At 49.0% G+C, this 71,798-nt stretch overlaps 1 protein-coding gene across 1 annotated transcript; it reads left to right on the forward strand.

The window, feature by feature from the left end:
- The first annotated feature begins 14,098 nt into the window (after positions 1-14,098).
- On the forward strand, positions 14,099-59,921 carry LOC144510157 (cytoplasmic polyadenylation element-binding protein 2-like). Its single transcript, XM_078239547.1, has 8 exons — positions 14,099-15,145; positions 36,664-36,754; positions 42,377-42,544; positions 45,455-45,544; positions 48,703-48,821; positions 52,842-52,956; positions 55,390-55,571; positions 59,528-59,921. The coding sequence occupies exons 1-8, from the start codon at positions 14,411-14,413 to the stop codon at positions 59,753-59,755; spliced, it is 1,728 nt and encodes a 575-aa protein (XP_078095673.1). The 5' UTR covers positions 14,099-14,410; the 3' UTR covers positions 59,756-59,921.
- The last annotated feature ends 11,877 nt before the right edge of the window (positions 59,922-71,798 follow it).

Genomic DNA, 71,798 nt, shown 5'->3' on the forward strand with positions numbered 1-71,798 from the left:
CTAATGCTCTCTCCACTCACATTGTCTGTACCTTTAAGACTTGATTAGCTGTAAAGACTCGCATTCCAATCATTATTCATTATTCTGTAAATTGAGTTTGTGTCTTTATATGCCCTGTTTGCTGTTTATGAGCAGATCTCCCACTCACCTGACGAAGGAGCAGTGCTCCGAAAGCTAGTGGCGTTTGCTACCAAATAAACCTATTGGACTTTAACCTGGTGTTGTTAGACTCCTTACTGTGTTTACCCCAGTCCAACGCTGGCATCTCCACATCCACGTCAGTTTCTAGCCAGAGAGGCTGTGGGCGGGGTTTAATTTGCCGGACAGCCTGTAGAGGGAGGTATTGCACATTTCACCGGTGAGGCAACCAGGACTGTTCCCCATTCATGGGGAGCAGGTATTCTCCTCGCCGGAGGGAACCTCCCCTGGCAAGGCCGTAAAGGTGCCCAATCGCCCTGGGTTGCTAGACACATTGAAATGAACATATACATAAATTTAAATAAATTAATCGCGCCAGAAATCTGGGTGTCGGAAAATCGAAAACCTGCGCCATTCCCACTGGCCGCTTTACACCCGTTTTAACGAGTGTAAAGTGGCCATAAAATTCCACTCAATACAATCAGTGCAGAAGGAGACCATTCGGCTCATCGTGTCTGCACTGACCACAATCCCACCCAGGCCCTATTCCCGTAACCTCATGCATTTACCATAGCTAGTCCCCTGACACTAAAAGGCAATTTAGCTTGGCCAATCCACCTAACCCGCACATCTTTGGGACAGTGGGAGGAAACTGGAGCACCCGGAGGAAACCCACGCAGACACAGGGGAGAACGTGCAAACTCCACACAGCCAGTGACCCAAGCCTGGAATTGAACCCGGGTCCCTGGCACTGTGAGGCAGCAGTGCTAACCACTGTGCCAGCATGCCACCGCTATTTGAGAGAAAGCTGAGTAAGAACACAAGGGGCGAAGGAATAGAAAAATATGCTGATTGGGTGGAGATGAAGTAGGATGGGAGGAGCTTGTGTAGAGTTTTAGGATCAGCCATTGGACAAAACTGCCTCTTGTTGTGCTGTACTGTTTGAAGTCATTCATGATGGAGACGATGAACCTACAGTCCTTCACTGGAGAATCTTTGAGTGTTGACAGGATCATATTCTAAGAAAACCCAAATTTAATGAATTCAGTCATCTCAAATCAACAGATTCCAGTCCAATTCATCAGCATGTGGGCACAGTGATTAGCACTGCTGCCTCACAGCACCAGTGATTGGGTTCCATTCTAGTTGACTGTGTGGAGTTTGAACATTCTCTCCCTGTCTGCGTGAGTTTCTTCCAGGTGCTCTTGTTTCCTCTCACAGTCCAAAGATGTGCAGGTTAGGTGGTTTCCCCATGGTAAATAAGCAGGGTTGCGGGGGTAGGGCCTGGGTGGGATGCTCTTTTGGAGAGTTGGTGCAGACTCAATGGGCTGAATGGCCTCTTCATGCAACGGTTGGTTTTAACATAGAAATCATAGAAATCATAGAAACCCTACAGTGCAGAAAGAGGCCATTTGGCCCATCGAGTCTGCACCGACCACAATCCCACCCAGGCTCTAGCCCCATATCCCTACATATTTATCCACTAATCCCTCTAACCTACGCATCTCAGGACACTAAGGGGCAATTTTATCATGGCCAATCAACCTAACCCGCACATCTTTGGACTGTGGGAGGAAACCGGAGCACCCGGAGGAAACCCACGCAGACACGAGGAGAATGTGAAAACTCCACACAGACAGTGACCCAAGCCGGGAATCGAACCCAGGTCCCTGGAGCTGTGAAGCAGCAGTGCTAACCACTGTGCTACCGTGCCGCCCTGAACGTAAATCTTCGTGTTCACCTTTCATTTCCTGAATTGTTTGCTTAGTAAAGTTTATTTATCAGTGTCACAAGTAAGGCTTACATTAACACTGCAGTGAAGTTACTGTGAAATTCCCCTAGTCGTCACACTCCGGCGCCTGTTCGGGTCAATGCACCCTAACCAGCACGTCTTTCAGACTGTGGGAGGAAACCGGAGCACCCGGAGGAAACCCACGCAGACACGGGGAGAATGTGCAAACTCCACACAGACAGTGACCCAAGCCGGGAATCAAAACCAGGTCCCTGGCGCTGTGAGGCAGCAGTGCCACCGTGCCGCCCAAATAATAGCACCCGGAGGAAACCCACGCAGACACGGGGAGAATGTGTCAACTCCACACAGACAGTGACCCGAGGCCGGAATTGAACCCAGGTCCCTGGCGCTGTGAGGCAGCAGTGCTAACCAAAGACTGTCAGTTACTAAGGAGTAGTCATTCCTGTCTCTGTCTTGTCTGTCATCGCCTTGAGCACAAAGACCTCAGCTGGATTTCCCGGGGAGTTCTGTACTGTCAGAGGTGCTATCCTTTGGCGGAGCTGAGAGAACTGAGTCAGTGTCTTCCCTCGTGGATGAACACGAAAGATTCTGTGGTTCCACTTTAATTGTTTCTGGCATCCTCGACCAAAATCGATTCTTCAAGCAGTATTACGAGGAAACAGGTTGCTATTTTTGTGGGAGCTTTCTGGGTGCGAATTGGGTGCCGTGTTTCCTACATTACAACAGTGACTACGCTTCAGAAAGTATTTCACTGGCTGTGGGGGCATCCTGTGGTCATGAGGGATGCCACATACATTTGTTATTCTTTTTAGCTTTGCTCAAACACAGAATGGATTGTTCAGCAAAACAGGTTTTTTATTTCTTTACTGTTTCGTACAGGTCTCTGGGCGCTGGCGAACCAACACAATCTCGCCTCGGGGCTGTTTTTCAGGCGTGGCTGAGTAGATGAGGAGACCGAGAACTGTTCATAGAATCCCTACAGTGCAGAAGGAGGCCACTCGGCCCAACGAGTCTGCACTGACCACAATCCCACCCAGGCCCCCATCCCCATAACCCTACTTATTTACCCTACTAACCTCCTGACACTAAGGGGCAATTTAGCACGGCCAATCTACCTAACCCGCGCATCTTTGGACTGTGGGAGGAAACCGGAGCACCCGGAGGAAACCCACACAGACACGGGGAGAACGTGCAAACTCCACACAGACAGTGACCCAAGCCGGGAATCAAACCCGGGTCCCTGGCGCTGTGAGGCAGCAGTGCTAACCACTGTGCCACCGTGCCGCCCTGTTGGTAACAGGGCTGTTGGTAACAAGTAAAATAGGACAGTAGAAAGATAGAAAATAGAAGCAGGAGTCGGCCATTCGGCCCTTCGAGCCTGCTCCACCATTCATTTTGACCATGGCTGATCATCGAATTCAATATCCTGATTCCCCCCCCCATCCCAAATCCCTTTAGTCCCAAGCGCTATATCTAATTTTGTCTTGAAATCGCACAACATTTTGACTACAGTAGGTCTTTGGCTGCCCTTGGTTTTTCATACCTAACTCCACATTATTACAACTACTTACCATTCATAAGTTGCTGTTCGCAGAGGAATAATCCAGATGTTTTACAGGCACCACAAGCAGCATGCAAGCTTCTGAGAGTGGACGAAGTGGGGTTGGTGTACGGGATGTAAAGATGAGATTTTCGAGGTGTCACATCGAAGATTACAAGAGGTGGGAGGGTCTTGGATGTCAGAAATAGGAGCAGGAGGAAGGCCATTCAGTCCTGTAAGCCTGTACTGCCCTTCAATATCTTAATTCCGTTTTCTCACATTATTGCAAATGTCTCAATCTTTGCCTTGAATATGCTCAAGCATTTGGCTTCCACAGCCGGAGTGTGGCGACTGGGGGAATTTTACAGTAACTTCATTGCAGTGTTAATGTAAGCTTTACTTGTGACTAATAAATTAACTTTAACTTCTGCAGTCGTGAATTCCAGCTGATGAAAAGTTCAGGTTTTACTCACGGGGTGGCACGGTGGCGCAGTGGTCAGCACTGCTGCTTCACATCGCCAGGGACCTGGGTTCAATTCCCGGCTTGGGTCACTGTCTGTGTGGAGTCTGCACTTTCTCCCCGTGTCTGCGTGGGTTTCCTCCGGGTTTCCTCCGGTTTCCTCCCACATCCTAAAAGACATGCTGGTTAGGTGCATTGATCCGAACAGGCGCTGGACTGTGGCGACTGGGGGAATTTCACAGTAACTTCATTGCAGTGTTAACGTAAACCTTACTTGTGACTAATAAATTAACTTTAAAAACATTTTCATTACAAATTGAAATGTTTCTCGAAATTTGCGCACTGCCAGCTTTTGCTCACTCTCTTTCGTCAACATTTGTACGATCGTACAACTGCCATGCTTCTGTAATAAGTATTCTGCATTTTTTTAATTGAAAGTTTGACGCGTGTGGCGAATATTGAGCAGCTAGGCGTGGGCACCAGTACAATGGGAGTTTGAGGAATTCCATTTTACAGGGAGCACCAACTCTTTATTCTGGAACTTCACTCATTCATTCTGAATATTTCACTCAACAATCAATCAGTGACGTGGGCACAATTACAGGAAGACAACATCTGGGTTTAACATACAAATCTATATCTTAAACCCCCCACAGCATCTTTGTGTTATGCCTGTATGCTTGTGCTTTTCATTGGGTTCCTGGCCAACCATTTCACCCTCCCCCCCCGCTTGTAATAAGTCTTCGGAGGCAGAAGTCCCTTCACCTACATCCCTTTATTTACAAACTCTATCAGCAGTACACAGAGTGCAAGTAGTTAGCAGCCTATCTCCGGGGGGATGTCAGAGGAACTGACACTCCCAGTTAAGTACAAAGCGAAGACTCCTTGATTGGCCCATCAATTGGATTCTTTATCAGGGACATCTTTTTGTGGATCCTTAATCAGGGATATCTTGCAATACCAACCAAATAAACAAACTCAAATTAACTTAGGGACAAATTAAAAGGGGCAGCTCCCCAAAAGGAAGGGGGAACAGCCCGAACAAAAAACAATGTCGAAAGGAAACTTAAAACATTAAATCGTAATGTGATTTTCAGGGTTGATAATACACCCCAGCCCCTGCGGTGCCCAGCGGGCGCGGAAGGCGTCAACTGCGCCCGTGGACACCGCCTGCTCCCTCTCCAGGGACACCTGGCCGCGAATATAGCCGCGGTAGAGGGGCAGACAGTCAGGATGGACGACCGCGTCGATCACCCGCTGCCTGGACCTGTAGATAGCTCGCCTCGCCAGGTCCAGGAGCAGGTTATCCTTAATCAGGGAGATCCTACTCCAATTGGCCAACCTCAATGGCCTGATTGAAGTCATTACATCACTGAGGTGCGATGGTGGTAATTGCAATTCCAATGGTAGAACCGCAGTGGAGGGGCCACTTTGCCTGCTTGTTACCACGCACTATTTACTGCCAGTGTCAACTGAGGCGGCCTCAAGACCATTCCTCAGCCGGTCGATTCTCCATCACCGCCAGCTCACAAAAGGATGCGGGGGGAAAATGTGCTTAAAGGAAAGTCGATTAAAATAACTTGGGTACGTCACCCTTTCTTCAAATGTGACAGAAATCCACACACAGGGGTAACCTTAGGATACAAACTGCACACCCACACAGGAACAGCTGCAACGCTTGGAACCTCTCTGTACTGGAATGACTCACTGCACAACAGATTGTGGACAGAAGGTGGGACCCTTCAAAAAATTACTGTGCAGCTGAAAATCACGCATGTCAGGCTTAGCCGATTCATTTGTGCACAGCAAGTCAGACACTTAAGTATTTTTCAAGGGTGGGATCAATAGTGTTGGAAAGATGAGCCGTATGCAGTTACAAAATGTTTCCTTTTACCAGGCAGCAGGCACCTGAGTCCCATCCGCTCCTGAAGATGGGCTCCATGAGAGCATTCTTCCCACGGCTGCTGGAACCTTGCCCACCTGCCGGCTGTCCATAAGCAAACATCAGCAGACTATTCGGCTGAGATTGATTGATCCAGTCTTCACCCTTGAGCCTTGCAACTTAACTGGATAGAATCAGGAGTAGTGTCCATTGTGACTTTAATGGACTTATTGACATGGCCAGTTGAGGCCAAAATATTGCATGATTTCACGAAGAAATTAGATATAGCTCTTGGGGCTGAAGGGATCAAGGGATATGGGAGGAAGTGGGGGATCAGGATATTGAATTTGATGATCAACCACAATCAAAATGAATGGTGGATTAGGCTCCAAGAACCGAATGGCCTACTCCTACTTTTAGAATAGAATAGAATCATAGAATCCCTACAGTGCAGAAGGTGGCCATTCGGCCCATCGAGTCTGCACTGACCATAATCCCATCCAGGCCCTATCCCCATAACCATTTACCCTAGCTAATCCCCCTGACACTAAGGGGCGATTTAGCAGAGCCAATCCATCTAACCAGTACGTCTTCGAAGTATGGGAGGAAACCCACGCAGAGACGGTGAGAATGTGCAGACTCCACACAGACAGTGATCCAAGTCGGGTTCCTGGCACTGTGAGGCAGCAATGCTAACCATTGTGCCACCGTGCCGCTGGTTTTATTTTCTGTTTTATTTTCAGTTTATTCCAGTTTATTTTCAGTTTCAGTTTCTATGTTTCTACCAAGCCCATTGCGCTGAATCTTGATGCCTCAAATAACAAGCAGACAACTTCAGAACTGAAGAGTGCAGTTAGATTCTCAGCTCAGCTGGCAAAAGAAGTGCTCGCGTTGGCATGGGCACCTTTGGGTGAGAGGGAACCAAATTCATAAATGTTCCTGCACCAGGTTGCTGTTCAATGAGCAACTCTTGAAAATGCTTGTGTCAACTTTAGGTGAGGGTAAGATCTGCCTTCCACGGGTACAGAGCTCCCTGTCATTATGGATTGTGAGATGCGGATTGCTGGTGGAGTTATCTTCACCGCTTAGGCCTTGGTTCAAATCCTTCCCAGACTGAAAGTCTTCTCTAGATGTACGCTGTGAATGCTTTCATAGAATCATGAATTCTGAGAGTGCAGAAGGAGGCTATTTGACCCATCATGCCAATGCTGGCTCTTTGAAGGAGACAACAAATTCGACCCCCAAAGAATAAAGAAAATTACAGCACAGGAACAGGCCCTTCGGCCCTCCAAGCCAGCACCGACCATGCTGCCTGACTGAACTAAAACCCCCTACCCTTCCGTGGACCGTATGCCTCTATTCCCATCCCATTCATGTATTTGTCAAGACGTCCCTTAAAAGTCACTACCGTATCCGCTTCCACTACCTCTCCCGGCAGCGAGTTCCAGGCACCCACCACTCTCTGTGTAAAACATCTGCCTCGTACATCTCCTTTAAACCTTGCCCCTCGCACCTTAAACCTGTGCCCCCTAGTAATTCACTCTTCCACCCTGGGAAAAAGCTTCTGACTATCCACTCTGTCCATGCCTCTCATAATCTTGTAGACTTCTATCAGGTTGCCCCTCAACGTCCGTCGTTCCAGTGAGAACAAACCGAGTTTCTCCAACCTCTCCTCATAGCTCATGCCCTCCATACCAGGCAACATCCTGGTAAATCTTTTCTGTACCCTCTCCAAAGCTTCCACATCCTTCTGGTAGTGTGGTGACCAGAATTGAATACTATATTCCAAGTGCGGCCTAACTGAGGTTCTATAAAGCTGCAACATGACTTGCCAATTTTTAAACTCAATGCCCCGGCCGATGAAGGCAAGCATGCCGTATGCCTTCTTGACTACCTTCTCCACCTGCATTTCCACTTTCAGTGACCTGTGTACCTGTACACCCAGATCCCTTTGCCTATCAATACTCTTAAGGGTTCTGCCATTTACTGTATATTTCCTACCTGTATTAGACCTTCCAAAATGCATTACCCCATTGCTGCTTTTTCCCCACAGCCTGCGCTCTGCGTTCAAGTGTTTATTTGATTGCATTTTGAAAGCTATGCTGAATCTATTTCCACCGCCCATTCAGGTAGAGCACAGCACACTGTGTAAAAAAAGACAACATTCTCTTCATCTCCCCATGGGCTGTCAGCCAATTACCTTAAATCTCCACCCAACAGAAAAAAGACATTTACCATCTTGTTTCAGTTTTAGAGGATCTGGGCCTGGTGTGCAAAATTGTCACCATTTAATTGGAAATCTTACTCAGAAGTGGGTGGCACGATAGCACAGTGGTTAGCACTGCTGCCTCACAGCGCCAGGGACTTCGATTCCCGGCTTGGGTGACTGTCTGTGCAGAGTCTGCACGTTCTCCCCGTGTCTGCATGAGTTTCCTCCGGGTGCTCCGGTTTCCTCCCACAGTCTCAAAGACATGCTGGTTAGGGTGCATTGGCCGAGCTAAATTCTCCCTCCGTGTACCCGAACAGGCGCCGGAGTGTGGCCACTAGGGGATTTTCACAGTAACTTCATTGCAGTGTTAATGTAAGCCTACTTGTGACACTAATAAATAAAGTTTAAACTTTAAACACATTAACACTTGAGAAGGTTGAAAATGAAAAATGTTCAAATCATGCAAAAAAATGTAAAGGAAAAATTGATAACTTATGTTGATATGGTACCTTTAATTCGTAGAATCCCGACAGTGCAGTCAGGCCATCAAGACTCTGAAAGAACCTCTTCCCCAACATCCCGCCCCCCCCTCCCTCCCCCCAATGCCCTCCAACCCTCATAACCCTACACATTTACCATGGCTAATCTACCTGACCTACACATCTTTAATACAGTACATCATCCCAAGGCTCAACTGGACTCAACTGTCACTGAGACACCAAGGGAGAAATAACAGCCAATGGACAACAGCTTGGTCAAAGAGGTAGACTCATTGAGGAGAACCTGAGAGGGGGAGGGAGAAGAGATGAAGCTTACGGAGGGAATGTCAGAACTAAGGACCTTTGGAGTTGAAGGCATTACCATTAATGGCGGGTGATTAAAATTGGTCACGTTCTGGAGACTGGAGGAAATTACAGAGATACACAGAGGTGAGGCAGTGGGAGGATGTGAAAACTGAGGACAAGAACTTTAACCTTGACAAATTGTTGAACTGGGAGCGAATGAGGGCAGAGGCAACCAGATTTTGGGTGGCAACAGGTTGGCGGAAGGTACAACACAGGACGATGGCCAGGAGTGTTTTTATTCATTTGTGGGACATGGGCGGCGCTGGCTAGCCAGCATTTGTTTTCCCATCACCAGGTGCCCTTGAACTGAGTATCAGTAGGCAGTTGAGAGTCAATCATTGAATCCCTACAGTGCAGAAGGAGGCCATTCGGCCCATCAAGCCTGCACCGACCACAATCTCACCCAGGCCCTATCCCCATCACCCCATGCATTTACCCTAGCTGGCCCCCATGACCCTGACAATCACATTGCTGTGGCTCTGGAGTGACATGCAGGTCAGACCAGGTAAGGACGGCATGATGGCACAATGGTTGGCACTGCTGCCTCACAGTACCAGGGACCCAGTTTCAATTCCGTCCTCGGGTAACTGTCTGTGGGGAGTTTGAACGTTGTCCTCGTGGGTTTCTTCCGGGTGCTCCAGTTTCCTCCCACAGTCCAAAGATGCGCGGTTTAGGTGGATTGGCCATGCTAAATTGCCTCTTCGTGTCAGGGGGATTAACAGGGTAAATACGGGAATAGGGCCTGGGTGGAATTGTTGTTGGTTCAGGCTCGATGGGCCGAATGGCCTTTTTCTGCACTCTAGGGATTCTATGATTTAACAACTTCCTTCCTGAAAGGATCATGTGTTTTTTTTTCCGACAATAGTTTTGTGGTCATCAGTAGATTCTTAATTCCAGATTTTTAAAAATTGAATTTAAATTCCACCATCTGCCGTGGGGGGATTCGAACCCAGGTCCCCAGAACATGAGCTGAGTTTTGGGATTAGTAGTCTAGAAATAATACCACGAGGCCATCACCTCCCCAGTGCCCGGAGATGGGAATGGATCTTAGTGATGGTAGAAGTATGTGACCAGCAACACACCTGTAAGAATCCTTATTTAATGGGGGTTGGAAGATCTTGAGGAGCGCTGTGTTAACAGAAGCCTCTGAATGATTAAATTGTATTTTTTCTCTGTTACAACGTCAATGCAAAAGCCCCCCATGTGGAATCATAGAATCCCTACAGTGCAGCAGGAGGTCATTCTGACACAATATTTTACCCAGGACATCTTCCCCCCATCTAACCAACACAGCTTGGGACACTAAGGGGCAATTTAGCATCCACTTAACACACACATCCTTGGACTGCGGGAGGAAACCCACGCAGGGGTAGGATTAGACAGTCACCCCAGGCCAGAATTGAACCCAGGTCCCTGGGCGATGTGTGGCAGCAATGCTAACCATTTTGCCTGCCCACAGAAAGATGTAGCGGCGGCACAGTGGTTAGCACTGTTGCCTCACAGCGCCAGGGACCCGGTTTCAATTCCAGCCTCGGGGGTGACTGTGTGGAGTTTGCTCATTGTCCCCCGTGTCTGCGTGCGTTTCCTCCCGCAGTCCAGAGATTAGGTTTAGGTTGATGGGCCGTGCCTTCGTGTCAGGGGGATTAACAGGGTAAATGCGTGGGGTTGTGAGAATAGGGCCTGGGTGGGGTTGTTGTCAGTGCAGACTCGATGGGCTGAATGGCCTCCTGCTGCAGTGCAGGGATTCTGTCTTGAAGCAAATTGGAGGCGGGGGGGTTCAGTTGAATTTTTGGTTTATTTGTCAGTCTCACAAATCGGCTTAGATTAACACTGCAATCGAATTACTGTGAAAATCCCCTGGTGATGGTATGAAAGGGGGAGAGACAACTAACTGTGAGCGAGTGTCAGCATCTTGAGTGGCACACTGGTTAGCCACTGCTGCCTCACAGCGCCAGGGACCCGGGTTCAATTCCGACCTCGGGTGACTGCGTGGAGTTTGCACATTCTCCCCGTGTCTGCGCGGGTTTCCTCCGGGTGCTCCAGTTTCCTCCCACGCTCCAAAGATGCGCGGGTTAGGCGGATTGGCTGTGCTAAATTGTCCCCTAATGTCAGGGGGACTAGCCAGGGTAAATACGCAGGGTTACGGGGATAGGGCCTGGGGTGGGATTGTGGTCGGTGCAGACTCGATGGGCCAAATGAGCTCCTTCTGCACTGTAGGGATTCTGTGATCTTCTGGGGAGAAAAGTGACTGAGGGGAGGGAAGAAAATCCTGTTGCGAATATTGGAGCGTCCCCTGTGTGAGCAGGTTCTCTGTGCTACTTTTTCCTCACACAGTATTTCCAACACTGAAGTGCAGCCATTTTTGTTTTTTTTTGTATTTGAATGGCAATGGCGCTGTCCCTTTAAAAGGCACATTCCTGACTGGCCCTTTAAAAGAAAACACCACACAGTGCCAAATAAGGTGTGGGCTGGAAATGATTACGTAAGCTGAATTTGTTCAGGAACTGCACAGTGACCCTGGTGTTAAAGCAGCAAGCGAGCTGGTGGCTGGGAGATGTAGTTTTACCAGTAACTCTCTGTCACTTCCTGTCTGTCGGAGTGCAGTCAACACTGCAGCTCCCAGCAGCCGGTGCAAGGGGTGGAGTTGTGGTGTGCCAGGGAGGAGGAGATATCTGCAGGGTGTTCACTTGCTATTTGCTGCGCTGGCCCCCTGCCCATGCTCATTCTTTCTCCCTTTCTCTTGAGGCAGCAGGGCAGGGTGAAAGGGATGGGACAAGGGTTTGAGGGTCAGGCTGAGAGAGGCTAGTGTGATTGGGTGGGGTGCAGTGGAAGCCCCCCCCCCCCCCCCCCGCTAAAACATGACAAGGCAAACAAACACTGCCACTCAATGGGTGTTCCCCAACAACCCCCCCTACCCTCCTCCACACACACACACACATTGCCCAAACAGAGAGGCATCTGCAGAGACACTAAGTGGGGCTGGCAGCAAGGAGATGACCTTTGGAACTTGCACAGCATGTCACTGACCCATATTTATCACATAGCCTCTTCCCCCTTCCCCCCCGCTAACCAAGTACCCAATCAACAATAATTCAAGCATAAAATCCATCGGTTGGCTGTTCAACCATGCGGGCCCTCACACCCAGTGGTGCATTCTAACCACACTTGAACCATTCAGATTCAGATTTAAGACTTCTGAAGGGGAACAAGAGAATATATATATATATATATATATATACGGCACACATCTCTCCAGCCCAGTATTAAAAACACTCCCTGCTTGAGGATTTAATTTTTTTGTTGGAGGGTGGTGGTTGTTGAGGATGGCACGGCGGCACAGCGGGTTAGCACTGCTGCCTCACAGCACCAGGGACCCGGGTTCGATTCCCGGCTTGGGGCACTGTCTGTGTGGAGTTTGCACCTTCTCCCCGTGTCTGCGTGGGTTTCCTCCGGGTGTTCTGGTTTCTTCCCACAGTCCAAAGATGTGCGGGTTAGGGTGATTTGGCCATGCTAAATTGACCCTGAGTGTCAGGGAGATTATCAGGGTGAATGTGTGGGTTACGGGGATTAGGGCCTGGGTGGGATTGTGGTCTGTGCTGACTTGATGGGCTGAATGGCCTCCTTCTGCACTCTGGGGATTCTATGAAATATTTTGTTTGCACACCAGCAATTGCGTTGAAGCATGGAAATGTACTTGGAAACATAGAAAATAGGAGCTGGAGGAGGCCATTCAGCCCTGCTCCACCATTCACTTTGATCATGGCTGATCATCCAATTCAACAGCCTGATCCTGCCTTCCCTCCATATTGATTGATCCCCGCCATCCCAAGTGCTCTATCTAACCGCTTCTTGAAAACATTCAATGTTTTGGCCTCATACTACTTTCTGTGGTATCGAATCCCACAGGCTGACCACTCCCTGGATGAGGTGGAGTGCTTCCTTCACCCAGGGAGTGGTGAGCCGGTGGAATCCGCATGAAGGCAAAAGGAAACACTTGGGAGGGAGCTTTAGTCCATCCTTGCCAACAGTGGCTGGCCCGGCCGAAATGAAGGCTGCTTCGCCAAGTCTCGCCCACACACCCAGCTGGCGGGCAAAACGGGGCTTGCTTTCCAAGGAGAATTTCCAAAGCCAGTCTCTTTCCCTCGACAACGTGGGACTTGCTGCTCCCACCGAGGGGGATGCTGGTTCTGAAAGGGCAAGCAAGGCTGAACGAGTTGGGGGAAGCGGGGGGGTGGGGGGGGGTGGGGAACATGAAGGTCAGGCTGAAATCTAAACTGTGAGGGGGGCTTTAAAAATAAAAATGTTGCCAATATTCCAGAGCTTCTGCGGAGGGAGGAATGTCCTCACACACTGAGCCTCCTCCCCCAGCAGTTTCCTATTTCAGATTTACATCAATATTATGTCTTTTTTGTATTGTGTTGTAGGTTATGCTGTTACAGCCCTAGAATTTTTTTTAAAATCCCAGCATTGAGCCGACGGGCCGAAGGGACTGTCTGTAGATTCTCTGCAAAGAAAAGTGGGGTGGCTGCCCCATGACTGTGACTCCTACCAGGGACAAACTTCCCCTCCCCGGTGGGATTTGAGAGAGGAGGGGATAGAAGAGGGTGTATTAATTTAATGGATGTAGGATTTGAGAGAGGGGGGGGTTGAAGAGGGTGTATTAATTTAATGGACTGGGATTTGAGAGAGGAGGGGGGATAGAAGAGGGTGTATTAATTTAATGGATGTAGGATTTGAGGAGGCGGGGTTGAAGAGGGTGTATTAATTTACTGGACTGTAGGGTTTGAGAGGGGGGGGGGTTGAAGAGGGTGTATTAATTTAATGGACTGTAGGATTTGAGACAGGAGGGGGGGATAGAAGAGGGTGTATTAATTTAATGGATAAATCCCCATTGAAGTGACTGATTATCTGGGCTGAGTGAGTGGGAGAGGCACCAATTGGGAACTGCAATTGGATTGGGGTGGGAAAAGGAACTTGACAGCAGGAATGACAAAAGAGGAAGGGACGGAGTGGGATAGTGACTGCTGCAAAGTGGGAATGGGGTCCAAATTCCCTGCGCAAGTCAGGTGCAGGATTTTTGGGAAAAAAAAATAGAGGGAGGGCGAGAGAGAGGGAAAAAAAATCTGGAGCAACCAGAATGCTTCGGAGTGTCAGAGCTTCAGTTCCGGAGTAAAGAAGCGATGAGCAGGTCATTAAACAGCATCTTGTGATCTGCTTGTTCCATTTTGATGTGATCGATGAGGCATTGAGGAAGGGAAGGCTGGGACAGGGAGAGAGGGACACACAGAGACACACACACACAAGCAGAACTGGTGAAGGTGGGCTCCTCTTTTCTCTGCTTTCGTTTTCGTTGCAGTGCTGGGAACGGACGCCGTTCTATTTTTGTGTAGTTGGATTGGAGACAGAGTGGGGCGTCTCAGCTGTTCCAACATCGCAGCGCTGCTGGCTTAAGACTGGGGAGGGGGGCTTGGGCTGGGGTTTTATTTTCTGCCCCCCTTTTTCCCCCCCCTGTGGATTTCAACACCCCCCCCCCCACTCTAAAAAAATAATACCCCCCCACCCTTCCTCCTCTCCCCTCCAGTCATGCTCCAGAATGACACCAAGAGGCAATCAGTTTGCTGCCCCTACCTGGAGCAAAACCTGGAGTCCTTGAAGAGTCCCGAGGTCAGTGCCGGGGATGGGAGCGCCCAGCTGGACTGCCCACCTGCACCCCCCGCCGGCTTGGTCCTGCAAGATCAGGGAGGGGGCACTTCCGCGCTCAGCGCCCTGGGGTGGTCGACCAGCCAGGGCAGCGACGAGGGTCTTCTGCAGCAAGGGGTCCTGCCCACCGCCATGTTGTTACCAAAGATGGTCCACCTGGGGCCCCTGTTTGGAGGGACCTTCCCCTCGGTGCAGCAGATGGGGTTGTCGCAGCAGCAGCAACAGCAGCACAGGAGATCGCCGCCCAGCCACCACCCTCACCAAGGGACCTTCTCCCAGAGGAACAACTTCAACCCCCAGCAGCAGCAAGCCTTCCGGGCACTGAACTGGGGCGGCCACCAACACCAGAGCGGTGGCGGCGGCGGAGGAGGAGGAAGTGGTAGTTGCGGTGGCTGGGGCAGCGTCACCAACAACTGCGGCCGGGGATTGAGAAGATCAGCTGGAGTAATGGGCGTCTCGAACTCAATTCCTTCCTGCTCCTCCAAGAGGTCCTACTCCAGCCACGTGATGGTGCCCCCTAAACTCAACAGAGGCCGCCCGGCACTGACTCCCAAATCCTGGATGGAAGACAACCCGCTGAGGACGGATGGCAACAGCAATTGGCTGCCTCATCACCAGGTAACCCGCTTACTAATTCTGTAAATTTACCCACGCGGCGGAAATTACTCGTATTATTGCTGTGTTTGAATAGGGGCCAACCAGTAGGTCACTCGGCCTACTTGGCCTTTGAATATGATCAAATTCTGTTCTATCTTGCTTGTATCTCTTCATTCCCTTTATGGTTCAGTCGATTCAAGACTGAGATCAGTGGAGTTTGAACACTAAACAAGCTCAGCCCTCTGAGGTAGAGAATTCCAAAGGTTCACAACCTTCTGAGTAACGACGTTTTTTCATTTCAGTCCTGAATAAGCCAATCTTGTATCCTGAGACCCAAGCACCTATTCCTAGATTCCCTGTCCAAGAGAAACATCATCCCAGTAGCTACCCGATGTAGGCCCCAAAGGTATTTTGTGTTTGGTTGAGATGATCTCGTTATTTTCGAGTCCAGAAAATCTAGGCCCAATCCACCCTATTTCTCGTGATTGGACAATCTCCCTCACTGAATCGCAGAATTATTACAGCGCAGAAGGTGCCCGTTCAGCCCATCGTATCACCACTGGCTCTCTGAGCGAGCATTTCACCTAGTGCCAGCCATCCCAGGAGCGAGCCCAGTGAACCTTGTTGCCGATGCTAGTCTATCCTTGCTTAAGGCCTCAAGAAAAATGTTCAGCTCCATACGCCTTCGTCTCATGCCCCAAATGAGTAAATATACTGTTGGAACTCAGTTACTCAGCACTTAGAGGCCGCTTGGGGGAGCCTTGGGTTCAATCCCTCATTTTCAGGATGGTTGAGGAGTGGAAGGGGTGTGAGGGAAGGGGGGAACTTGTCAACAAGAGTTCCTGCTTCAGCCATGCCTGCTGCCTATGCTTTGTTTAACTACTGCGTTGTGGGCAGGATGGGAACTTGGCTGGCATTTCTGCTCACCCGCACCTTCTCAAATATAAATATGCATCTTCATGCAACTTAATTCAGAGGCCTTTTCTATTGTTGCGTGGAGTACAGCAAATATTCACCTATCCTGCTTATCTTTTAATACACATAGAATCCCTACAGTGCAGAAAAGGCCATTTGGCCCATCGAGTCTGCACCGACTCTCTTCAAGAGTATCTTACCCAGGCCCTCTTTCCCCCACCCTATTCCTGTAACCCCCACATATTTCCCATGGCTAATCCATCTGAGCTGCACACACTTTGGAACACTAAAGGGCAATTTAGCATGGCCAATCCACCTAACCTGCACATATCATACTTCTCCAGAGTTTGTTGTGTTGTTGCCCCCAGAGATCTCGGCACTCCTGGCGTCCTGCACATCCCTGGTGCTGACTGCTCCACCATTGGTGATGGCAGCCGAGACCCGATTCTCTGGGATTTCCTCCCTAAACCTCTCTCCACCTCTCTCTCGCTCTCTCTCTCTCCACCGTTCAGGCCTATCTGTTGATCACCTATCCTGATGTCTCCCTTTGTGGCTCGCTGTGAAGATTCTGTTTGATAACATTCCAGGTGGGGGCTGCTTTCAAGGTGCTATGTGAATGTAAGTTGCTGTTGTGGTTTCCAAAAACAAAGGCAGATTCAGTCAACAGAAGTGTACGCAATAGGTGGCAACAGGGGAAAGCTAGTCAGCTACTTCAGGAGAGCCTGTCTGCTTTTTCCCCTCAAACATTCTCTATTCAGCGGCTAATGGATCTCTGGAGTTTAACTATAATTTTCTAGGTTCCTTTTAGATTTTTCAGCTGATTTTCCTGCTGCTTTATTTATTTTTAACTTTTAAGTCTGTGGAAGAGAACTGTGGGCTCTCCCTTTTACCTAACTTGCACTGCCGAAGGGAAAGGATTGATGGATCTTACTGTGTTTTTTGGAGGCCTCAAGCCATGTGTCGTCAAACTGGAGGCATAGACAGGGTGGATAGTCAAAGGCTTTTTCCCAGGGTGGAAGTGTCAAGTACAAGGGGGCATAGGTTCAAGGTGAATTGGGGGGGGGTGATTTAGTTTAATTAGGGCATCGTGATCAGCACGGGCTTGGAGGGCCGAAGGGCCTGTTCCTGTGCTGTACTTTCTATCTCTATCTGTCAGCCCAAGATGGGTGGGGAACAAATTGGAGGATTGCAAATTTTCCGCCTCGCTCAAATTGTGGGAAGGCAGCCTGATGAAATTAGCAGGAGGGCATTTGCAGAAGTGGCAGAGTTTGGGAGGTGTGTGACCTTTTACTGAGGTCAAAAGTAACTGTCGACAGGCCATGTGATAAAATGGAGGAAGTACTGGTGAAGGACCAGCAGAAAGACTGTACGCCCCCCCCCCCAGTCAGGTTCGATCCCACGTCAAGTGGGGGGGGGGGGGGGGGGGAAAGGAGGTTCACGGGGTGAAGTCAGAATCTTCGAATGCAGAGAAGGTCACTGAGAGACAGTTACCAATCCTGCTGTGATAATCTGCCCTTCTCAATTCTCCTGGCTCTGAATACCTCCCAAGTCAGTGAAAAGGGCAGCTCTGCTTATAACTTGCAGATCTGTGAGCCTCGCGGAATCATTTTCAGCTTATAGTTGAGACCTGAAACACTGATGCCTATTCATGGAATGAAAACAGAAAACTCTCTCTCTCTCTCCACAGATGCTGCCTCACCTGCTGAGTATTTCCAGCATTTTCTGTTCTTATTTCAGAATTCTGCTTTTTGACCAACGCACAAAATTTAACATCTAGACAAGCCTCCAAAAAAGCTTGGCAGCCATGTTGGTACGACAGGACGCAGCGTGGCCACTGCACTGAATTGTCCAAAATATAGAATGGAAAAGTTGTTTAGGTCATAACTTGCAGCAGCTTTTATGAATTGGTTTTCAGGTAGACTGGTTGCCTCGAGGGTGGGGTTGGCAAGTGTCTTGGAAGGCTGACAAGGGGTCCCAGTCTCAGGATACGGGGTAGGCCCTTTGGGACTGAGATGAGGAGAAACATCTTCACTCAGAGGATGGTGAACCTGTGGAATTCGATGCCACGGCGGACCGTAGAAGCCAAGTCACCGAGTACAGTCAAGTAGGAAATGGATTTCTAGACTCTCTCTCAGGGTGTTGGGGGGAGTATGGTGTTGAGATGGAGGATCAGCCATGATCATACTGAATGGCAGAGCAGGCTCAAAAGGGCGAATGACCTACACCTGTTCCTATTTTCCTAATTTTCTTTATACCAGTGTCGACAGTGAGTTTATACCCGTGGATCAAGGGGGGGCATAGGAACTGAACCCAGTACGCTCCAGAGCACATATCACCGGATAAGGATTTGGGAACAGGAATCATGGATTCCTCTGCCCTTACCTCAACTCTCGTGAATCTATTAACTTCACTCTCTGCTGCTCCCTGTATTGGATAAGGCTGGACTGACCCAAGTAGGCTGAACGAGTCATTTGACTCAACTCCCGCAGGGTTTGGAAGCGAAATCTTTTGTCTCGCGACAAGATTCTCAGGGAGGTCAATTTGCCATCAGTGGTTATATTCCCACCGGCGGCCATGCCTTCAGCTACCTTGCCTCAGCTTTGGAACCTCCGTCCTCAACCCCTCTGCCTCTCCATCTCTCTCTCCTCCTTTCAGACGTCCCTGAAAGACACCGCTTTTGGTCACCTCGTATCTTCTTGTGTGTCAAGGTTTGCTTGATAGCGCTTCTGTGAAACGTTATGTGTTAAAGGTGCCCCCTAATGACATGCTGTCATTGCTCTTGGAATCCATTGTGTTTTTGGTCACAGTGTTTTGTAGGAGGGACTGGGTTGCTAACTCCTGGTCATAGAAACATACATAGAAACTAGAAGCAGGAGTAGGCCATTCAGCCCTTCGAGCCTGCTCCACCATTCATTTTGATCATGGCTGATAATCGAATTCAATATCCTGATTCTCCCCATTTCCCCCTCACCATCTCTCTTAACCCCGAGAGCTATATCCAATTTCTTCTTGAAATCGGACAATGCTTTTGGCCTCAGCTACTTACTGTGGTAGTGAATTCCACACACTCGCCACCCTCTGGGTGAAGACATTTCTCCTCACCTCAGTCTCGATCTACATTCACTGGGATGAGTGAGGGTCAGGGTTGAGGCAGTCTGCTTTATCTTGGTCTTTGGGGGAGAAACAATTGCATCTCTATAGATAAAAGCCAAATACTGCGGATACTGGAATCTGAAACACAAACAGAAAATGCTGGAAAATCTCAGCAGGCCTGACAGCATCTGTGGAGAGAGAATAGAACCAATGTTTCGAGTCTGGATGACCCTTCGTCAGAGCTGATTCTCAAGCTCTGACAAAGGGTCATCTAGACTCTCAACGTTGGCTCCATTCTCTCCCCACAGTTGCTGTCAGACTTGCTGAGATTTTCCAGCATTTTCTGTTTTGGGTGCATTTCTACAGCGTTTTTCCTGAGCTTTGGGCGCCCATTAGTGCTTTACAGCCTATCAAGTATCTTGGTCTTGAAGCAGCAGGTGATGAAACGCAAGAGAGCCAATTTGCCCTCAGCAAGCTCCTGCAAACAGCAATGAGATAGTGACCTGGGTAGTCTGTTTCTCTTCAGTCATGTTATAGAACATAGAACATAGAACATTACAGCACAGAACAGGCCCTTCGGCCCACGATGTTGTGCCGACCTTCATCTGAAACCAAGATCAAGCTATCCCACTCCCTACCATCCTGGTGTGCTCCATGTGCCTATCCAATAACCGCTTAAATGTTCCTAAAGTGTCTGACTCCACTATCACTGCAGGCAGTCCATTCCACACCCCAACCACTCTCTGCGTGAAGAACCTACCTCTGATATCCTTCCTATATCTCCCACCATGAACCCTATAGTTATGCCCCCTTGTAATAGCTCCATCCACCCGAGGAAATAGTCTTTGAACGTTCACTCGATCTATCCCCTTCATCATTTTATAAACCTCTATTAAGTCTCCCCTCAATCTCCTCCGCTCCAGAGAGAACAGCCCCAGCTCCCTCAACCTTTCCTCATAAGACCGACCCTCCAAACCAGGCAGCATCCTGGTAAATCTCCTCTGCACTCTTTCCAGCGCTTCCACATCCTTCTTATAGTGAGGTGACCAGAACTGCACGCAATATTCCAAATGCGGTCTCACCAAGGTCCTGTACAGTTGCAGCATAACCCCACGGCTCTTAAACTCCAACCCCCTGTTAATAAAAGCTAACACACTATATGCCTTCTTCACAGCTCTATCCACTTGAGTGGCAACCTTTAGAGATCTGTGGATATGGACCCCAAGATCTCTCTGTTCCTCCACAGTCTTCAGAACCCTACCTTTGACCCTGTAATCCACATTTAAATTAGTTGTTGGGAGGGGAGGGATTAACATTGACCGGGACAACAGGGTGAACTCTTCTGATCCTCTTCAAAGCCGGACAATGGTATCTTTGAGAGGGAAGGGGGGGGGGGGGGGGTGGGGGGGAGGCCCTGTTTAACCGTTCACAGGAAAGGCAGCACCCACGATAGTAGTTAGGCCCATGGATTATGATAGGGGTGGAGGAGAAATGGAAATCCCTGTACATTGATAATGGTGTGGTGGCAAATGGCAGATCAGACTGGCAAAGCATTCGGATGTTGGTGGGAACATTATGAGGAGTTGGGGAGCGGTGCAGCAGGCTTTTGAGCTTTTCCTGTCAACTGGCCTTGAAGGTGAGGTGGTGCTTCAGGTGTTAAATTCAGGACAAGTGCAGGGAAGCAGAACAGTAATCATTCCAAAAACGAAATCGGAGGATTGTGTGTTTATTGTATGCGTTATCTCGCCAGAAATCTGAAGGTCAGAGGAAATTTTCTGCAGCTCAGTCTGCCAGTGCTCGGGGGAGTCGGAAACACAGGTGCTCCTTCATGTGTGTCTCAAGGTGAGGGAGGACTGAGTTCCTGAAAAGTGAATTACTTGGCCCAGAAAGGTCACCGCTCGTGTCCCATGTCTGAGCCAGGCTGAGCTGCTGAATGAGTTGGTTCGAGCAGGATGTACGCTCTGGGCTGGTGAGGGAGGGGGCGGGGCTCTGCCTCTGGACCCTGTCCCTCTGCAAGGGCAGCTCTGGGCTTGCCGGCGATGCCCCTGCTGGGTGAATAGCTGGCTGCTGCCGATTGCCTCAGTCCCTGTGTCAGAATGCCTGACTTGGATAAGCTGCTGTCCAAGCACTGGATTCTTTGCCACCGCCATCCCCCTCCCACCAACCGTCCTCCACCCTGGCCGCTTTAGAATTCGAATCCCTCCTTGCCCTCCGTCCTCCATTTTTGCCACCTCGTTCAGATCTAGAACACTCTCCAACGGTTTTGCGCACGGTGGCACAGTGGTTGGCACTGCTGCCTCATATGCCAGGGACCCAGGTTCAATTCCGGCCTCAGGTCACTGTGTGGTGTTTGCACGTTCTCCCCCGTGTCTGCGTGGGTTTCCTCCGGGTGCTCCGGTTTCCTCCCACAGTCCAAAGTTGTGCAGGTTAGACCATGCTAACTGACCATGCTAAATTGCCCCTTGGTGTCAGGAGGATTAGTGGGGTAAATATGTGGGGTTACGGGGATAAATTCAAGAGGCGGCTGGATATAGCACTTGGGGCGAATGGGATCAAAGGTTATGGGGAGAAAGCAAGATTAGGCTATTGAGTTGACGATCAGCCATGATGGTGACGAATGGCAGAGCAGGCTCGGAGGGCCGAATGGCCTCCTCCTGTTCCTATCTTATGTTTCTCTGTAAATCTTAGGTGGGATTGTTGTCGGTGCAGACTCGATGGGCCGAATAGCCACCTTACACTCTGTGGGGGCTCTCCAATTCTATACATGGCGCTAGATAAATGTAGATTACTGACAGATATCCTCTGCTTGAATAACGTCCACACCATCCAGTGCAGTTTCCCACTGAGGGAGGTGGCCACACATACTCGACTGTAAGCCATTCCCATAGTTTTAACCTGGGATACTGGGCCCAGATGCCCCAGTCGCCTAGCTCGGAGAGAATGGAACTCAGTCTGCAGTCCATCTCCACGGGTGCAGATAACCTAGTTATCTCAAAAGTGAAGCAATGGGGAGCTCTTGCAACAGAAGTAATCAGCGTTTGACATCACAGCCAAGGTCATGCAGCCTAAATTTAGGCCTTTTTAAAAATGAAGGTTTGATGGTGTTTACAATAAAACACAGAGCTTCCTGTGCTAAAATTGTTGAAAATGTCTGCATTTATACGGAGCTGGCAGCACTGGATAAATTCTTGGTGTGAGATTTTCACTTGTCAGCAACCCGCCCAAGACATAGACCGGAGCCAAAAACCTTTTAATAGCAGCAAATGTGGCAGCCACATGAGATTCAGAAGGGAATCAGTGACTATTTAGAATGGAAGAGTTAATCAGATAAAGGCAAGTTGTGTTTGAGGGGAAAATGTTTGTTGGAAGATTTGCCTGTTTGGGTTGATGGAGGGGAATGGAATAAGCTGTGTGTGTTGACTTACAGAAGGTGTTTGATAAGGTGTCCCACAGGGGGCTTGTTGCAAAAGCTCAGGCATATGGCATGAGGGCAAATGTAACAGCACGGAGAGAAAGTTGGCTGGCGGGCAGGAACAAAATCCGAGTTAATGCATATTGCTTAGAAGAGTTTAAAGAAAGGGAGAACTTGCATTTATGTAGCGCCTTTCGCAGCCTCACGACGTCCCAGCATCCTGTGCAGCCAACAAAATACTTTTCAAGTCTACCGTACCACTGTAATGTAGGAAAATGCGGTAGGGAGTTTGTGCACAGCAAGCTCCAATAAACAACAATGTGGGTGAAGGGGGAAAATGATGGCGTAGTGATATCACCGGACTGGTAATCCAGAGGTCAGACTCGTGCTCTGGGGGAAATGGGTTCAAATCCCCGCCGGTGTGGCTCTTAATTTGAATTCAATTCATAAAATTTGGAATTCAAAGCTCGCCTCAGTAACAGTGACCGCTGTTGTCGATTGTCGTAAGAATCCATCTGGCTCACCAGTGCCCTTTAGGGAAGGAAATCTTCTTAACTGAAATCTCCTTAATTGGTCCAGCCTATGTGTGTAACCTGTCATGGGGCCCGTCCATTTTGTTAACAACGTCTACAGATGGAGGCTGTTCAACCAGAGGGGTGGCAGAATCGAGACCAAACTTTATGGGGAGGCGATGGCCAAGCGGTGTTATCGCTAGACTATTAATCCAGAAACTCAGCTAATGTTCTGGGGACCTGGGTTCGAATCCCACCACGGCAGATGGTGGAATTTGAATTCAATTTGTAAAAGAAAACCTGGAATTAAGAATCTACTGATGACCATGAAATCATTGTCGATTGTCGGAAAAAACCCATCTTGTTCACTAGTGTCCTTTAGGGAAAGGAATCTGCCGGTCTGGCTGACATGTGACTTCAGAGCCACAGCAATGTGGTTGACTCTCAACTGCCCTCCATAGGGCAACCTGGGATGGGCAATAAATGGGCAAACCTCCAGCCAGCCACACCCATGTCCCACAAATGAAGAGAGAGAAAACGCGAAGAGGACATTGAGTGGATCGGTCAGCTAGGTGACGTGTCTAATTAAGTAGTGAGAGGTGTAGAGGTTTGGTGCATTGGGAGGAAGTCAAAATGGGAATATATTCTCAGCGTTTAGAATGGGCACAAAGAGGTTTAAATGCAAATTCCCCCAAAGCGTGAGGACAGATAAACTTGCAAAGGCCCATTTTAGACCCAATTGCTACAATCTCTGCAGAAAATCTGTGAACCAAAATATCCAAATTTACTGTATGACCCTCAAATGAGGAAATTGGCAACAAGATTCCACTTTTGTAGCTATTAATTTAACACCAATCGGAAACCACACAAGTTGCACATGAATTGCAAACGTTACTTCAAATACAAAGGTAAATTTAATTTTCCATAGTCACTACGGCAAAGATACATTTTACATAAACACAACCATTCGCATCACTTCCCGCGCACATGTGGCATTACGTAGCTTTTCACTTTTACGGGATGTAGGTGTCGCTGGCTGGGCCTAGTGTTTATTGCCCATCCCTAATTTCCCTGCATTTCAGAGGGCAGTTGAGAGTCAACCACACCCCGGGCATTCCCTCTTCCACCTTCTTCCATCGGGAAAAAGGTACAAAAGTCTGAGGTCACGCACCAACCGACTCGAGAACAGCTTCTTTCCTGCTGCTGTCAGACTTTTGAATGGACCTACCTCGCGTTAAGTTGATCTTTCTCTACACCCTAGCTATGACTGTCACACTACATTCTGCACTCTCTCCTTTCCTCCTCTATGAACGGTATGCTTTGTCGTATAGCTCGCAAGAAACAATACTTTTTACTGTATGTTAATACATGTGACAGCAATAAATCAAAAAACATGTAGGCCAGACCAGGTAGGGATGGCAGATTTCCTTCCCGAAAGGACATTAGTGAACCAGATGAGGTTTTTTTGATCATCGACAATGGTTTCCCGTTCATCATTAGACTATTAATTCCAGATTTTTTTTGTTGAATTCAAATTTCACCGCCTGCTGAAATTTAAAGTTTATTTGTTAGCCACAGATAGGCGTACATTAACACTACAATGAAGTTACTGTGAAAATCCCCTAATCGCCACACTCCGGCGCCTGGTCGGGTACACCGAGGGAGAATTTAGCACGGCCAATGCACCCTAACCAGCATGTCTTTCGGACTGTGGCAGGAAACCGGAGAAAACCCACGCAGACATGGGGAGAACGTGCAGACTCCACACAGACAGTGACCCAAGCCGGGAATCGAACCCGGGTCCCTGGCGCTGTGAGACAGCAGAGCTAACCGCGATGCCACCGTGTGGGATTTGATCCCGGGTCCCCAGAACATTACCCTGCGTCTCTGGATTGCTCGTCCAATGATAATTCCACTGTGTCACTGCTTCCCCAACTGCACAAAATGCTGCTCTTTACTCACGCAGGGTAGGTCAGGCGTCCTATTGAACAACCTGTGCATTTCATAAGCACGCTTGTATGAAACTCTCTCCTCTCAAGTCCAAACAGTCCTGACGGTGTAGCTTTCCAGAGTTCATTTTCGACTCGTCAACCAGCAAGATCCCGGTTCACAGCTTCACCACTTCTGTGAAAACCTCCAGCTCTTTAGCATCACCAACCTGTTCACACAGCTTTAGACCTATTTAGCCAGCTCACACAATTATTCGCCCAAGTTCTTGTCTGTTGAGCAGAAAAACTGAATGAATTTCCTCAGCAGAATTCTCCATGTCCCTCTGTCTGTCCCTTTCTGCTTTCTCGTGTCTGTACCCTGCGCACTCATCACCTTGACTGTCCAGCTGCTCTGCTTGTGTCTGCAGCTCTCTGTGTCTGCCAGCCACACAGCTTTTCTTGGTTTGTTTGTATTTTGTTGGTACTGTTTCCAAGTCGAAGGTCACCAGGCCAGAAGGACCAGTATCTCTTATCCAAGAAGGGGGACAAGTGATCGCTTGATGCAAAAGCTGAAAGGTCCTTTTCAAATATTATTAAAGAGAATTACAGACAGGTTAAAATGACCAACTTTCTTTACTGCTTCCGAATTACAACAAAGTATTTTTATGATTTGATTTATTATTGTCACATGTATTAACATACAGTAAAAAGTATTGTTTCTTGCGCGCTATACAGACAAAGCATACCGTTCATAGAGAAGGAAAGGAGAGGTTGCAGAACATAGTGTTACAGTCATAGCTAGGGTGTAGAGAAAGATCAACTTAATGCAAGGTAGGTCCATTCAAAAGTCTGACAGCAGCAGGGAAGAAGCTGTTCTTGAGTCGGTTGGTACGTGACCCCAGACATGTACCACGAAGGTGGAAGCGAGAATGTCCGGGGTGCGTGGGGTCCTTAATTATACTGGCTGCTTTGCCGAGGCAGCGGGAAGTGTAGACAGCGTCAATGGATGGGAGGCTGGTTTGTGTGATGGATTGGGCTACATTCATGACCTTTTGTAGTTCCTTGGTATAGTATCACTATTGTGACATCAGAAATGCAGCGGCCTGTTTCCGTACAGAAAACTCCCACAAACAGCGATGTGATAATGACCAGTTTAACCATTTGTGGTGATGTTGGTTGAGGGATAGTCCTTGTCTGGGTCATTGGGAAACTGGGCCACTCGGTATTGCATATCTAACCTGCTCAGGTGCCCTGCTCTTTTGTCTCCCTCGGTTCATACTCCCATTGCATTACTTCCAAAGCAGTAATTGCTGAAGTTGTACAAGACCACTAATATGATGCTCAGTTTGTAAAGCCCTCTGTAGGTGGTATAAGGAGGTCATGTGAAGCTCTCTTGGTGCCTTGTTCAAGATGGTGGCCAGTCATGAGTGGAGACGTGAGGTTCAGGGGATTGGAGGTGAATTGGGAAGGAGGAACCTTGAGTTGGTGAGTCAAAATGAGAGGTTACTAATTTTAGAAAGGCATTGGGGAGAGTGCGACTAAGTAACTGGCACAGGGACAATGGACTAAATGGCCTCCTCCTGTGATGTATCAAGCTCTGATTCTACAATCAGATGCCCTGTAGGTCTCCCCCCGTAGCCCTGCCTCGAATATGCTTCCACCTATTCCATTTTAAATAGGTACAATTCTCTGCCTCAGCCGCTCCCTGTGACAAAGTATTCCACGGCCCAATAAATAACTGGAAAAAGTAGAGCAATCCAAATTGGTTTGATTGTGTTTGTTGCAACAAAGAGAGTTGGCAGAGGTCCAATGTGCCGAATAGGCTGCCTTCTGTGGATGGCTTCCTCCCTGAGGAAGCCACCTGGGCTGTCGGATTTCTGCGTTGGCTCTGGGGAGTGAGGCTGTGGGGGCAGAGTGGGTTGTTGTGCCAGTGAAGGCCTCCATTCAACTGCAACATCAGTGTGTTAACACAGGGCTTAATACTGCAACAGGTGAATGCCCCATTCCCATTGTGATGGCTTAGAGTCATAGAGGTTTACAGCATGGAAACAGGCCCTTCGGCCCAACTTGTCCATGCCGCCCAATTTTTACCATTAAGCTATTCCCAATTGCCTGCACTTGGCCCATATCCCGCTATTCCCAGCTTACCCATGTAACTGTTTAATGTTTTTTAAAAGACAAAGTTGTACCCGCCTCTACTACTACCTCTGGCAACTGGATCCAGACATTCACCACCCTCTGTGAAAAAATTGCCCCTCTGGTCCTTTTGTATCACTCCCCTTAAACCTATGACCTCTAGTTTTAGACTCCCCTACCTTTGGGAAAAGATATTGACTAGATTCTACCTTATTTATGCCCCTCATTATTTTATAGACCTCTATAAGGTCACCCCTCAGCCTCCTACGCTCCAGAGAAAAAGTCCCAGTCTATCCAGCCTCTCCTTATAACTCAATCCATCAAGTCCCGGTAGCATCCGAGTAAATCTTTTCTGCCCTCTTTCTAGTTTAATAATATCCTTTCTATAATAGGGTGACCATTCTCTTTTGCTTCCTCGGGTGGAGCTGATGACCCTAAGCACTGAATTTCACTGCCATTAATTGTTGAGTGCAAAACTTCTTCCTCTTTTCTAGATTGTGCTGTCAGGCTGCACAGCATTCAGGCCAGCTCACAATTAAATGGAAGCAGGAGTAGGCCACCAGGCCCTTTTAAAGCCTTACTCACCAGTCAATACCGTCGTGGCTGATCTATGCTGGCCTCAACTTCTTTTCTGTGCCATTTCCCCCAGAGCCCCCTCTTCTGCGATCCATCAAATATTTATCCACCTCCACTTTAAATACTTCTAATGATCCAGCGCCCTTTGGGGCAGAGAATTCCAGAGATTCCCCACCTTCTGAGAGGAAATTTCTACGCATCTCAGTTTTAAACAATTGGCCTTTTATCTAGAGCCATGTCTCATTGTTCGAGACTCACCAGTGAAAACATCTCACCATCTGCCCTGTCAAGTCCCCTCAGGATCTTATATGTTTGTCAAGTCCCCTCATTCTCCTAAACGCCAATGAATATGGACCAAGACTATTTGGTCTCTCTTGATAGGACAACCCTCTCGTCCAAGGAATTAGCCTGGTGAATCTCCTTTGGACTGATTCAATGTTACCAAATCCTTTTTTTGGTAAGGTAAAACTGTACGCAGTATTCCAGGTGTGGCCTCACCAACACCCTGTACAATAGCAGCAAAAATCTCCATATTTTTAAACTCCAACCTCTTTGCAATAAAGGCCAAAATGGTGTTTGCCTCCTGAACTACTTGTTGGACGTACCTGCTAGCTTTTTGTGATTCATGCACTAGAACACCCAGATCCCTCTGTACTTCACTCATCTGCAGTCACTCTCCATTTAGATAAGAATCTGCCTTTTGATTCCCCCTACCAAAGTGCTCGACCTCACACTTCTCCACATTAAACTCCATTTGCCAGGTTTTCGCCCAGTCACCTAATCGATCTATATCCTGTTGCAGAATCACTGCAACCTGCCCTTCCACCTATCTTCCTATCATCGGCAAATTTGTAAAGCTTACATTGTATTCTTTTCTCCAGGTCATTAATGTATCTTTGTATCATCGAACAAATTTTTTCAAGCATGATTTACCTTTCATGACACCATGTTGACTGGGTTTGATTATATTCGGCTTTCTTAAATGATTAGCTATTTCCTCTTTGATTATTGACTCCAGCGTCTTGCCAATAATAGATGTTTAACTAGCCCATAGTTCCTTGCCTTCTGCCTTTCTCCTTTTTTTTGAACAAGCAAGTCACATTGGCTGTTTTTCCAATCTTCTGGAACCCTGCCAGAATCTAACGAGTCACGAAAAATTTCAACCAATGGGTCCACAATCTCTGCAGCAACTTCCATTAAAACCCTAGCGTGCAGTTCATCGGGTCCTGGTGACTTGTCTGCCTTTAGCCCCTTGAGTTTCTCGAATACTCTATCCCTTGTGATTGGGATTTTTGTAAGTTCTACCGTGTTACTTGAAATCAGCCTATGTGACACCCGAGGGATATTTGCAATGTCTTCCACGGTGAAGACTGATGCAAAAAGAAACTTAGAACACTTCGTTGTCCCCTGGTCTACCACTATCCTTTGTCACTTTGTATATCCTGCTTTTCAATGTAATGTTATCCTTGATTTCCTGTGTTAACTGTGGATTTTGTCTCTTTCTCATGGAATCCCTCTCTTTGATTGGGATCAACTCCTGCTGAGCATTTTGGACCAGCTGTTTGAGTATCTGCCACTGCTCATCGACTGACCTGTATCTTAGTTTGTTTACCCAGTTCACCTCAGACAACTCCTCCCTCATACCATTATAATTGCCCTTATTTAAGTTGAAGACACTGGTTATGGACCTATGGTGCTCACCCTCAAACTCTATCTGGAATTCTATCATATTGTGGTTACTACCTCCGAGGGGAACTTTAATCGCAAGATCTCTTATTAATCCTTCTTCGTTACACAAAACTAAATCTAAAATAGCCCCTTCCTGGGCAGCGTACTGCTCTAAAAGCAATTCCTGATGCACTCCACAAATTCTTCTCCGACGTAGCCCTGGCCGATTTGGTTTGTCCAATCAATATGCAGATTAAATCTACCATGGTAATCACAGTCCCCTTCGAACATGCCCTTGACATTTCCCCATTTATGCTCTGACTTCTTGAGGGGTCACGTTTTTGGGGGTCTGTAGACTGCTCCCGCCCTTGTCTTCCTACTCATCATTTCAACCCAAACCAATTGTACATCACTACCCACTGCCCTTGTATCACGACTCAGCGCTGCTCTGGAACCTTCCTTGATAATGCTGGGTCTGGATGGAGGGACACCTTCGGAACAAGGCCTAAATTTCTAGTCTAACGTTTCTCCAAGCCAGTATGTGAAATGTGCCACAGTGGGCAGAAAGGAGTGAACTCTCTCGGGGTTAGTGAACCGCACTTTTTTCTTGGACCACAGGAGGAGGAGGAGGCCATTCAGACCCTGAAACTTACATACTTCGACCACCCTTTGTCTTTAGAAGTATTTCCTAATTTACTTCCAGAAAGGTGGTCTTTGATTTTTCAGTGTCCCTTGGCGTTAGACCTGATTCCCAACCAGTGGAATTAGTTCCTCTCTATGTACACTATCTGTCCCCACTGATGTCTTGGTGGTGGAGGCAGGCACGTTTAAGACTTACCTGGATAGTCACATGAGCAGCCTGGGAATGGAGGGATACAAACGATTGGTCTAGTTGGACCAAGGAGCGGCACAGGCTTGGAGGGCCGAAGGGCCTGTTTCCTGTGCTGTACTGTTCTTTGTTCTTTGTTCTTTGAAAACCCTGACCAATCACCGCTTAACTGAATATATTCAAGAAAATACAATTGGTTTGTTCTCCTAACCTCCTCCCTCACATCTTGCTGTCCAACCAAGGGAACAGGCACTCGCTTTTTCCACTGCCACTTCCCTGGCCAGGTCAACGCAAGGGGGATAAGATGATGGGTTATGGAAGAACTAACAAACTTGCATTTATGTGACACCTTTCATCACCACCGTTGTAAAATCAAAAATGCAGCCGGCAAACTGCACGGCAAGCTCTCAAAATATTTCAGCAACACAGCCAGGCAATTTGATTTCTTTTAATTAATATTGGCTGGGATAAATTGGGAGGGGGGAGGTCACGGTGGCTGAGGGAGATGGCACGGTAGCACAGTGGTTACCACTGCTGCCTCACAGCTCCAGCGACCTGGGTTCGACTCCCGGCTTGGGTCACTGCCTGCAAAGAATTTGCGCATTCTCCCCGTGTCTACTTGGATTTTCTCCGGGTGCTCCGGTTTCCTCCCACAGTCCAAAGACGTACGGGTTAGGCTGATTGGCTATGCTCAATTGCCCATAGTGTCCTGGGATGTGTAGGTTAGAGGGATTAGCGGTGTAAACGTGTGGGTGTTGGGCCTGGGGTGGGATGATTGTTGGTGCAGACTCAATGGGCTGAATGGCCTCCTTCTGCACTGTTGGGTTTCTATGATTTCCATCCATGAAATGTTGGCCAGGGGAGGTCCCTGCTTAGCTCAGATCCAGTCATGCCCTGAGACCTTTGTTACTGGCATCAGAGAGCAGATTGGACTTTGGTTTAATGTCCCATCTGAAACGAGCACTTCTGACACAACAACAGTCCCTCAGTGCTGCACTGGAATGTCAGTCTGGATCAGTGATGGACAACCTACGGCCCGGGGGCCCCATGCGACCCATCTGGGTTCAGAGTGCGACCCACAAGACATTTTGTTGACCGTTGCCCATATGCAGGGTTGCCACATTCTGCTGGTTTCCATCCATGTAGACTTTTTCCTACTGGTGTGACTGAAGTGATTCGCACGTAAAGCAAGGGCGAGTGAAGTGAGGTGTGTGCTGATTGCTCACAACATTGACTGTGAGAGCCGTGCGCTCCCTCTGCGTCCAAAGTGCAAATATTTATTCTGTTACCATTTGAAGTTGATAGTTCTATTAATGTATAAATAATTAAGCATTTTCCATAACTCATTATGAAATATTTGGCCTGCATTTAATCTTATTCATGGGGTTATGGTGAGTGAACGTGCCCGATTTCAATCTTGCGGCCTACTGGGATGAAGGTGAGCTTCTCGTGCAGCCCACTCACTAGCCTAGGGTTGCCTGTCACTGGTCTGGATTCTCTGCCCGAGTCTCTGGAGTTGGTCTCGGGACCTTGTCTAACTTGAATGAGAGTCATTATCGTGTGGAAGGTGACAATTCAATCAATCAAGTCCATACTGGCTCTCCGCAGAGTGATCCAGTCTGTCTGGTTTTCCCCCCCTCGCTCCATCTCCGTCGTCTGACAAGTTTATTGCTCTGAAGTGCCCATCTAATTTCCTTTCGAAACCACTAATTGTGTCTACTTTCACCACCCTCGTAGGCAGCGACTTCCAGGCCATTGTCAGACACTGCAAAAACAAAAAGAAACAAGTTCCTCCTCGCATCTCAACTGCATCTCTTGCCCAAAGCCTTAAATCTGTGCCCCTGGACCTTTGCACCAGCAGCTAACTGGCATGGCTGTTCTTAATCGACCTCTGGGGTGGCACAGTGGTTAGCACTGCTGCCTCACAGCGCCAGGGACCCGGGTTCGATTCCCGGCTTGGGTCACTGTCTGTGCAGAGTTTGCATGTTCTCCCCATCTCTGCGTGGGTTTCCTCCGGGTGCTCCGGTTTCCTCCCACACTCCAAAGATGTGCGAGCTTGGTTGATTGGCCATGCTGAATTGCCAATTAGTGTCGGGGAATTAGCAGGATAAGTGTGTGGGGTTACGGGGATAGGGGCTGGGTGGGATTGTGGTCGGTGCAGACTCCTAGGGCTGCTGTAGGGATTCTGTCTAAACCTGTCAAGAGTCCTGGGCACCTCTATCAAAGATTTTTCCCAAGAGATTAACTCCAGCCTTTTCTCCCTAACCTTGTACCTCGGATCTCTCATCCCTGGAATGATTCTGGTAAATCTCCTCTCAAGGGCCCTGGCAACCTTCTTGAAGCATGGAAACCAGACCTGGCTGCAGTACTCCAGTTGTGGCCCAATCAGGAATTCATGACGAGTGTGCTACCACATTGGGCCAAAGCTGACGGCTGCTCCCATGGATGTGTCCACTCCCTCAGTAGACATTTCGGTCAGCCCCTGTCCAGTGTTGCCCCGGAAGCAGAATTTATTTCCTTATCTCGATTGCTTGTTCCTAATGACTGCAGTCTCTGTCACTCCTGGCTTGCCTCAAGCATTTTGCGCTGGTGATTTTAAACTTAATCAGTGCTGAGGAAACCGAACCGAGTGGGGTTCCTCTGACCTGTTGGGAATGGCGCTGAGGGGAAGGGCTGGGGAGGGGGGGGGGGGGGGCGGTGTGCTGGGGGGGGCGGGGGGGGGGGAGGAGGATTGGAATTTAGGTGGGATATTTGGCAGGATTTGTGATCCCTGACTAGGAACAATCAGTCCCTGATCCCATCACCTCCCCATCTGGAAAAGACTGTTAATAACCCGCAGTGTCTCTCCCACCATGGTGAAATAGCCAGTTGGCAATCTCCGTGTATGCTCGTGTGTTAAGAGTGGGTGAGGTATCAGGTCGCGCTGGCTGTCTGTGTAACCATGCCGTGGGGATAAGGTTACAAGCACACAAGGAGGTCACTTTAGCTAGTCTCGCTCTCGGGGGGCCCTGTTCCCCAGAGCCAAGAAGTTTGTTCTTTGCTCTTTGGGTGCTGATCCCTGTGCCCGGATTGAATCTGCCTCCGGCGTGCGCACGCGGGCATTACCAAGGCAACGCAAGGAAAGGAAATAACGTGGGCCTTCAGCAACAAACAGGAGGAAGCTGCAGAACCGGCTGCGTGAGAAGTGCTGGAGTCACTTGTTACCGTCGATGGGAGCTGGCCAGTGTTGGGTTTCTTTTTCCTCATGCTCCGTAACCTCCTCACGAACTCTGCCAGATTCTATTCTTCACCAGTGACTCAGCCACTTTGCTCTGTGTCACAAGTGTGCGTTTCACCAAGTGTTAAATTACATTCACTTCCCTTCCTTTTCCCACCCTCCATGCATGGCATCATTTAGGCGGTGGCGTAGTGGGATTGTACCTGGGCCAGTCACTCTGAGACCCAGGCTAATGCCCTGAGTACGGCGGATGGTGAAACCTGAAGTCAATAAAAATCTGAAATTAAAAGTCTGGTGCTGATCATGAAACAATTGTTGTTGTCATTAAAAAAAACCCCATCCGATTCACTCATGTCCCTCAGGGTAGTAAATCTGCTGTCCTTTTGTTTTTATTCATTTGTGGGACATGGGCGTCGCTGGCTAGGCCAGCATTTATTGCCCATCCCTAGTTGCCCCTTGAGAAGGTGGTGGTGGTGAGCTGCCTTCTTGAATCGCTGCAGTCCATCCCTAACTGGTCTGGCCTGATGTGGTTCCAGATCCACAGCAGTGTCATTGACTCTTCAATGCCCTGTGAAATGGTCTCGCAAGCCACTCAGTTCAAGGGCAATCAGGGGTGGACAATAAACGCTGGCCCAGCCAGCGACACCCACATCTCATGAATGAATAAACAAAAAAGCAGGGGAAAAGGTGAGGGAGAAGAGAATGGCAATCGGTGTAGAAGAAGACTCTTGATTGTGTCCGCACTAGCTCTCTAAGAGAAGCTCATGGTGCCACTTGTCCACCCTTTCATGTTAGGCCTGCAATTTCCTTCTCTATCGAATAATGATCCAATGCTCTTTAACAAGGCCACAGTAGAACCTCTGACGAGCACATGCTGAGGCAGTGCAATCCAGATCCAAACCACTTGCCGCGTTTCAGCTTTACCACGTGCTGCTGTTGATTCTTCTCAATCAGGCGAAGGTGTCCACTGATTCTCAACCCTTTGGCCACTGGGAGCAGTTTCGCTCCATCCTACTCTGCCTTGACCCCTCGCTATTTGGAACACCTGAAGGGTGACCTATAGATGTCCTCAAGGCGCTGAAAGAGTTTGATGTACGGTAGATATTCCCGCTTGCAGGCGAGACCGGAATTCCAGGCTGCAAATGGGTGAGAGTCATTGGTAAATCTAATAGGGAATTTGGGATAAGGTTCTTTACCCACAGCCTGGGGTCTGTTGCGGAGGGGAAAAAATAACTGTGCAAACGGGAATTGACTCCATTCACCCAGGCTCCCACTGGAGGAATGGCCTGGCCCATTTGAGGGGCACATTGGCGAGCTTCGAGCATCCATAGACCTCAACCCCAAAAGTCAGCAATCGCCAGGGCAGAGAGAATCATACAATGCAGAAGAGGCCCTTCAGCCCATCGAGTCTGCACCGACACACAGGAAATATCTGACCTACCATCTAATCCCATTTACCAGCACTTGGCCCATATCCTTAGAGTCATAGAGTTGTAGAGGTATACAGCATGGAAACAGGCTCTTCAGCCCAACTTGTCCATGCCACCCTTTTCTTTTTAAACCCCTAAGCTAATTCCAATTGCCCGCATTTGGCCCATATCCCTCTATACCCATGTAAATGTCTAAATGCTTTTTAAAAGACAAAATTGTACCCGCCTCTCCTACTACCTCTGGCAGCTAGTTCCAGACCCTTATCACCATCTGTTAAAAAATTGTTCCTCTGGACACTTTTGTATCTCTCCCCTCTCACCTTAAACCTATGCCCTCTAGTTTTAGACTCCCCCACATTTGGGAAAAGATGTTGACTATCTCGCTGATCTGTGCCCCTCATTACTTTATAGACCTCTATAAGATCACCCCTCCGCCTACTACGCTCCAGAGAAAAAAGTCCCAGTCTATCCAGCCTCTCCTTATAACTCAAACCATCAAGTCCGGGTAGCATCCTAGTTATTTCTTTTCTGCACTCTTTCTAGTTTAATATCCTTTCTATAATAGGGTGACCAGAAGTGTACACAGTATTCCAAGTGTGGCCTTACCAATGTCTTGTTCAACGTTCTGACCGATGAAACCAAGCATGCTGAATGCCTCCTTCACCACTCTGTCCACCTGTGACTCCACTTTCAAGGAGCTATGAACATGTACCCCTAGATCTCTTTGTTCTGTAACTCTCCCCAACGCCCTACCATTAACTGAGTAAGTCCTGCCCTGGTTCAGTCTACCAAAATGCATCACCTCGCATTTATCTAAATTAAATTCCATCTGCGTCAGCCCACTGGCCCAATTGATCAAGATCCTGTTGCAATCGGAGATATCCTTCTTCACTATCCACTATGCCACCAATCTTGGTATCATCTGCAAACTTGCTAACCATGCCTCCTATATTCTCATCCAAATCATTGATATAAATGACAAATAACAATGGATCCCTGAGGCACACCGCTGGTCACAGGCCTTCAGTTTGAAAAACAACCCTCTACAACCACCCTCTGGCCTTGAATGTTATGATGTGCCAAGTGCTCATCCAGGTACTTTTTAAAGGATGTGCGGCGAGGCAAGCCGCCTCTACCACCCTCCCAGGCAGTGCATTCCAGACCGTCACCACCCTCTGAGTAAATAAGTTTTTCTCATATTCCACGCCCCCCAAACCTCCTGCCCCTCATTATGACCCTATGTCCCCTCGTGACTGACCCTTCAACTCAGGGGAACAGCTCCTCCTTATCCACTCTGTCCGTGCCCCTCATAATCTTGAACACCTCGATCAGGTCGCCCCTCAGTCTTCTCAGCTCCAATGAAAACAACCCAAGCCTACCCAACCTCTCTTCATAACTTAAATGTTCTATCCCAGGCAGCATCCTGGCGAATCTCCTCCGCACCCCCTCCAGTGCAATCACATCCTTCCATTAATGTGGCAATCAGAACTCTGCACACTACTCCAGCTGTGGCCTCACCAAAGTTCAATGCAACTCCAACATGACTTCCCTGCTCTTGTAATCTATAACCTCGATTGATAAAGGCCCTTTTTCACCACCCGACCAACAAGCTCTTCCGCATTCAGAGAGGGAATGACTGACTTTATTTAAACCAAGTTTCCACCGAGGACCATGTTGCTGTACACACTCCCCTTCGAGAATGCAATATCAGCACTGGTTGGTTACATCTCGGTGAGTGATTGTAACTTTTCTTGTGACCTCTGAATTCTTCCCATCTCCTTCCTCGCTTTAATAGTTTCTTCTTTCCTGTTTTTCCTTTGTAGGAATGGACACATCCGTACGATACATTCAACATGCACTCGTTGGAGAACTCCCTGATCGACATCCTACAGAATGAGCAAGAACCACTCAAAGGTGAGTCTCATGACCATCCTGACTTTGTATTCCTCCCTACGCCATTCCCCCCCCCCCCCACCCCAGTGATTGTGTGGACAGGAACTTCCACAGGATGGTGGTGGGGGTGTCCACAGAGGTGAGGAGACATTTCTTCACCCAAAGAGTGGTGAGCCTGTGGAATTCATTACCACAGGAAGTAGTTGATGCCAAAACATTGAATGTATTCAAGAGGCGGCTGGAGATAGCACTTGGGGCGAATGGGATCAAAGGTTGATGGTTAATTGAGTTCAGCCCCGATCGTAGTTGTGTGGCGGAGCAGGCTCGAAGGGCCAAATGGCCTCCTCCTGCTCCTATCTTCCATGTTTCCCGGTTGCTGGCCGCTGTGTGGTCTGCTGGATCTGTGCCCATACGTGTTTTGTGATACCTCTGAACCCATTTCACTGCAAGGTGATGCATGGCACTTGCAGGAAAGCTGAAGTATCAGTTGCGTCTGCGTAGGGAGACGGAGCTTGCATTTACATAGCACCCTGCAATGTACTCCGGAGAGTTACAACATTTACCGTTGAAGTGAGAAGCATGGCAATTTGTGCATGGCAAGATCGCACCAGCAGCAAGTTAACCAATTGTGTTTATGACCTTTTAACCTCATTTGACCTTGTGAAGCGTGGCCAGGGAGTGGCAGAGAAAGGCACGGCGAATCAGCGATGTGACGTACACATTTTCACATGCACAGCTGGGGCAGGACTGAAGCAAAGATGGCAGTCCTTGAGGCAAGGGTCAGCAATGATTTGACCATGGGCCTTGGGTTGGAGTTTGAACCCGAGACTTTCTCTGACTTGAGAGAGGAGGGTGGTGCAAGTGAACCATAGCTGATTTCCACCCCCCCCCCCCCCCCCCGCCATCCCCAACCACAATGCAGAAACCAGGTTTGAACGCAAACCGGTTCATGTCACCCCCACATGGACCAAGACCTTTCAAGAGAAGGCCGTCAGGTTTTCAGAAAAAAGGGACAAGCTGTCAAAGTTTATCATCTTGCACTCATCAGGACTTTGGCTCTCAAAAAATTACCAACAGAAAAGGGGTACAATAATTGATTGGCTGCCCCACTCTCTCTCATGCAGTTCTCCCCCCCCCCCCCCCCACCCCCTCCCCGTTCCTGTTGTGAATTTCTTGTGAGCCGCCCTGACGAGTGCAAGGCGGAAAGCTTTGACAGCATGTCTCTTTTTTAATTTTGTTTCAGCAACACTCCTGTACGGCCGTCAGGATTGTTGCAAAATCTTCCCGCTTTACCGGATTCAGGGATACGGTGGTAGTGGGATTAGGATTGAATTAATCTGGCGAAGAAGTGGTGGTGACACGGTCATCAAATGGCGTCTTGTTTGTGAGGTGAAGCCTGCTCGTTTGGAAGCAGTGAACTGTAGCAACATCAGCAAACCCGCTTGAGCAATCTGGAGAGCGAATGCCGGTGGATGTGGAGAACACTGCAGCAGTGTTAGATACCAGACTGTGTTTACAAAGTTGTCAGGGGAGGCTGCTGCAGTGCCCGACGTCTTCATGTTTTGAGGCTCCTGGGTCGAAGGCTTCACTATTCTGCCTGAGGCAGCACGGAGCCCCCTCCGAAGGGCTGCGGGTGAAGTGATGCTGGCCCAGTTAGGTCGCAAATAGGACAGAGGAGGGCCGTGGGCAGCGTTCCAAGTTCCTGACGGTTGCTCTCGACCTGCCAGCAGCAACTGTTTGGTAGTGCACAGCACACACAAACAAGGGAGGGATCAGTCTTTTGCTTCCCTCTGCAGTATGTGAGACTGTTGTTTCAGTGTGTGCATCCCTTTTGTGGCTCGGCGACCTGATTGGACGCGATTCTAAACAAGTGGCCTGGCATTGTGAAGCCTCAGCGTAAACACCATTGTCTTGAGCTCACGGCAGTCTGGCTCAGTTGGCTTCTGGGTGAAGCAGCACACGTTTACCCTATTTGTCTCTTTGCTGCAGCGGGAATGCTTCAGCTATGAGAGCAAGTGTAGGCCACATGGTCCTTCCAGACTGCTCCAAAGAACAAAGAAAATTACAGCACAGGAACACAGGCCCTTCAGCCCTCCAAGCCTGCACCCCGACCATGCTGTCTGTCTGAACTAAAACCCCCTACTCTCCCAGGAACCATGTCCCTCTACTCCCATCCTATTCATGTACATTCCTATCCTATTCATGGGGCATAGCCTCAAAATACGGGGGAGTCAATTTAGAACAGAGTTGAGGAGGAACTTCTTCTCCCAGAGGGTAGTGAATCTTTGGAATTCTCTGCCCAATGAAGCAGTAGAGGCTACCTCGTTAATTGTGTTTAAGTCACAGATTTTTAACCATTAAGGGAATTAAGGGTTATGGGGAGTGGGCGGGTAAGTGGAACTGAACCCACTATCAGATCAGCCATGATCTTATTGAATGGCGGAGCAGGCTCGAGGGGCTAGATGGCCTACTCTTGCTCCTATTTCTTATGTTCTTATTTGTCCAGACGCCCCTTAAAACTCACTATCGTATCTGCTTCCACTGGGGAGAGATACAAAAGTGTCCAGAGGGGCAATTTGTTCACACACAGGGTGGTGAGTGTCCAGAACAAGCTGCCAGAGGTAGTAGTAGAAGCGGGTACAATTTTTTTCTTTTAAAAAGCATTTAGATAGTTACATGGGTATCGAGGGGTATGGGCCAAATACGGGCAATTGGGACTAGCTTAGGGGTTTAAAAAAAAAGGGCAGCATGGACAAGTTGGGCTAAAGGGCCTGTTTCCATGCTGTAAACCTTTATGACTCTATGACACTACCTCCCCCGGCAGCAAGTTCCAGGCACCCACCACCCTCTGTGTAAAAAAAAAACTTGCCTCAGACATCTCCTTTAAACCTTACCCCTCACACCTTAAACCTATGCCCCCTAGTAATTGGCTCTTCCACCCTGGGAAAAAGCTTCTGACTCTCCACTCTGTCCATGCCCCTCATAATCTTGTAGACTTTTATCAGGTCGCCCCTCAACCTTCGTCGTTCCAGTGAGAACAAACCAAGTTTCTCCAACCTCTCTTCGTAGCTAACGCCCTCCATACCAGGCAACATCCTGGTCAATCTTTTCTGTACCCTCTCCAAAGCCTCCACATCCTTCTGGTAGTGTGGTGACCAGAATTGAACACTATATTCCAAGTGCGGCCTAACTAAGATTCTATAAAGCTGCAACATGACTGGCCAATTTTCAATGCCCCGGCCGATGAAGGCAAGCATGCCGTATGCCTTCTTGACTACCTTCTCCACCTGCATTGCCACTTTCAGTGACCTGCGTACCTGTATGCCCAGATCCCTCTGCCATTTACTGTACATTTCCAATATTCAGTAAGAACAGTGGTGGGCAACCTGGGGCCCTGGAGTCAGATGCTGCCCATCGGGGCCCTGAGTGCGGCCCACATGACCTTTTGTTGACTGCCGCCCGTGCACACAGCGACCAAGTTCTGCTGATGTCTGTCTGCCTAGCTGTTTTCCTATGGCAATGAGTTCAGTGATACGCACGTAAAGCAAGGGTAGGTGCATGCTGCTGGCACGCAACATTGACGGTGAGAGCTGGACCCTCCCTCTGTGTCAGTCAAGTGTAAATATTTCTTCTGTTTTTGCTACTTGCAGTCGATGACAGTTCTATTAATGTATGAACGATTGAAGCGTTTTGGAGAACTTGTTCTGAAATATTGGGTGTGTATTCAGTGTATTCAATCCTATTCGAGGTTCGTAGTTAGTAAACATGTCCGATTTCTTGTGCCCCACTGAGATGAAGGGGCCACTCAGGTGGCCCACTCACTAGCCGAGGTTGCCCATCACCGAGTAAGATTACAGCTGATCTCCTAACTCAACTATACCTCCTTGTCTCATTCCTATATTGAATCATAGAAACCCGACAGTGCAGAAGGAGGCCATTCAGCCCATCGAGCCTGCACTGACAACAATCCCAACCAGGTCTTATCCCCGTAATGCCACATATTTACCCTACTAGTCTCCCCAGGGGGCAATTTAGCACGGCCAATCCACCTAACCCGCACATCTTTGGAGTGTGGGAGGAAACCGGAGCACCCGGAGGAAACCCACGCAGACACGGGGAGAACATGCAAACTCCACACAGACAGTGACCCGAGGCCAGGATTGAACCTGGGTCCCTGGCACTGAGAGGCAGCAGTGCTAACCCCTGTGCCAGACCTTTTATTTTGAGGCAGTGACCTCGAGTTGTAGACCTTCCAGTCAGCACCATAATGCATTATATATGATACACTGTAAATAATGTAACATCATAACCCCCCCACACTCCAGTGAATGGCACTTGGGTAGTTGGTCAACCTCTCCAGGGACCTGCTTTTCTTCTAATTTCCTGATCTCTTGGAGGAGGCACTGGTATTCCCAAAGCCCTGCAGTAGCCTCGGGGGGGAACCTGTCCCACCAGGATAATTGTGGTGGTCTCATCAGAGAATCGTACAGGACTCGGAGGAGGCCCTCCAGCCCCATCGTGCCTTTCCTTTCGCAAAGCTGTCCAATTTAATCCCACATCAGGGCATAGGTTTAAGGTGAGAGGGGAGAGATACAAAAGGGTCCAGAGGAGCAATTTTTTCACACAGGGTGGTGAGTATCTGGAACCAGAGGTAGTAGTAGAGGCGGGTACAACTTTGTATTTTTAAAAAGCAATTAGATAGTTACATGGGTATGAAGGGTATAGAGGGATATGGGCCAAATGCGGGCAATTGGGACTAGCTTAGGGGTTTTTAAAAAAAAAGGGGTGGCATGGACAAGTTGGGTCGAAGAGCCTGTTTCCATGTCGTAAGCCTCTATGACTCTATCTTGGCTTCTACCACCAACCGCCCCCTCCCCCCAACACTGATTCCCAAATTAGTCCTCTTTCCAAGTGTGTGGACACTTTGAGAGTTGCTGGTGAATCTGATGTACCCACACTTTCATCTCACGCATTTGAGATCGTGCAGTTGTGGAGGTGGGGCGGGTGGAATTCTCCAATTACTGACCTTGAAATTCTAATCTAAGTTTCCCCCCACGTGCTCTCTATCAAAGCCACTTGTTTTTGGTACCTCCATGAGGTCTCCCCTTGAAACCCCTTGAAAGGAAAACAATCCAAGTTCTTCCACGCTCTCCGGATAACTTGCGTCGCTCATCTCCAGATGTCTATCATCCTGGTTAACCTCCTGGGCATCCCATCCCGCCAGCAACAACTTGCATTTCTAGTAGCGCGATGAAAACCTCTCCAGGGGCTTCACGGGCGTGTTATCAAGCAAGATTTAACCCTTGAGCCAAGTGAGGAGGCAGCAGGAATTGTGGCAAAATGCCTGGGTTTCGAGGAGGAGAATGCGGAAGATCTTGGGGAAGGAATTCCCACGCTTGGGGCCTCCACGGCTGAAGGCACGCCTGGCAGTGGTGGGGCGATTAAAATTGAGGATGCGGAAAAGACTGGAATGGGGTGGAGTGCAAAAGATTTCAAGGGGGTGGTGGATGGGAAAAGGTTGCGGAGATGAGGCCATGGAGGATTTGAAGAACATGATGAGGTGTTACTTGGCCAGGAGCCAGGGATTTAATGAGGAATAATCAAAGCAAGGTTTAATAGTTGCCCATCTCTCACTCGCTGTAGGTCGATCAGCTTTGTTCCCTGTTGAAGACGGCTTCCTCGACAACAGCCAGGGCGACCAATCTTTATCTTCAGGCCTGAACTCCCCGGCTCTCAGTCAGAACGGGAAACCAGGAGAACGATATTCCCGAAAGGTTTTCGTTGGAGGTTTGCCTCCCGACATCGATGAAGGTGAGTTAACGGTTCTCGTCCATGGGACACTTGCCGCCTCCTTTTCGGACAGGACCTCGGAGGATAGCCAATGAAATGTAAACTTCTATCTTGCCCACATTTGATGTTTTCCCTGTTATTTTCGAGGTCTAGTCCGTTCTCCCTCCCCTGCTTCCAGTGAAAAGGGAGTGTAATTCATTTGAAGAGGCGATGGCCTCGTGGTATTAACACTGGAATATTAATCCAGAAACTCAGTTAATGTTCTGGGGAGTCGGGTTCGAATCCTGCCACAGCAGATGGTGGAATTTGAGTTCAATTTTTAAAAACAAAATCTGGAATGAAGAATCTATTCATGACCATGAAACCATTGTCGGAAAAACCCATCTGGTTCACTCATGTCCTTTAGCGAAGGAAATCTGCCGTCCTTACCTGGTCTGGCCTACATGCGATTCCAGAGCTACAGCAATGAATCATAGAATCCCTACAGTGCAGAAGGAGGCCATTCAGCCCATCGAGTCTGCATCGACCACAATCTCACCCAGGCCCTATCCCTTTGACCCCATATTTACCCTGCTAATCCCCCTGACACCAAGGGCAATTTAGCATGGTTGATCAACCTAATCCGCATATTTTTGGACTGTGGGAGGAAACCGGAGCACCCGGAGGAAACACACGGGGAGAACGTGCAAACTCCACGCAGACAATGACCCAAGCCGGGAATCAAACCCGGCTCCCTGGCGCTGTGAGGCAGCAGTGCTAACCATTGTGCCACCCTCATGAAGTTGGCTCTCAACTGCCCACGGGCAGCTAGGGATGGGCAATAAATGCTGTCCAGCCAGTGGCGCCCATGTCCTATGAATGAATAAAAATAAAAGACCTCACAACGTCACTTTGTTGAGTGCATTATATTGGAGAGAGCAGCTCACAAACCACACTCTGTCCAGTCATTAGTGTTTCCATCAACTGGTTGGTGGGAATGTGTGTTGGGAGTTGCACTACTTGGCTGTGTGCAGACACCATCTCTTTAACCTTACAGCGCGTAGAATGCCTGCCCTCCTACACTCCGAAATGACAATAGAGGTTTAATATACAGCGACCATGCATCATGAATATGCGAGCGCTGTGGTTATGTGACTGGACTAGTAATCCAGAAGGCAGCATGTATCACCCAGAGTCAACCCAAGCAGCTTACAAATTTAAATTCAGTTAGTTTTGTGAATCCGCAATCAAATGTAAGATTGCTGCTTGAAGCAAACTCATTGTTCAGTCATTTCCTTTCGGGAAAGAACCCTGCCCTTGTGACTGGGTCTGGCTTAGATGTGACTCTAGACCCACAGCAATCCTAACTGCCCTGTGACATAGTCTATCGAGGGGGTAGGCGATGGCTGAGTGGTACTGCCGCTAGAACTCCAGAAGTTCTGTTCATGTTCTGTTCTCATGTTCCCGGGTTCAAATCCCGTCACCGCAGATGCTGGAATTTGAATTCAATAAAAATATCTGGAATTAAGAATCTACTGATGACCATGAAACCATTGTCGATTGTCGGGAACAACCCATCTGGTTCACTAATATCCCTTAGCGAAGGAAATCTACCGTCCTTTCCTGGTCTGGCCTACATGTGATTCCAGAGCCCCAGCAATGTGGTTGACTCTCAACTGCCGCGGGGCAACTAGGGATGGGCAATAAATGCCCAGCCAGTGACGACTGTGTCCCACAAATGAATTTTTAAAATTGCCATTTCATTCACTATTGCTGAGGGGGAAAAACCCTGGAACTCCCTTCTTAACAGCACAGTGGGTATATCTGCACCACATAGCGTGCAGTGTGAAAAGGCAGCTTGCCACCATCATCTTAAAGGCAATTAGCAAATCGGTGCTTTCTTTGCCACGTATAGCTAATTTGGGAGGAATATTCTAACTTTGAAAAAGCAGTATGTTTTTGATTTGATTTATTATTGTCACATGCATACAGTGAAAAGTATTGTTTCTTGCACATTATCCAGACAAAGCATACCGTTCATGGAGAAGGAAAGGAGAGGGTGCAGAATGTAGTGTTACAGTCATAGCTAGGGTGTAGAGAAAGATCAACTTAATGTGAGGTAGATCCATTCAAAAGTCTGACGGCAGCAGGGAAGAAGCTGTTCTTGAGTCGGTTGGTACGTGACCTCAGACTTTTGTATCTTTTTCCCAACGGGAGCAGGTGGAAGAGAGAATGTCTGGGGCGCGTGGGGTCCTTAATTATGCTGGTTGCTTTTCCGAGGCAGCGGGAAGTGTAGACGGAGCCAATGGATGGGAGGCTAGAAGCCCAAAGGAGTTGTGCGTCCATTTCTGTGGTTGCTCTGTGATTTGGTAGAGTCAGAGGAACAGGGGGAAGATCATTTAGCCCCTGAGCCTATTCCACCATTCAGTAAGATCGTGGCTGATCTGTGGGTGAACCCCTTTGTCCCCGCATCCCCTTAATTCCTTTGCTGAACACAATTGTGTCAATCTCCGATTTAAAATTGACAATTGACCTGGCGTTGGTGGAAGAGTCCCAAACTTTACCAGCCTTTACTTGCAAGAGGCCAGTGCCTTCAGAGGAGGACCCAAAAGAGAAAAGGCTGGATAATCTCAGCAGGTCTGGCAGCATCGGCATGGAGAGAAAAGAGGTGACGTTTCGAGTCCTGATGACCCTTTGTCAAAGTGGGGAAAGAAACCCTGGAACTCTCTTTGACAAAGGGTCTTCTGGACCCTTTTCTGGACCCTTTTCTGGACCCTTTTCTGGACCCTTTTCTGGACCCTTTTCTCTCACAGATGCTGCCAGAGATTTTCCAGCATTTTCTCTCTTGGTTTCAGATTCCAGCATCCGCAGTAATTTGCTTTTATCCAGCCTTCAGTAGATGAATGGAAATGAGGGGTAAATATGTCTGATGGTCCTATTTTTCTGTTTTAGATGAAATAATCGCGACCTTCTGCTGTTTTGGCCAGCTAATGGTGGACTGGCCTCACAAGTCGGGAAGCAAATCCTACTTTCCCCCCAAAGGTGAGCGGTTATATTCAACTGTTGGCATGATCTACGCAGCGTACGGTTGTCTGTCTGTTGAAAGAGAATGGGCATAATGCACTGGCAAGTTGGTGAGCTACCTAATGTGGTTCTCAGGGACAGCAAAGGCCTCAGTCTGGGTCCTGGCCACCGCTGCATTTGTTAATCTGAGCACCTTGGACTAAGCTGCGCGAGGATCAACAGCGGCGTTCGCTCCTCGTCCCTGTCCAGGTGTCGCCACGGGAAACCAGAGTCAACCTGAAACCGACTCGACGATTCCAGTGAGATCATGGTTAATCTCTGGCAAAGGGTCATCCAGACTCGCACCGTTGGCTCCATGGTTAATCATGTGTCTCCGCTTCCTTTATCTGACCAAGTTTCCATATCCCTTCATGTCCTTACTCAACAAAAATCTCAGCAATTTCCATCGTGAGAATTTCAGTTGATCCACACAACAGCCACAGTTTAATGGGGGGGATAGAGAATTCCATACTTGCACTACCCTTCTGAAATGCTTTGTGATTTAACTCCGAAGTGTCTGTGTTCCAATTTTAAGCTTGTGACCCATGTTCTGTATCCCCCACAAAAGGAAATAGATATACTGTGTTGAATCTGGCATTCAGCTTTATTCATAGAATCGTAGATCCCTACAGTGCAGAAGTAGGCCATTTGGCCCATCGAGTCTGCGCCGACTCTCTGACGGTGCACCTTACCCATATCCACCCCCACCCTATCCCCATAACCCCATGTATTTTACCCCACTAATCCCCCTAACCTACACATCTTGGAACATAAGGGGCAATTTAGCATGGCCAATCCACCTAACAAGCGCCTCTTTGGACACCCTTTATTTTTTGGTTTTGTATCTATCTAATTGTAGACAGACTGTGACTTGCAATAGCTTCCCTTTCAACTCCTGTACCACTATCTCTGGTGTCCCCTTGGGACCTATCCTTGGCCCCCTCCTATTTGTAACCTACTTGCTACCCCACGGAGAAATCACATGCCCACCATCCCTTCTCTCAACTTCTCCATACCCTCTGATTTGTCACAATGCTTGTCTCGAGTCCTGGTCCGGTTGAGCAGAAATTCCCCTCAATTAAATATGAGGAAGTCGCCTCTTTCAGATTCCACCACACCCCTGCCATCCTACAAGCACTGATACCACCCTTCTCCCTCGCAACCGTCTGAGACTCAACATTGGTGTCATCTTGGACCCTGAGGCAAGTTTGCGACTTCAGAATCGTACCATCACTAAGACCAACTATTTTTAATTTCTGTAACACTGCCAGGCTTTTGCCCATCTCAGTTAGTCTACGGCTGAAACCCTCATCCGACCGTGTGTTACCTCTTGACTTGCTATTCCTGGTTGACATTCCACATTCAAATCCCCTCTCACCCCAACCATAAGCTTAGGCTGATCCAACACTCTGCTGTCCATGCCCCCAACTTGTACCAAGCCCCGTCCGCCTATCGTCCTTGTGCTCCCGTTTGAGCAATGCCTCGATTGTAAAATTCTCAACCTTGTTTTCACGTTCCTCTATGGCCCTTCTCTCCCCTGGCGCTGTAATCTCCTCCAGCGCTGTAGCGTGTTAGAGACATCCGGGCTCCCAAGTCTGACCTCTTTTGCATCCCGATTTTCAATCCCTCCACCACTGGTGGCTGTGCCTTGAGCTGACTGATCCCTTCCTGAACCTCTCCATTCCCCTTTCTTTCCTCCTTTTAAGATATTCCTTAAAAACTGCCTCTTTGACCAAGCTTTGGTCACCTGGCCTAATATCTCTTTAGGTGTCTCGTGGTGAAGATTTTGCTGTGTGCAGCTCCTGTGCAGTACCTCGGGATGTTTTTGGATGTTCCAGGTTCTATATAAATAGATGTTGTTGTTGCTGAATCCCTCATCCCATTGCCTCTGTCACTTATAGACTTGACTAATCCAACTCTCTTCTGGCCCAGCCTCAGCATTCCACCCTTGATAAACATGAGGTCATCCAAAATGCGACTGCCCATGCCCTAACATAGTCATATAATGCAGAAGAGGCCCTTTGGCCCATCCAGTCTGCACCAACCACGTCTCCCATTAAATGCGCTGATCCCATTTTCCTGTGTTTGTCCCATATCCTGATCCAAATATTTTTCAAAGGTTATAAGATTTTCAGCCTCTTCTACCTTCCCAGGCAGTGCATTCCAGATTCCCTCTTTGGGTGAAAAGGTGTTTTCTCAAATTTCTGAATCTCCTTACCTGAAAATTATGCTCCCTCGTCATTGCCCCCCTGAACCAAGGGGAACAGCTGCTCCCTACTCACCCTGTCCATACCCCTCATAATCTTCTACACCTCAATCATGTCCCCCCTCAGCCTTCTCTGCTCTAAAGAGAACAATCCAAGTCTATCTAGTCTCCCCTTATAGCTCAAATGGTCCATCCCAGGCAACATCCTGGTGAACCTCCTCTGTACCCCCTCTCGTGCTACCACATCCTTCCTATAGTGAGGTGACCAGAACTGCACACACTACTCCAGCTGTGGCCAAACCAACACTCAGTGCAACTCCAACATTACCTCCTTGTCATACACTCTGTGCCACGACTGATGAAAGCAAGCGCCTTCTTAACTCTCCTGTTCACATGCTTAAAGTTTCAAAGTTTATTTATGAGTCACAAGTAAGGCTTACATTAACACTGCAATGAAGTTACTGTGAAAATCCCTTAGTCGTCACAATCCAGCGCCTGTTCGGGTTCACCTGAGGGAGAATTTAGCACAGCCAATGCACCCTAACCAGCCCGTCTTTCAGACTGTGGGAGGAAACCGGAGCACCCGGAGGAAACCCACGCAGGGAGAACGTGCAGACTCCGCACAGACAGTGACCCGAGCGGGGAATCGAACCCGGGTCCCTGGCACTGTGAAGCAGCAGCGCTATCCCACTGTGCCACCGTGCCGCCCTGTGCTCTGCTGACTTCAGGGAATAATTGCCCCAAGAACCCTTCTGAGCTTCCCAGTGCCCTGCCATTCATTAAATACTCCCTCGCCTTGCTTCTTCTTCCCAAGCGCATCGCTGCAGGGTGAAGGCAGGACACGGGGAGGAAAGGCGTTCGGAAGTTGACAGCTTGGAGAACGCGTTAGGTTAAGGCTGCGTTTCCACTGACTGGTCTTTTGCTTTTGCAGGTTATGCCTTCTTGCTGTTTCAGGAGGAGTGCTCGGTTCAGGTTCTGATTGACGCCTGCTTTCAGGATGACGGTAAACTCTATTTGTGCGTCTCGAGCCGCACAGTCAAGGACAAGCCGGTGAGCAGGAGAGTTGCTAACCCTTTAGAGTGTGCGCTGTGCCTCGAGATTTCTGAGCTCTGCATCCTGTTCCAGTTAGAACACACTAATGGAAATGAATTCCACCCTCCTCAAAGGGAGCTGTAACTGCTGGGGATGAGAATCATTCTCATTACCGATCCTGTACACTCTGCTCCAACTTCCTGTTCAAGTACAGCTCAGGTTAGATACACTGTCCCATCAATGTGCAGAAGGTGATTTTTTTTGATTTGATTTATTATTGTGACATGTATTAGCACACAGTGAAAGGTATTGTTTCTTGCGTGCTATGCAGACAAAACGTACCGTGCATAGGGGAGAAAGGAAGGAGAGAGTGTGGAATATAGTGTTACAGTCATGGCTATGGTGTAGAGAAAGATCAACTTAGTGCGAGGTAGGTCCGTTCAAAAGTCTGTCAGCAGCAGGGAAGAAGCTGTTCTCGAGTCGATTGGTGCGTGACTTCAGGCTTTTGTATCTTTTTCCCGACGGAAGAAGGTGGAAGAGAGAATGCCCGGGGTGCGTGGGGTCCTTAATTATGCTGGCTGCTTTGCCGAGGCAGCGGGAAGTGTAGCCAGAGTCGATGGATGTGGGGTTGGTTTCCGTGATGGATTGGGCTACATTCACAACCTTTTGTAGTTCCTTGCGGTCTTGGGCAGAGCAGGAGCCATACCAAGCTGTGATACAACCAGATAGGATACTTCCTATGGTGCATCTGTAAAAATTGGTGAGCTTCGTGGTGGACGGGCCGGATTTCCTTAGCCTCTTGAGAAAGTAGAGGCATTGATGGGCTTTCTTAACTATAGTTTGATTTGATTTATTATTGTCACATGTATTAACATACAGTGAAAAGTATTGTTTCTTGCGCGCTACACAGACAAAACATACCGTTCATAGAGAAGGAAAGGAAAGAGCGCAGAATGTAGTGTTACAGTCCTAGCCAAGGTGTAGAGAAAGATCAACTTAATGCAAGTGTCGGCATGGGGGGAAGCAGGACAGGTTTTTGGTGATCTGGACACCTAGAAACTTGAAGTTTGGTATAACGTGAGAGTGGGACTTACCCTATTACCAAACTAGTCATCCTGGGAAATCATTGGATTTGGCAATGACCTGTTTCTGCTTTTGGCTAAAATCCATTTGGTTTTGGATCGAGAACCCAGTTCAGGTGGTGGAGGAACCACCCACGCAGCTACTGACGAACCAGTCAGCACTGGATTCTTGAGTTCAAGGCAGACTCCAACTTTTTCTTTTTAAACCCAAGTTTTAAGGGGGCCACAGTTTAAAAAGGGGAACGTCTTCTCTCGGAAGGTTGCTGGTGCTCAGAATTCTTTTCCACGGTTGGAGGCTGGGTCATTGAACAGATGTTTGGTTGAGTTTGTGGCTTGTGCTACCAAATAAACCTGTTGGACTTTAACCTGGTGTTGTGAGACTTCTTACTGGTTGAGATTAGACAGATATTTGACAAGGAAGTCGAGAGCTATGGGCGACAGGCAGGGAAACTTAAGTCAAGGGCACAGCCAGGTCAGCCATGATCTTACTAAATGGGCAGAGTGGGCTCGAGGGGCTAAATGGACTACTCCTGTTCCTGTTTCTTTGGTTCTTGTTATTAGAAAGATAAGTTGCTTTTGAGATGTCTTGACATTTAGTTCCATCCCACTTCCCAAGGCTTGTATGGATGCGTGAGATGGTGATCTGTGACTTGGGAACCACTTTTCTGTAATTTGGTTTTTGCCTAACTGGTTCAGCTGTGTTCTTAAAACAAATAGAAATTTGAGTTGGCCAACCACCCATTGCTGGTTTGATTCATCTGTGACTGTTTGGCCTACTTTCTGTGCTCAGGAGCCCCTGGGTTCCGAGATGATTTGCAATCCTTCAGCTCGGTCACATTCACCCCCCACGAGGGGAAGGAGTTGCTTCCAATCTTGGAGGTGGCAAGTGCTTATTTATGCGAGTACAGACTGGTGTTGGGGGTGGATGAGGGGGGAACAGGAAGCTCAGCTGGGGGGTCAAGTAGGACTTAAAGCTTGCAAGTGGTCTGGTTCAGCCCCAGACAGGGGAAAACAATAGGGTCACTAGCTGGGCAACCAAGGTTGTGGTGGCAAGTGCGATTGGTGCTGGGACCATTGTTCCTTATTTGCAACAATTAAGTCCTTCTGAAATTTTCACTGCAACGTTGTCAATGCAGCAGTTATTTTGCACAGAGCAAGTTCCCACAAGCAACGCCATGTGATAATGACCAGAGGTCCAGTAAAGGTCCAAGCTGGGAGCTATCTCCATGTTTGCTTCGACACGCGGCTCTGTTCAACACTACACTGACCCCCAGGCGCAAGTCATGTGTTCCCTTACATCCCTGTGTGGGCAGCACTGTCTTCAGTCTCGCGTACAAAGAGCCACAGGGCTATTACCAAGCAGTGGTAAGGTGTGCCGCCAGGATTTGGTTTGATTTGATTCATTATTGTCACATGTATTAACATACAGTGAAAAGTATTGCATCTTGTGCGCTATACAGACAAAGCATACTGTTCATAGAGAAGGAAAGGAGAGAGTGCAGAATGTAGTGTTACAGTCACAGCTAGGGTGTCGAGAAAGATCAATGTAATAAGATACATTCAAAAGTCTGACAGCAGCAGGGAAGAAGCTGTTCTTGAGTCAATTGGTGCGTGATCTCAGACTTTTGTATCTTTTTTCCGACGGAAGAAGGTGGAAGAGAGAATGTCCGGGGTGCGTGGGGTCCTTGATTATGCTGGGTGCTTTTCTGAGGCAGCGGCAAGTGCAGATGGAGTCAATGGATTGCGTGATGGACTGGGCTACGTTTGCGACCCTTTGTAGTTTCTTGCGATCTTGAGCAGAGCAGGAGCCATACCAAGCTGCTGTACCTCTCCTTCCATTAACTCCACCCATAGAATCCCTCCAGTGCAGAAGGAGGCCATTCGGCCCATCGAGTCTGCACCGACCACAATCCCACCCAGGCCCTATCCCCATAACCCCACGTATTTATCCTGCAAATCCCCCTGACACTAGGGTCAATTTTAGCATGGCCAATCAACCTAACCCGCACATCTTTGGACTGTGGGAGGAAACCCACGCAGACACGGGGAGAATGTGCAAACTCCACACAGATAAGTGTGACTACGTCATGCTGTTGCTTGACTAGTCTGTGTGATAACTCTCCCAATTTTGGCATAACCCCCCCAGATGTTAACAAGGAGGACTTTGTAGGGAAGACAGGGCTGGTTTTGCTGTTGTTGTTTCCAGTGCCCCTATTGATGCTGGGTGGTCTGTCTGGTTTCAATCCCTTTTGTTCCAAGACTGAGTGTCTTGCTACTGAACCAGATGGGTTTTTATGACAATCGACAATGGTTTCATGGTCATCATGGGACTTTTAATTCCGAATATTTGATTGAGTTTTATATACATTCCACCATCTGCCATGGTGGGATTTGAACCTGAGTCCCTAGAACATTATCCTGGGTCTCTGGATTACTCGTCAAGTGACAATACCACTGTGCCCCCGCCTCCCCTTTGTCTCAGAAGCCATTTTTTGTCACTCATGCCCAATGAACGTTGAGCGTGACTGGGAAGAACCCAAGCCCAGGGGAGGGCATTTATCATCAATAGTGATAAGCTGACTTTGTTGTTTGGTTGATTTATATTGTTTCCACCTCGCTTCACCTCCCTCTGCCTTGCGCTCCTTCCAGTCTGCCTCTGTTCCCCATCCATTCTCCCCTGCCTCTACTGTGCCCTTCCAATCCTGCCTCTGTGCTGTGGCAATGCATTGCCCCAACTGAGCAGAGATTGGATTTTACTCGCTCTGCCAAAGGGAAGGACTTAAGATACTGTTGACCGATGGGCGTCTGTTTGTACTGCTGTGGTTGGGTCGGGGACAGTGGAAAGCAGGAACTGAGCCCGGAATCATCCCAATCTGTTTGCCACGGTTATGGGGCGACCAATTCTCCACCGGTGATGCGTTAATTTATGGGTTTTGCCTTTCCTTTCTGGCTTCAGGTGCAGATCAGACCCTGGAGTCTGAGTGACAGCGACTTTGTACTGGACGGCTCGCAACCTCTGGACCCCAGGAAGACTGTCTTTGTGGGAGGTGTCCCGAGACCACTAAAAGCTGGTAAATCATTGATTACTTATTGTAGTTAAGTGAGGAGGGGGGAGGAGGCGGGGAGGGAGGTCATTGCAAGACTGTGCCAACTTACAGTTAGCTAGCTCAAAAGGAAGAAGTCCTTTCTGCTGGGTTTCTGCCCAAAGCCCAGATCAAGACTTAGTGAAACTCCATGGTAGGGTTTAAGTCTTTAAGATGTTGAAGGGTTGGATGGGTGGAAATGTTGGCAAATGGATGCAGTCATGCAGAGGATTAAACACAGTTAATACCGTTTTTATTTTTCTCCTCTCTGTCGAGCTTTAGCCTTGATCAAACTTTTTGTTCTTGTGTTTTTCTATAAATGGTGAAGGAATGTCTCAGACCTTTACCTGTCTCTAGTTGCGCCAGGTCTCCTGGATCATTCCTAATGGCATGACAAGGGTTAGTGAGAGCAATAACGTTCTGCCATGAGGTCGTTGCTCCAAATATCTGACATCAAACCTGATTTGCAGTTTGAATAATTAATCGGTTTGGATCTCACCGCTGACATCAGCGTTTGTAAGCAGCAGTCAGACAGAGGATTAATCACAGCTATGCTGTTTGTTTTCCCCTCTCTGTCACATGGCAACTTATTTACCACCCAGCATTCAACTAAGTTGTCTTGAGCCCAATATTCCGTTCCCCATTTCAAGACCAACTTGGCTATTTCGTTTCGCAATGTATTGACACCAGTCAAGTCATCAGAACACAAGAAACAGAAGCGGGAGTAGGCCGCAAGCCTGCCCTGCCATTCGATGTAACCATGGCACCAGTCAACAGGCACAAAGCAGCACATCTTGCACTTCTAACAGGAATCAGATTGTACCAGTCAGCTGAAGAAAGAGGCCATTTGGCCCATCGAGCCTGCGCCGACAACAATCGCACCCAAACCCTAACCCTGTAACCTCATGTATTTACCCTGCTGATCCCCCAGACTCTATAAGGGGCAATTTAGCATGGCCAATCAACCTAACCTGCACATCTTCTGGACTGTGGGAGGGAACCGGAGCACCCGGAGGAAACCCATGCACACATGGGGAGGAGAGTGTCCAAACTCCAGACAGACAGTGACCCGAGGCTGGACTTGAACCCGGGGCCCTGGCGCTGTGAGGCAGCAGTGCTAACCACTGTGCCACAGTGCTGTGCCACTTGCGACCAGGACCAGGGGTAACAAATAGACAATCGCGAATAAATCCAGTCAGGGAATGGAGGAGGGAATATTCAGAGGGTGGTGAGAATTGTGCAATTTGCTGCTACCACATGAAGTGACTGAGAATGGCTGCTCATTTTGGGGGTAAATTGGGTAAAACATGAACAAGAAAGAAATAGCTGTGTGAGGCTGAATTGTACACGCTCTTTTTTTTAATATACTTTTCCAATTCAATCAAATCGAATCCAATTCAGAGTCTCAACAAGTTGAGACATTTCAGATCCAGGCTGACAAGACAGGACGGGAGACCAAAACCACCCTGTCCTGGGCCTGATCTACATGAGTCAAGCTGATTGGAGAAGGGGGAGGATCCTCCTCCAAGACTTGAGCTCATTTGCATCTCAGTCAAAAGGCCGAGATGCCGCTTTTAAAAATTGCTTCATATGAAACATGAAGCCTCAGCATAACCTAATGACCTCAACCAAGTGCAGGCGATCCATACTACACTTGATCTTAGCCAGGGCTGGCGCGTTTCCTGCCAGGGCAGGGGGTGGGAGTTTGGAGAGGGGGCACATAAAATGGGGGGGGTTGGCCCTCCCCAAAACTTTCCCACCAACACTCCAAGCTCACCCCCATAATACCGGGGGGGCGGGGCGGGGGGCAATTTAACATGGCCAAACCACCTAATCCGCACACCTTTGGACTGTGGGAGGAAACCGGAGCACCCGGAGGAAACCCACGCAGACATGGGGAGAATGTGCAAACTCCACACAGACAGTGACCCAAGCCGGGAATCGAACCCGGGTCCCTGGTGCTGTGAGGCAGCGGTGCTAACCATTGTGCCACCGTGTCCCCCATGGAGGGAACCTTCATGATGTGGTTCAAACAAGTTGATGATCAGCCTGTTGGCCCTTCCGGAAACGTTGTGGGGGAAAAAAGTGTGAAAATGTGACACAAAGGAGCCAACTTCATGGATCAACGTGTGAAGCCGGTATCCAAGTCTCCTTTTCTGTGCGCTGCATTTCTCATTCTAGGCCGGTGAAACTAATGGGATGTGGTTTTGGGGCGTTGGTGGGGAGGGGAGATAGATAGGGTCTTAATTAATAAGGGGATCAGGGGTAATGGGGATGAGAAAAGTATCAGCCATGATTGATTGGCGGAGCAGACGCGATGAGCTGAGTGGCCTTAATCTGCTTATGGTCTGCGGTGGTGATGGGGGTGCGGGGGCTGTTATCACGTTTGCTCGGTTAAATGCTGAGAGTTTGCCGTTGCAGTGGAGCTTGCCATGATCATGGACCAGTTGTATGGAGGAGTTTGCTACGCTGGCATCGACACTGACCCTGAGCTGAAATACCCCAAAGGAGCGGGCAGGGTGGCCTTTGCCAATCAGCAGAGCTACATCGCAGCTATCAGCGCTCGGTTCATCCAGCTGCAACATCGAGACATCGACAAGCGGGTAAGAGGCACTGGGTGCATCCAGTTTGGGGATTGTTCCCCTTGCAACAGCTGAAGGGAAATTCAATACAGGCGGTCAGAGTCCTGAAAAGAGAAGGCTTGCCTTTATGTGATGTCTTTTCGGGATGTCCCAAAGCCAAGTCAGTACCTGTGTGCTCACTGCTGAGATGTTGGGACAGTGTGAGCATGGCTCTCCGAGTAAGGGGCAGGCCCTTTCGGGTTGAGGTGAGGAGGAACTTCCCCACTCGGAGGGTGGTGAATCTTGGAAACACTCTGCCTTGGAGTTGCCTTGGAAGCTCAATCACGCACAGTGGTTAGTGCTGCTGCCTCACAGCGCCAGGGACCCGGGTTCAATTCCCAGCTTGGGTCACTGTCTGTGCGGAGTTTGCACTTTCTCCCCGTGTCTGCGTGGGTTTCCTCCGGGTGCTCCGGTTTCCAAATTCTGAAAGAGGTGCTGGTTAGGGTGCATTGACCCGAACAGGTGCCGGAGTGTGGCGACTAGGGAAACTTCACAGTAACTTCATTGCAGTGTTAATGTAAGCCTTACTTGTGACACTAATAAATAAACTTTACTTTTACATTCGGGATGGATTTCTGGACAGGAACGACATCTAGGGATGCGGGGATAATGGGGAATGGGGAAATGACACAAGAGGGAGATGATCAGCTGCCATCTGTTTGAATGGCGAAGCAGGTTCAATGGGCTGAATGGCCTCCTGCTCGTACGGCCCACGTCCCAATCCACAGCCAAGCTTCCCCCAAACAACAACGTGCTAGTGAACCAGATCATCTGTTTATGAAGCAGGTGACTGAGGGATATTGGTGTCAGATACCTGAGAGAACCTCGCCGTTCATGTTGATAAAATACTGCCTCTCTTGTGGACATCGGGGAGGAGCTCAGTTCAATGGCGTGATGTTTGAGCAGGCAAAAGAGGGAGACCTGCTTTCTGAAAGGGGCGGGTCAGTCAGCAGAGCATGTGTGTTTAATCTGCCTGGCCAAAGATTCAACAAGGGGGGGGGATGAGGAGAATCTTTTATTTTCCCAAGTAGTGAGCTGTGTTCTGGAGTTCACTGACCAGTAGGGTGGGAGAGGCAAGTTGAGCAGTACTGTTCGAAGGTGCACAGTGGCTGCCACTGCTGCCTCACAGCGCCAGGGACCTGGGTTCGATTCCTGGCTTGGGTCACCGTCTGTGTGGAGTCTGCACATTCTCTCCGTGGGTTTCCTCCGGGTGCTCCATCGCATCCAGCCTGCGTATCCTCTGGTTTCCTCCCACAGCCCGGAAGACATGCTGGTTGGGTGCATTGGCCGTGCTAAATTCTCCCTCAGTTTACCCGAACAGGCGCCAGAGTGTGGCGACTGGGGGATTTTCACAGTAACTTCATTGCAGTGTTAATGTAAGTCTACTTGTGACACTAATAAATAAACTTTAAAAAACAACTTTAAAAAAGTTTAATGGGGGGGGGAATAATTGGAGGGAAGGAGCATGTTGAATAAAGTTTATTTATTAGTCACATGTAAGGCTTACATTAACACTGCAATGAAGTTACTGTGAAAATCCCCTAGTCGCCACAGTCTGGCGCCTGTTCGGGTCAATGTACCCTAACCAGCACCTCTTTCGGACTGTGGGAGGAAACCGGAGCACCCGGCGGAAACCCACGCAGACGCGGGGAGAAAGTGCCGACTCCGCACAGACAGTGACCCCAAGCCGGGAATCGAACCCGGGTCCCTGGCGCTGTGAGGCAGCAGTGCTAACCACTGTGCCACCCATGGGGATGAATCGGATAGCACTTGGAAAGAGGTGGCACAGGCAATACCAGGAGATTCTATGTTCTCGCTATAAAGGGCGGCACGGTGGCACAGTGGGTTAGCACTGCTGCTTCACAGCTCCAGGGATCTGGGTTCGATTCCCGGCTTGGGTCACTGTCTGCGCGGAGTTTGCACATTCTCCCCATGTCTGCGTGGGTTTCCTCCGGGTGCTCCGGTTTCCTCCCACAGTCCAAAGATGTGCGGGTTCGGTTGATTGGCCATGCTAAAAAATGCCCCTTAGTGTCCTGAGATGCGTAGGTTAGAGGGATTAACAGGGAAATATGTCGGGATATAGGGGTACGGCCTGGGTGGGATTGTGATCGGTGCAGACTCGATGGGCCAAATGGCCTCTTTCTGCACTGTAGGGTTTCTATGTTTTCTATAATCCTGCACTTGGCTCCCCTGCTGCTGGCTCCCCTTGTCCCGCCCCCCCCCCCCCCCCCCCCACCCCAAAACCAAACAGAGAGGGTTGCGTGCCCTCGGCCCAGTCTGGAATCTGAGCACCCACCGCAGACTGCCACAAGAGGGCAGGAGAGAGCAGCGGTGCGGCCTCGTGTGTGTGTGTGTGTGTGCATGACCACAGTAAGTAGGAGCCGGGGCGGGAGATGCTTAAAACCCCTAATTGGGGAGATTGACAACAGCTGCAATTGAAACATCGACGGGTTCGAGTTATCGACAAAGTCCCCCTCAGCCGATATTCAATAAAACCCCACAAATTGGGGCAGAGTTTGCCTTTTCGGTGATGACGAAGGCTCTGGTTTGCTTATATGACTGTACTTGACAGTAATGTGTTGCACTGAAGCACGCTGAAACTTCAGAGAGTCCAGATAAGGTGCTATATTAAGAGAAGTAGTTATTTATGTTCGGGAGATACTGGACAGAATGAGCACGCCTGCCCTAACTCTTGGCAGCTCTTTAGGTTCTTGGCTGGTACAGGGCTGCCCTCTGGTGGCTATCGGCAGATGAAGCAAGCAGCTTCGGAGAATGAATTTTTAAACTACAGCAGTGGGTGGTGATAAAGAGTTCCTCGGCTTCAAAAGCAGAAGGAAAGGCTGGGAAAGGGAAATGATTCGTGGTACAAAATTTCTCCCCGCTATTGATCGCTGTCCAGGAAGGTGCACGGTTACTGAGGCAATCTGTGTCTGAGTAATCTAATGTTCTGATCAGTGCCAGCCATTCTTGTGGTCCTCTCTCTGGACAGTCTCGAGTTCACTCCTGCCTTGCCTCTTCGGTGGTTTGAGAGGACCATTCTCCTCCTGGCACAGTGGTTGGCACACTGCTCCTTCACAGCGCCAGGGAGCCCCGGGTTCGATTCCGGCCTTGGGTGACTCTGTCTGTCTGTGTGGAGTTTGCATGTTCTCCGTGTCTGCGTGGGTTTCCTCCCACACTCCAAAGATAGAGTCATCGAGGTTTACAGCATGGAGACAGGCCCTTCGGCCCAACTTGTCCATGCAACCCTCTTTTTTTGTTTTAAATCCCTAAGCTAGTTCCAGTTGCCCGCATTTGGCCCATATCCCTCTATATCCATCGTACCCATGTAACTGTATAAACGCTTTTTAAAAGACAAAATTGTACCCACCTCTACTACTACCTCTGGCAGCTTGTTCCAGACACTCCCCACCCTCTGTGTGAAACTAAATTGCCCCTCTGGACACTTTTATTTATCTCTCCCCCTTGTGAGTTGGGTTGATTGGCCATGCTAAATTAACCCTCAGTATCAGCGGGACTGTGCAGGGTAAATGTGTGGGGGAACATAGAATCCCTACAGCGCAGGAGGAGGCCATTCGGCCCATCGAGTCTGCACCGACCACAATCCCGCCCAGGCCCTATTCCTGTAACCCCACATATTTACCCCACTCATCCCCCTGACACTAGGGGCAATTTAGCACGGCCAATCCACCTAACCCCGCACATCTTTGGTTGTGGGGATGTAGCCTGGGTGGGATTGTTGTCGGTGCAGGCCCGATGGGGCCAATGCACTGTAGGAATTCAATGATCACCGCACTCCAATGAGATAGAAAAAAGAAATCTGCCAAGTGGTAATGTCTTGGGGCAAAGGGTTGGTGAGGGTTTGGGGAGGGTGAGGGAGGGAGGAGGAGCAAAGGTCTGACTGAGTTTTTTTTTTTCTTTTGCCTTCTCTCTCTGGCCAGGTGGAGGTGAAGCCCTACGTCTTGGTGGACCAGCTGTGTGACGAGTGCCAGGGCGCCCACTGCAACGGCAAGTTCGCCCCCTTCTTCTGCGCCAACATCACGTGCCTGCAGTACTACTGCGACTACTGCTGGAGCAGCATCCACTCCCAGGCCGGCCGCGAGTACCACAAACCACTGGTGAAGGAGGGCGGGGAGAGGCTGCGACAGCTCCCGTTCCGCTGGAGCTGAGCATCACCCCTGTCCCTCCTTTGTCGCCTTTTCCTTTTGGGAGGGGGGAAGGTGACGCCAAGCTGTGGAACCCACGAATCAATATTTAGTGGCTATTTGTTAACCTGCCGTTCCTTTATCTAAAAGTGTTTGTGCACAGAATTTCAGACCCAATATATCTTTGTTTAAAAAAAAAATCTGGCTTTGCCTGTTCACCCATCTTGTTAGCGCAGATGTATAAATGAAGGTGTAATAAGTGTTCTATTTTTTTTTTTGCGGTTCTCCACCTATGAAATTATTTTCTTTTTGTTTCTTTCTGGTCAGGGGTGAGCAACGTAATTGTTAAATGCACAGAGCAGGGTGAGTCTGGGTACGGGGAGGGGGATTGATGGCGTGGCCAGTGGCGTGTGGTACCGAGCAGTGGCTGGGTGAGGTTTCGGGGTCTTGGCGGTGTGCAGGTGTTACGTGTTGAGTGGTGCGGAGATATGTTAGCAGAGTGTGCTGGGAAGTTGCAGTGCTCAGGGGACGGGTGGACGAGAAGGGCAAGCGTTTCGGCCTTTCCCTCCAGTGTTGGGAGGGGGGCAGATAGGGAGGGGTTGCTATTATTTTCTTTTAATTATTATTGTCGGGTTTCTGTAGAGTGGTACGGTTCCTTCAGTGGGAATCCAAGCCAGCCTTGTGCTCACTTCACATAACCTCCCCCTTCCCGCCGCCTAAACGTCACTCGGTGAAGGGCGGTTTTCACCTGCACGCGGAAGACTCGATAGTCGCTGAGCGTAGCCAGAGGGCCCTCAGGCGGAAAGAATGGGTGGGGTTCGTCAGCGCAGCACCTGACAACCAAAGGGGGTGGGTCAGCGATTTCCCCCTCCAACGCACGCATGTGCAACACCCCTGGGCTGTCGCTCACTGGGACCACTCCAGTCCAAGGATTTGGACTGAGTTTAACTCCCCCCAAGATTCCGGTGACCGCAAGGGGCCGTGCTCAGGTGAGCACCGGATGGTCAGCGGTATTTCCCACGGCTGAGCTGTGTCTGTTTTGGTGGGACATCCTGGGATGAGGCGGGAGGAGCACGAGTGGGTGGAGAGGGTACTGAAAGTTGGAATAAACGCATGCAAAAACCCGAGGAGAGGATGGATAAGCTATGATGGGGAGAGATTAACCAGTCTCAATGGCTGATCTGATCTGTGTGCATCTGAAATATTTTGTTTGTGTGTTTAGTTGTGTCGCACAGGGTTTTAGTTTAATGATTGGGATCTCTGCTTGTGAGGACCCATCTTTTGGAATGTATTCAGCAGTGACAAAGTTAATGACGTTACTCCAACAGTGTGTCCTCTGAGTATGTGTTTGATGTTGGTTGTCTTTTTGGGTAGTCTTCCCAAAGACACTGGCGACCAGAGCAGGACAGTAGGATTGGCAGGTGAGGTCCAGTGTGACCTGGGATGGAACGGGATGCTGTAGTGCATGATTCACTGGGCTTTTGATCGCACCCCCACCCGTGTAGAATAGTCTCAGTTCATTCCCCCGGTCCGAATCACAGACTGTAATTTTGGTGCCGCGTGGTGTTGGCGTGGATGATTGCGGAGGACAAGAATTCTGGCGACATGGGAATCGTTTTGGGGAGGAAGAGAGTGCGCTTTACTCTGCAGCTTTACTGCCTCGGAGGGGTCGCTGTATTCTTGGATGGCCAACGGCGAGGCAAACAGGACATCTTCAGGGTGCACAGAAAGGACAAGATCCTGTGTTGAACAGAGCAGTGCCCTCCTTTGTCCATCTCCCTGACACACTGCCCCACAATGCTGGAAGAGTTGAGGTTACTATGTATGTTCCAGAGTAGGCAGAGGTTTTAGTTATTTTGGGACCAGCAGCATGCTGCCATTTTACCGCTCGATAATTTCCTTTCTCTCGTTATTAATTTAACGCTGTAAGGATGACGGTTGTGGAGCACTGTTGCTGTTCAGGAACAGTGGCCCCGTAGTTCCACCAGAACCCTCTTCACATGTTGGGTTTGCAAGCAGTATCTCTTCACACTTTGCCACTGCCTCCTCATTTCCAGCTCAGTGAATGCCACAAGGTGACAGACCCAAGGGATAAAGGAGCGCCAGGGAGAGGCACTGGAAATCCAGTGACTTCCTTCTGTGTTGTGTGGTTCTGCGATGGGACTGGGGTGAAGTTGGGGGAGTTGCTGTCTCTCTGAGGAGCAGAGGCCTTCTCTTGCCCTGGTGATTGAGAATGGGATGCCTCGAGGACGAGTTTTTTGGGTGATGATGTTCCACCCGCAACGTGCCTAATCTGGGCGCCCTCCTGCCTACCCTTCACCAGGCCCCACTCAGTTCACGTTTTGGAAAGCTCGCTCGGTGAGTTGAGTGCAGTGCAGGGTAATGTTGTGTTACATGTGTTGAGAGTGTGTCAAGCGCACGGCCTGTGACTGTTGCAGAATGGGAGGGGGATGCGGGGGTTTGCCATGGAAACTGGTGGAGTCCACATGGACATGTTCTGCAGATGCCCTGTTTTGAGTTCTGTTGGGGGGAAAAATGTTTTTTTCCAATCTTGCTGCTGGGTCTGTCAGCTTGAACAGTTATCCTCTCTCCAGTATATCACCTATCATACTGTGCACAATTTGAGTTTGGTAGCTGGATTTTTAATATCAAGTCATCGAGCTAGAGTGTGGAGCCTGTTTCTTGTTCACTCCCACCACCATGTTGACACATTGCCTGCCACAGTATTGAAGGACAGTTAAAGAAGCCACGTCTCCATGCCTTTGCTGGTCTTCAGAAGCCCTCTTGATGCTTCCTCACATCTCTCTCACCACCAGTTGAGTTTTTTTTTATTGCCCTTCATGGCTACCCCAGCGTGACAGACATTGTACCTTGCCTTCAGATCATCAGTCGCCTATCCTGGCGCTTGTGGGTGACTCCCTCCTGTATGTGGAATGGGGTCGGGGTGAGAGATTCATCTCCTTCATCAGATCCTTCCATCCAACGTACAGTGTTCCTGTCGCGAGGTTGTGACGGCACCATTTGGACCCCAGCTCCCGCTCCCCCCACCCTCTGCAAAATACCCGCTCTCCCAACTCTCTTGTTTTGCCCCACCCACTGACACCCTCAGCGTTGTAGAGGTGACACACCACCCTTTTGGCTTGCGCCACAGAAGCACTTAAAATAGTTGGGTGTCCCCACACCTTTAGCTCAGTCCCAGCATCAGGCCTGAATCCTGCAGCCGAAGGAGTTGACCATTCCCAGGTTGCGTTTATATGTGTCACCTTCACAGTTGTCTCCCCCCGGTGTGTTATCGTTGTTGAGGTAAATTATGGAAAGACCTGGCTGTCGCGTTAGCTGACCTGAGATTGTATCCAAAACGTCATTGGTACATCAGGAGAACAAAAGACGGGAGTCCCTGCTTCTGCTCACGGCTCCTTTGCGTAAGGCTTGGAGGAGGAATGGACGCAGTATCACCGTGTAGCATGTCGTGGGCCGTTATTTCAGATCACTAGGAGATCAGTCCCTTGGATCAAACTGTCCCAGGAACTGACTGCAGGTGGTAGATCAGGAAACTAGTTTAAAGTTGGGTTTAGTCTGCTCTGCTGTATCTCACCTTGTCCTCACCCCATCACAGTTAGTGTCCTAATGAGAACCACCCTGTCCTTACTGTCTGAGTGACGTGACTTGTATGCACTTTTTAACTTTGTCTTTTGTTCGCTCGGTCTTTGTTCCTGACTTGCTCACAATTGTCCCATGTTACGTCCCCAGCACTGCCGAGAGAAGCAGCAGAGGCGGGCCACAAATGGCCCCCTCATTTCACCCCCCACCCAGCTCCATCCCATCCCCAACTTTTGAAAAAATGCCCCCCCCCACTGCCTCCCTTGAAAAGACCTCCTCACCGTTCTCCTTGTTATCTGGCACTGTGGTGGTTCTTTCGTGTTTGACACCCAGTCTTGTCCCTTGGAAGTCAGCAGCCGCCACCAAACTTTTTTGTTCTTATGTTGCTGATCAGATATCCTGATGGAAAGAGCAAGAGGCACAGAAAATTACGTTTGCTCAGGTCAGGAGTTCATTTTGCAGAAGGATTTCCTTCCATCTCAGCTGGGCAGGAAAGATGTCTTCTCGTGGCAGGGGAGGTGAGGAAAGAAGTAAGATTTCTGAAGCACCTTTAGGTCAAGCGGTTCCCAGGATTTGCCCACTGGGATGACCAGGACAAGTGGTGGCCCAGAGGAGATTCTAAGTCGAGGGATTCCCAACCTCAATTTGATCACCTTTGTCATTCCTGCAGCGAGATTTGATCCTCTACCAAGGTGGAGGAGCTTGGTCACTAACAAGCAGTACAAAGAGGGGGGGGGGTTGGGTGGGGGGGGGGAGGTGGAGAGGCGACGTCCCCACGATGTGTTGAGTTTTCCCATCTCGACCGGGGCAACTGGAGAAGTGCAGATGGAGGATGAGGAGTTATTCACGGTTTTCCCCCGTTCTGAATACCACTGAGCGACTTTCGGTGGAGAGGGGGAGGCAAGCGGATCATGAGGTTGAACTGGAGTGCCGTCCACTCATTGCACAGAAGTGGGCGGAGTGGGGGGGGCGGGGCGGGGCTGAGAAAATGGGTTGACGAAGAGAATAGCGTGGGTGGGCTTACGGGCATGGCCTGGCCACCCGACAGAGTGTCTGCAGACGTGATGCGGTAGAGAAAACAGCCGCGTGGAGGTGCGCGCGAGTGCTCTGCGCTGACCCCCTCAATCCCGTGATTGTTGTGGGGGTCGGGGGTGGGAGATAAGATTTGTAGGAGGGTGGGGGGAGGGAGGGGTTGGGGCAAGTGTTTGGGGGTGGGGTCTGACGTGGAGGGGCAGAAGTATCGAAACTGCGGGGGGCTGGGGGAGAAGGGAGGGATTGGAAAGGGGGGGAGGGATTGGAAAGGGGGGGGGGAGGGTGGTGGAGGAGGGAACAGGGAAGGTGTAATATTTCTCAGAGACAAGCAGCTATTACATCTGCTCTCGCATTAACCTGACTAATAATTCAGCCCCCCCCACCCCTTCCCCACACCCTCCCCCCACTTAACTGAACTACCAGTGTTTGGTACAATTGACACTTGAACTAGATTTTAGCAGTTTTGTAAAGAAAGTTATATAAATCAAAAAAATGAGATGCTGCTTTTTCTACTGAAGAGTCACATGATTTTTGTATTTTTGTATCGCAACTTTATTGTCCAGTGATGTTTTCTATTACTAATGCTTGTATGTAATGTTAAACATGGACATGTGACTCTGTAGATATCTAGTAGATACCTCAGTTTTTTTTCAATTTTAAAATCTTATTTTTTTTCTCTAAAATAAGTATATTTCGGTTCTGCAAAGACTGACAGATAATTTATCTTTTAGTTTAGTTGGGAGATAACATATGATGATATATAAATATATATAAATATATATATAAAACAGTATGCACACTGTAAAATTAAAAAAAAAATGTGTGAGGTCCTGAGGTATAATGTTTGACAATGAGAATTTGCCAAATAAACGCTTGATTTCTGTGAGAAACCTCCTTCCGCCTGCTTTGTCTGGGGCGTCTGTGTCATTGGCACATTGGGACTAGTCCGAGCCAAGGCTGGGCAAGTTGTGGACGTTACACGCCTTGATGTCACCCGAGTTATGTGTGTTTTCAGTTCTGCTGGTCTCAGTGGAGTATGGAGGTTTCGGAAGTGGCTGTGCTACCCGCGTTGTGGGGGGATGGATAAGACCACCAGATTTAGGAGCAGGATTAAACCATTCGGTCCATCAAGTCTGCTCTGCCATTCAATCATGGCTGATATGTTTCTCATCCCCATTCTCCTGCCTTTTTCCCATAACTTTTGATCCCCTTACCAGTCAAGAATCTATCAATCTCTCTCTCTCTCTCGCATACAGCAAAGTTTATGTATTAGTCACAAGTAGGCTTATGTTGACACTGCAATTAAGTTATTGTGAAAATTCCCTCACTCAACGATCTGGCCTCCACAGCCTACTGTGGAATAAATTCCACATTGTCACCATCCTCTGGCTGAAGAAATTCTTCCTCATCTCGGTTCTGAAGGGATCTCTGATCCTAGTCTCCCCTAGTATTAGAGTGGACATGGGGAAGATGTTTCCATCAGGTAGGAGGTGTTATAGACCATTTAGTTGGGAGGGGGAAGAAGAAATAGAGGTAAAAAGTGTCTTTGTTCCATCTCGACTCAATTATTCTAATTCATCGCTGACCGGCCTCATCAAAACTAAGAGCAGAACAATGTCAGGGGCCCGATTCGAAATAAAATACATCTAGTTTACTCTGCTGATCTTTGATGAATGAGAAACGTTCAGGAGAACTTGCAATACCCACGGAAAGCATTGAATTAATGCAATAAACCTCAGCTCATCCAGAACTCTGCTGCCTGTGTTTCAACCCCAGCAATTCATTCGCCTTCACCCATCTGCTTGCTTGGCTCCCAGCCCCGCACAGCCTCAGTTCCTCATTGTGGTTTTCGAATCCACTCCTGTTCCTCCTCCCAGTCTCTCACCTCCTCACAAATCAGCCCAGATCTCTGCATTCCTCCCACTTCCGGCCCCTCGTGCGTCTCTTGGGTTTTATCACCAAGCACTGGTTGATTGTGCCTTTGGTTGTCTCAACCTTCAGCTCTGTATTGGAAGGGTTTACAGGCTGATAATCAACCTGTTTGGCCACATTGTACACGCTCGCGCGCACCCACCTTCCATGGCCATCAAGTCCGACAACGACATTTGAACCCAAACCTTTGGCCTTGCAAACGAGCTGCTGTCCCGTCGCCCCAAGACTCTCCAGCTCGGCAGCACAGTGGTTAGCACTGCTGCCTCACAGCGCCAGGGACCCGGCTTCAATTCCTAGCCTTGGGTCACTGTGTGGAGTTTGCACGTTCTCCCCGTGTCTGCGTGGGTTTCCTCCGGGTGCTCCGGTTCCCTTCCAGTCTGAAAGACGTACTGGTTGGGTGCATTGGCCGTGCTAAATTCTCCCTCAGTGGCCCCGAACAGGTGCCGGAGTGTGGCGACTAGGGGATTTTCACAGTAACTTCATTGCACTGTTAATGTCAGCCTACTTGTGACAATAATAAATAAACTTCAGCTTAAAACCTCTTGCTGCCAATGCAAGCCAATAATCTACTCTTACTCGAGCAATGCGGCGTTGCGAGATGTTTCTTTGTAAAAGGCGCCAGCCCAGAAATCTACCCAGACGGTCACAGATTAACACAAATCACTCTTTGTGGTGTGGTCACCATTTCTGTCATGCCTCTCAAAAGAGTGAACTCATTCCTATCTGGAGAACTGGCGACCATGAATTATCTGCCACACCGCTCACACCTCACTTACAGCAATTTGTTCATGACGACTCGCATGGAGGCATCTCGGATGGGAGAAGGCAGTGAGCTGAAAGACCTTTATTACCGGGTCACAAAGCTCTTCCCCGAAGGCGACAGCAGGTGGCTCGATGAAGCAAGTGATCGGTTTATTTTGTGTCTGAGGGGAAATGAAGGCCCGGATGTTGGCCATGTGCCTCAGCTCCTTCAGCAGTGCTGTGGGATTGGGTCCAGTCAGTCCAGGGAGAGAGAGCTGCGCACCGTAACATCTCACTCCAAGCAGCACTCCTCCAAAACGGAGGCATCGGTTCCTCCGCCCCACCCTTCAGCTCCAAGTCCTGGAGTGGTGCTCGAGCCCACAATTTCCCCGATAGTTCGCAGGCAGTAACAGCTGAGCTGAGCCGAGCTGCTGTGAATCCCCACTTGCTCAGAAGTCCAGTTTCACTGTACAATGGCAATTTTGAGCGAGCGAGCGAGCAAAACAGCTCGAATGCCACACTGCACTGGAGCGTTCATCCCAATGATATTGTAAAACAGATGCAGGCCAATGTGAGGACGGTGCTTGCTCTGGCCCCAGACTGTGTGAACTTGGCTCCCACCCTATTCACCTGGAAGAAGGTGATGAATTGGAAGGGTAACAACAGCAATTGCCTCGGAAGGTGAGCAGCATTATAAAGGGAATAAAAAAAACTCCAAATGCTCTGCGCACTTCTTTAAAAATTGTCGCAAGAAGTTGACACACTATGCTTAAAATGTCAGGAAGAGACCAGAGGGAATCTCCGGCTCCTCGGATTCCCAAGGCCGCGAGTTCACAATCTGAGTACCTGCAGCGTATGCCACTTATAGCAACCCTATGGTGCAGAAGGAGGCCCATCGAGTCTGCCCCGACAACAATCCCACCCAGGCCCTATCCTCAAAACCCCACATATTTACCCCACTAATCCCTTTAACATACACGTCCCAGGACACTGAGGGGAAATTTAGCATGGCCAATCAACCTTTGGACTGTGGGAGGAAACCGGAGCACCCCAAGGAAACCCACACAGACACAGGGAGAATGTGCAAACTCTGCACAGACAGTGACCCAAGCCGGGAATCGAACCCAGGTCCCTGGAGCTCTGATGCAGCAGTGCTAACCACTGTGCCACAAGGCTCTTGTACTCGCCAGCTTTAAGTTCGACCAATTGCGGTCACTGAAACTGGAAATGGGCTGTAAGAGGTCAACTTTCAGGGTGACGGCAGAAAATGTTACGTTACAGGGACCAAATTGGGTGCTTCTATCAAAGGACTGGCACAAGCCCGATGGGCAGGATGGCCACCGTTTTGATTTTCACGGTTAACAGCTCACTCATCGGAAAGAAATCTGTGCTTCTGTCTGCTTGCTGTTAATTATCAGCGGCAGCTGGATGTGAAAGTAGGGGAAATCCAGAACTAGGGTTCATAGTTTGAGGATAAGGGGTAAACCTTTTAGAACTGAGGTGAGGAGAAATTTCTTCACCCAGAGGTTGGTGAATGTGTGGAACTCACTCCCACAGAATGTAGTTGAGGCCAAAATGTTGTCTGATTTCAAGAAGAAATTAGATGTAGCTCTTGGGGCTAAAGGGATTAAGGGATGTGGGGGGAAGTGGGGGTGGGATCAGGATATTGAATTCGATGATCAGCCGTGATCAAGATGAATGGCGGAGCAGGCTTGAAGGGCCGAATGGTCTACTCCTGCTTCTAGTTTCTACGTTTCTATGCGTGCCCAACAAGAATTCATCCTTTATTGGCACATCCCACCAGGACGGAACATGCTCTGTGCAATGATCCACGCTCACAGAATTCGTCAGTAACACAAAAGGTATTTATTGATAAGGAAAAGCTGTAGACAAGGTAGCAGTGCATCCCATCTCCTCCCCAAGGCTCTGCTAGAGCAGCTCAGTTGCCCCATTCCCTACGTCTTCAAGGTGCCTTCTGCCTAAGAGAGGATTCCACACCCCCGCCCCAGGGTGATTACCTCACATTGCTCCCTCAAGCCAGGTCACCCTCTTCTGCTGTGTTGCCTTTGAAGGGACAATCACCACACTCCATCAACCAGCTTGCCACTGCCCAGAACCCACACCCCAATGTTGCAGCCACACGCTCTGTATTCGGTTCTACGAACATGCTATCGGTCACTCGTTCTTCACTCCGGACAGGGTAAGGTAAGGCACTCCTTCTGTTGGGAAACATGCTCAATGAGGCCCCTCCTACCACAATCAGACAAGATTAAAACTCAAAAAACACCATGGGGGTGGGATTTTACGGCCTGGCTGGTCCCGAAACCACCACCCGAGGTCAACGGACCTTAACGTCCCTCGCCCGCTCCAATTCCCGTGGCAGGCGGGAAGGTAGAATTCCGGCCCATAAGATGTGTAAAATTGAGCACACATTTGGAGACAGTTCAATCGATGCATTGCGGCTTTGGGAAAACCCATCGTCAGAGATCACGGTTCGGGGAACTTGCATGTCCTTGCCCCCATTGGAAGGACAGAGGCTGCAAGTCATGCTTCCTCTGCAGAGGTTTTCTGCTGGGTCATTGGAACAGGGATTAATTATCATTTATATTTTTGCAGGCACATCTTGACGTCGAATGCACCGCAGGGTCAACACTCTGGTTGGATTTGTTGGTTCTCACAGCACTCGATCATTGGTGATTTCATCACCTCAGATCTGGTTCTGCGTCAGGCCAACTGATAGAGATTAATTGCTCTGACGAGGTAACAACTTCATTCTCACGGTATCATGCACTTTGCATGATGATAGAAGGTGGGCTGGGTGGACCTTGCTTTTTTTCCCCCAAATTTAGCAATTTCAAATAGAAAACAAGGGGTTCCATCATCATTTCCCCAGGAACAGGGGGAGGGACAATTCTGTGGTTGCTTGTCAGAATCATAGAATCCCGACAGTGCAGAAGAGTCATAGAGTCATAGAGGTTTACAGCATGGAAACAGGCCCTTCGGCCCAACTTGTCCATGCCGCCCTTTTTTTTAAAAACCCCTAAGCTAGTCCCAATTGCCCGCATTTGGCCCATATCCCTCTATACCCATCATACCCGTGTAACTATCTAAATGCTTTTTAAAAGATTAAATTGTACCCGTCTCTACTACTACCTCTGGCAGCTTGTTCCAGACACTCACCATCCTCTGTGTGAAAAAATTGCCCCTCTGGACACTTTTGTATCTCTCCCCTCTCACCTTAAACCTATGCCCTCTAGTTTTAGACTCCCCTACCTTTGGGAAAAGATATTGACTATCTACCTGGTCTATGCCCCTCATTATTTTACAGACCTCTATAAGGTCACCCCTCAGCCTCCTACGCTCCAGAGAAAAAAGTCCCAGTCTATTCAGCCTCTCCTTAATCCATCAAGTCCCGGTAGCATCCTAGTAAATCTTTTCTGCGCTCTTTCTAGTTTAATAATATCCTTTCTATAATAGGGTGACCAGAATTGCACACAGTATTCCACGTGTGGCCTTACCAATGTCTTGTACAACTTTAACAAGACGTCCCATTCGGCCCATCAAGTCTGCGCCGACCACAATCCCACCCAGGCCCTATTTCCATAACCCACATATTTACTCTGCTAATCCCCTAACACTAGGGGCAATTTAGCATAGCCAGTCAACCTAACCCGCACATCTATGGACTGTGGGAGAAAATTGGAGCAGCCAGAGGAAACCCACGCAGACATGGGGAGAACATGCAAACCGTGGTCAGGAAGAGGTAAATATGGTCATTGAGATTTCTGCCGGATAGTATGTTTCCGCAGAATGGAAGTCTTGGTGGTGTTTCGATGGCCAATTCTTAACCAATGTCTTAGCACCTCACTGTGTACAATTCTGGCTGCCTTCCAACCACTTAGACACAGGAGACCACATGCAAGGTGCTCAGTTTCTGTTCAAGCACCCCAAGGAACTCCCACGCAAGTTGCGTCTTGGTACACCTGCTCCTGTAACCTCCGTTGCAGTCAAAAAATATTATAGAATGGAAGGATTCATTGGCACTTTGAGAGATCTATTTAATTCATCCCACTCCCCTGCTCTTTTCCCATAACCTTTCAAATGTTTTCTTTCGAAAGCAGCCCCCACCATTAAAAGTAGGCCTGATTCAGGGGACTCAGAAAAATGAACTGTATGTTTGCACATCCTTCTCCGAAAGTTATTTCGAGAGATAGCTCTATTGTTGACAGACTATAGGGCAGCACAGTGGCACCGTGGTTAGCGCTGCTACTTCTCGCAGTGCCAGGGACCCGGGTTCAATTCCCTGCTTGGGTGGCTGTTTGTGTGGAGTCTGTACGTTCTCCCTGTGTCTGAGTGGGTTTCCTCTGGGTGCTCCGGTTTCCTCCCACAATCCCACGGTGTGCAGATTAGATGGATTGGCCATGCTAAGCTGCCCCATAGTGTCCAAAGATCTGTAGGTTAGGTGGATTAGCCATGGTAAATTCACAGGGTTACAAGGATAGAGCGGGGGAGAGTGGGGGCCAAGTAAGGTGATCTGTCAGAAAGTCAGTGCAGACTCAATGGGCCGAGTGGCCTTCTTCTCAATTGTAGGGATCCTAAAGCCATAGAGGACCACACGATTTTGTTATCGAAACTGGGATAAAGAGGGTCTTAACCTTTGAAGAAAGAATGTATTGGCTGCCTCAGAATATCAAACGGCAATCGAGAGAAAAGATTCAATCTAGACTCTGAAGAAGGGGAGGAATTGAGGAAAATGTTTCCC

Source organism: Mustelus asterias, chromosome 22 (genome assembly GCF_964213995.1).
Source record: "Mustelus asterias chromosome 22, sMusAst1.hap1.1, whole genome shotgun sequence".
Lineage (NCBI taxonomy): Eukaryota > Metazoa > Chordata > Chondrichthyes > Carcharhiniformes > Triakidae > Mustelus > Mustelus asterias.

Bases quoted from the DNA above. Each gene is read 5' to 3' on its own strand.
- LOC144510157 (XM_078239547.1), top strand. From the start codon at position 14,411: ATGCTCCAGAATGACACCAAGAGGCAATCAGTTTGCTGCCCCTACCTG. The intron at 36,755-42,376 runs GTGAGTCTCATG...CACTCGCTGTAG, and splicing joins TGAGCAAGAACCACTCAAAG to GTCGATCAGCTTTGTTCCCT. The intron at 45,545-48,702 runs GTGAGCGGTTAT...TTGCTTTTGCAG, and splicing joins ATCCTACTTTCCCCCCAAAG to GTTATGCCTTCTTGCTGTTT.